General features: G+C 38.3%; 6 protein-coding genes across 8 annotated transcripts; 3 read left to right on the top strand and 3 right to left on the bottom strand.

The window, feature by feature from the left end:
- Window positions 1-1,679: 1,679 nt before the first annotated feature.
- Window positions 1,680-3,911, bottom strand: LOC121759425. The gene is made up of 3 exons (XM_042154997.1): window positions 3,175-3,911; window positions 2,683-3,021; window positions 1,680-2,610 (listed from the first exon to the last, which is right to left on the bottom strand). Exons 1-3 carry the CDS (start codon window positions 3,634-3,636, stop codon window positions 2,050-2,052), a joined length of 1,362 nt encoding a protein of 453 aa, XP_042010931.1. The 5' UTR covers window positions 3,637-3,911; the 3' UTR covers window positions 1,680-2,049.
- A 21,126-nt stretch (window positions 3,912-25,037) lies between these two features.
- Window positions 25,038-33,112, top strand: LOC121759383. Of its 2 annotated transcripts, none has more exons than XM_042154943.1 (10): window positions 25,038-25,185; window positions 25,911-25,977; window positions 27,773-28,026; window positions 28,310-28,886; window positions 29,298-29,957; window positions 30,458-30,898; window positions 31,281-31,475; window positions 32,043-32,099; window positions 32,564-32,626; window positions 32,739-33,112. In XM_042154943.1, exons 1-10 carry the CDS (start codon window positions 25,148-25,150, stop codon window positions 32,820-32,822), a joined length of 2,436 nt encoding a protein of 811 aa, XP_042010877.1. In that variant the 5' UTR covers window positions 25,038-25,147; the 3' UTR covers window positions 32,823-33,112. The 2 variants fall into 2 exon arrangements, with proteins under 2 accessions (XP_042010877.1, XP_042010878.1); XM_042154944.1 differs by having other exon boundaries at window positions 25,039-25,185; window positions 29,301-29,957.
- Window positions 33,113-33,763: 651 nt separating this feature from the next.
- On the top strand, window positions 33,764-36,590 carry LOC121759338 (ABC transporter I family member 1-like). 2 transcript variants are annotated; one of them, XM_042154893.1, is made up of 2 exons: window positions 33,764-34,061; window positions 35,268-36,590. In XM_042154893.1, the coding sequence occupies exon 2, from the start codon at window positions 35,325-35,327 to the stop codon at window positions 36,012-36,014; it is 690 nt and encodes a 229-aa protein (XP_042010827.1). In that variant the 5' UTR covers window positions 33,764-34,061; window positions 35,268-35,324; the 3' UTR covers window positions 36,015-36,590. The 2 variants fall into 2 exon arrangements, with proteins under 2 accessions (XP_042010827.1, XP_042010828.1); XM_042154894.1 differs by lacking the exon at window positions 33,764-34,061 and having other exon boundaries at window positions 35,310-35,451; window positions 35,523-36,590.
- Window positions 36,591-41,595: 5,005 nt separating this feature from the next.
- Window positions 41,596-44,144, top strand: LOC121759623 (thioredoxin domain-containing protein 9 homolog). Its single transcript, XM_042155279.1, has 4 exons — window positions 41,596-41,683; window positions 41,771-42,046; window positions 43,376-43,534; window positions 43,625-44,144. The coding sequence occupies exons 1-4, from the start codon at window positions 41,660-41,662 to the stop codon at window positions 43,802-43,804; spliced, it is 639 nt and encodes a 212-aa protein (XP_042011213.1). The 5' UTR covers window positions 41,596-41,659; the 3' UTR covers window positions 43,805-44,144.
- Window positions 44,145-44,565: 421 nt separating this feature from the next.
- On the bottom strand, window positions 44,566-46,603 carry LOC121759632 (succinate dehydrogenase subunit 4, mitochondrial-like). Its single transcript, XM_042155286.1, has 3 exons — window positions 46,476-46,603; window positions 46,118-46,389; window positions 44,566-44,981 (listed from the first exon to the last, which is right to left on the bottom strand). Exons 2-3 carry the CDS (start codon window positions 46,379-46,381, stop codon window positions 44,808-44,810), a joined length of 438 nt encoding a protein of 145 aa, XP_042011220.1. The 5' UTR covers window positions 46,382-46,389; window positions 46,476-46,603; the 3' UTR covers window positions 44,566-44,807.
- A 7,667-nt stretch (window positions 46,604-54,270) lies between these two features.
- On the bottom strand, window positions 54,271-56,591 carry LOC121759275 (probable indole-3-acetic acid-amido synthetase GH3.1). Its single transcript, XM_042154810.1, has 3 exons — window positions 56,166-56,591; window positions 55,980-56,081; window positions 54,271-55,889 (listed from the first exon to the last, which is right to left on the bottom strand). Exons 1-3 carry the CDS (start codon window positions 56,483-56,485, stop codon window positions 54,515-54,517), a joined length of 1,797 nt encoding a protein of 598 aa, XP_042010744.1. The 5' UTR covers window positions 56,486-56,591; the 3' UTR covers window positions 54,271-54,514.
- Window positions 56,592-60,788: the final 4,197 nt, after the last annotated feature.

The raw sequence follows: 60,788 nt of genomic DNA, 5'->3' as shown, positions 1-60,788 counted from the left end.
GAAGCTTTTAGACCATCCACAACGCGTCTCGCGCCGGGCTCGCGTCTCGTCTCGGAGAGACGAGACCCCCGCGAGACGCATTGCAGCGCCCATCTCGTCTCCAGCTCGCGCCCGTCTCGTCGCGTAGCTCGTCTCGGCGAGACACGAGACGAGATGTCTCGCCACGCGCCAGGGACACGTGGCACGTCCCCATGCGTGCGTGACGCCCACTCGCTGGCCCGCGAGTGGGCGTCGTCACTGATGACGCAATAATTCATTTTTTTTTTAAAAAAATCGATTTTTAATAAAAAAATTTTTTTTTCAAACGGTAATATTACCGTTAAATATTTATTTTCATTTTTTAAATTTTTAATTTTTTTACTCTATAAATAATTCTATTCCATACTCATTTCAAACACAAACACACATCTATTCCTCTCAAATCCTCTCTATCACTCCAATTTCCATCTTCAATCAACTCAAACAAATGGATCATTTTGAGCAAATGCGCCAATTAATGGAACAATCACTCGAAGAAGATCGACGACGAGAGGCGGAGGAAGCCGCACCACCCCCACGGGCAAGGACACGCGACTCTAGCGCCCACACCCAACTCCAAGAGGATCTAATTGAGCACATTTGGGAAAACTTTGGCGGAGAAGATTAAATTATGTCATTTTTATTTTTTTAGAATTTTAATTATGTCTTCGTTTTTTTTAATGTTAAGTTGTAATATTGTTTTAATTTTAATAAAGTGTGTTTGTTTAAATTGAATTGGGTTTTAAAAAAAATTATAAATTAAATTGAATGAATAGTAATTAAGAGACGGTATAGAGACGGTTAAGAGACGGAGCGTTGCAGGTTCCGTCTCTTAGTTAAGAGATGGAGGAAAAAAGGACAGTGGGGCCCTCAAATAGTGCTCAAATAGTAGTTAAGAGACGGTTTAAGAGACGGTATAGAGACAGCGTTGTGGATGGCCTTAGCAGCAACTCGTGCCTAGGTTCAATCTACTTGTCAAGATTTTTCCTTATAAAAAAAATGTTACTTTTTAGGGCAATTTCTCAAAAACTAATAAACTTTAATTAAATTTTGATATGTCACGTAACTTGAAAAATCATTTAAAATAATCATAAATTTGAATTTATCATCAATTTTTCCATACTATAGATATGATAATGAGAAAATAATTTAAATAATAGTACTATTATTTACTCATATTGGCATCATTAATTAAAAAAATACTAGTCACAAGCATATTAAAATTCACTAAATTTCATACTTCATCCGACCCCTGAAAAATAGAAACATTTGAAACGACACGGGATTTGGTGCAAATTTGATAAAGAGAAACATAGAAAAAAAAGTGTGTTAGTGAAAAATGAATCTTAACTCATAGATAGAAATTTCCTAAAAAAGAAAGTTTCCATTTTTAGGGATAGACATGAAAGTAAAGAATTTCTATTTTGAATGAAGGGAAGAAGTAAGTATTTTTTAATTAGCAAGTCATCAAATTTATGGGGTCTGGTTCAAGTCAAACCAAATTATTCCCATAAAGTAGCAATGAGAATTGGGAAAAGCAACCCACATTATTAAAGCATTTTTACAACTTGCCCTACACTGATGCTGCTCTCCACTATATCTCAAACTAACCAAAAACAGCTGTATACATACATATACATACAGTTAGTTCTTCATCAAGATTAAAACAAAGACTGGTTTTCCCTTGCTGTATTACATAACAAGATCTCATGTTTACAGAGGAAATTCCTTCAACTAAGCAACACACAAATCTTGAAGCAGTATTACCCTTTTCCAACTGCTAAGTGCCGTTTATATTAGGCACAAAAACAAGAAAATTCACAATGGCTTTGCCGATACTAATATTAAAGCTTTTCACCATCTAAGAAAATATTAGATTAGCCTCCATTTGCCCTTACAAATGAGCTCTGCTATAAACACAGATTTAATGGAGGAAAAAACCCATTTACTACTACAGCCCTAGTTTGTTATTTCTTGCTGTGTTAGTAAAAATTAGAAACTGCACTCTACCCAAATATCAACACTACTCCCTCATATCTCCACCTTCCACGCACCAACTTTCACCCGATTACTCGGCTTTCCCCTCTCCTCTACCGGGAGCTCGCTGATGGAGGCCGACCCCAAGTCAGCCGGTGGAATGAAGCAGTCCATCGACAGACCTGGAACATTGAAGGCGACCTCCTCAATCGTCCAGGCTTCCTCCATCCTGGTTTTGGAGTGGCTCATTGCCATCTCCCCAAACCGGAAAAGGGTCACCACAGATCGCCCCGAGTGAGCTATCATGATCCCTTCAACGGGGCGATAGTCGTCTAGGAACGAGTTGATGGTGGTCTCCCAGTAGACGGCATCCCCACCGTTGGATTGGATGCGGGTGAGATGCGAATCCTCCATGTGAATCAGCAGCCCTGTCTTCTGGCTGAAGTAGCCGAACAGGACATGCCTTATGATCTCAGCCGGCCCCTCGCTCCTCGCCTTTAGCGTCCCGGGATCAGCAGCAACCTTCAGAATGAAGCAGTCTTCCCCCTTGATGCTCTTCTCCCCAATGCAGATCGAATCAGCAAACATACTAGCAGTCGTTCTCGGATCAAGCCCCTGCATTTCAAAGATCAAGATCAGTATAAGTGTGAAACACAGACACTTCAAAATTAATAGTACTATTTTCACCTGCAGGGCACGGCGAAGTGGCCGGACCGGCCCCTTTGCCGTGTGAGCGCCCAGCCACGGCGTGTGCCTCCAGACTAGCTTGCCGTTGCAGCCAGCGTGGACCTTGCTCCCTCCAACGGAAAGCTCCACATACCACATATCCGGATTCATCTGCCACAGCACGAATCCGCCCGATTCAGCAGCTCTACTCGCATTCCTACTCTTCACTACTTTTGATGCTGTTTCGAACTCGGAAGCCACCATCCTCACCTTCCCCATCGCGTAGGCGTTCCTCACCACATTCTGCCCGCCTGAAGCAGCGGTGTACTGCTGCACTATGTACTGCGCCGATGACGTTTCCTACCAAATCGTAAAAACCTAATTAAACACATATATTCATAATTTCATCATGATTTTAGGCGATTAGGCTAAAATTATTAACCTAAATCTCAAAAATGTTCGAATTAAACACAGATCACGATAACAATGAAATTGACGATGGATAATACGTACAATGGGGGTATCCTTTATGCTGAGATGTGGCAAGGGATCGGTGGCGCATACGTGCACCGGAGCGAGCGGCGCTCCCATTACTCCGAGCAGCAGCCGCAAATCAGACATCCTGGCGCTTCCGCCGCCGCCGCCGCTGGCATTCACGGCTACGGAGGGGTTTCGACTGAGCTGGCCGCGTACCCACTGGCTGAGGGCGGAGCCGAGGCGCTTGGAGTCGCCGATTTCCTCTCCGTCCGGATCCGGACCCTCCATCAGCGGCGTGAGCGTCTCCCCCATAGGCCTCAAACTGCCCGATCTCGCAATCGATGAGTCGGAGTTGCTCGAGACGACTTTCCGCCGGAGAAGTCCCGACATCGGCGACCTGCTCCGTCCTGGACTCTTCCCCCGCGACCTCGCCGGAGATAGGCCGCGCACCACGTCCTCTAACGCCGAGAGGAATCCATGCCCCTGCTTCCTTTCCATCTTCCGTGCCCTAATTAAATCAGTAATATGAAATGTAGTGTGTACGTGTATAAATTCACGAAATCGAAAACGTGGATTTGGTGTAGGGCGGAGTACTAGGAGTGAGATAGTATGAAATAGGGATGGCGTGATGGGGCGGCGGCGGCCATTTTTGCGTGAGGAGTTTTGTTTCTGTTGGAATTTCGGCGGTAGTGAGAGAGAGAAAGCGGGAGTGATGAGTGTGTTTTTTAGTTAGAGAAGAAGAGAGAGAGGCGTGAGAGCGACCTGTGGTGAGAAAGAAAGATGAGAGAGAGTGTGTGAGCTGTGCTTTTCCCTTGAATTTGAAAGGTGAGGCATGTGAACCCCACGCGCATGCTCAATTTGCAATTTTATTGGAATCTAAACTAAATATCCGATTTTTGTTTTTTAAGCCTCCGCAGCGCTGGCTCGTTGCCAGCTCGATCTCGTCTCGGCGAAACGAGCCAGCATCGAGTCAGCGTTGCAGGTATCCGTCGCGTCGCGTAGCCCGCAGCCAAGAAAAGGCTGGCGAGCCAGCTCGCCACGTGCGTTGGCCACATGACGAGCTCCCGTGTGGCCGTGACATCCACTCGTCAACCCGCGAGTGGGCGTCGTTTATATCCGTTGAAAAAATATTTTTTTTTAAAAAAATTCTGAAAAAAATCAAAAATAAAAAAAAATCCCCCAAAAATACTAGTCGTTTTTCCCAATATTTTAATATTTTTTTCTATTTTTTTAAGCCTAGGATCACTTCTATGAATATCAAATCATTCTCACAAATTATCCACCATAAAAAAACACTCTATTCTCACTCAAACACTCTATATTCTTCATCTCAAAACATTATTCTTCTCTCAAATTTAATCCATTCATGGATCCATTTGAGCAAATGCGTCGAATGATGGAAGAATCGCTAGAAGCAGATCGACGTATGGAGGAGGATGAAGTCGCGGCGCGTCAAAATCGACCCCGGAAATACATCCATCGTGACCGGGAGGAAGCCGCCGTAAGGTTGGTACGAGATTACTTTTGTGAGAACTTTGTATGTGGAGATACCTACTTCCATCGCCGTTTCCGCATGCGGCGGGAGCTATTTCTGCATATCGCAAATACATTGGCTGCCCGGGAAGAGTACTTCCAAGAAGGGTTCGACGCTATTAGCCATCCCAGTCTCACGACGCTCTAGAAATGTACTGCAGCAATCCGTCAGCTTACTCCTAGACAAACAGCGGATTTGTTCGACGACTACCTGCACATTGGGGACAATACTGGGAGACTGTGTTTGATGAACTTCTGCAAAGGCGTCCGGGCAGCCTTCACCGACGAATTTCTCCGGAAGCCAAACACTGCAGATTGTCAGTTTCTGCTCCAACTTCACGAAACAGTGCACAGATTCCCTGGGATGCTTGGCAGCGTCGATTGCATGCATTGGCAATGGAAGAATTACCTTGTGGCGTGGATGGGATCATACACGAGCGGCCACAAGGCACCCACCCCACTGTTATACTCGAGGTCGTTGCCGACTACCGGCTATGGATTTGGCATGCGTTTTTCGGGGTCTCCGGATCGAACAACGACATCAACGTGCTCAACCAATCCAACCTCTTCAGCGAAGTTTTGAATGGTAAAGCGCCGGCCATCAACTTCATCGCTAACAACCGCCAGTATAAAATGGGGTACTATCTTGCCAACGGCATCTATCCGAAGTGGCCAACCTTCGTGAAGACGTTCAGCAGGCCGATAAACGAAAAACATGCTCTTTTTGCGCAGAAGCAAGAGGATGTCCGCAAGGATGTGGAGAGAGCGTTCGGGGTTCTACAAGCTCAATTCCACATTATCAAGTCCTTGGCTCGTACGTGGTTTATGGAGAATATGGTCGACATCATGTACACGTGCATAATCTTGCACAACATGATTGTCGCCGACGAAGGACCTAATGTGCAAAATTGGTTCAACCCTAAAACCTCGGGAGGCTCTACCGCAAGTAGTCCGCCTCGAGTGGAGTGCATCCTTCTTTGCAAGAGCGAATGTGTGTTCGGACAAGGACACATGATTCTATCGCCAACACCCAACCCCAGGATGATCTAATGCAGCACATTTGGGAAAAATTTGGCAACCGTTAGACGATCACCCCATCACTTTCCATGATGATGCGGATATCAATAAATTGTAATATTAGGATTTCAATTATGTGTTTTCGGATGTTGTAATTTTTGTGTTTTTTATGATTTTATGAATTATTAGTATTAATTTAATATTTCAATGAAATATTAATTGAATTTGTTGGAAATAAAAATAAAAAATGAAATTGAATGAATAGTTAAGAGATGAGATGGTTAAGAGATGGAGGGTTGCAGGTAGGGCTGACAATTTTCGACACGACACGATAATCCGACACGAATCCACACGAAATTATTGGGTTTGGATCAAGCCTTATTGGGTTCGTGTCCTTATCAGGTTGACCCGTTAAGAACCCGATAATTCCGGGTTGAGTTCGGGTTGGATCCAGGTTGGATACGGATAACCAATTAAGAAATATTATTATTATTTTTATTATTATTAAAAAAATATATTTTACTTTAATTTTTAAATTTATTGTAAATCAGTTTTAAATCATATAAAACATATTTTAATAGTGTAAATTAGGTTGAAAAATAAGGTTTGATTGTTTAATATTAGATTTAATCGTGTAATATTAGGTTATAATCGTGTAGTATCAGGTTTGGGTCGTTATCGTGTCGTGTCAACCCAAATTATATCGTGTCGTTAACGGGTTTGTGTCGGATGCGGGTCGTGTTCGGGTTTGAAGGTAGCATGTTGGGTTCGTGTTCGGGTTTAGAGTTTTCTTAACAGGTCGGATTCGAGTTATGGGTTGGGTCGTTATCAGGTTGACCCGATAACGACCCAATCCACACGATTTGTCACCCCTAGTTGCAGGTGTTGTCTCTTAGTTAAGAGATGGAGTAAAAAGTGCACTGGGTTGAGACATGTAGATTATGGACGGTTTAAATCACAACTTGATGTGACCGACACATGAATAAGATAGATATCATTCAAATGTCGAACATACAGTTCGGAATGTGAGTGCCATAAATAAATGCTCATAATTAATGAAGAACCTCATGTTAAGGCCATCCGCAATGGGCGGACGATGGCACGCCCGATGGCGCGCATCATCCGCGCCATTCATCGTCCGCCCCCACTGTGGGTGTGTGGCATAGGCCGCGGACGATAGTCGCGGCCTCGGGCGCGACTTAAACCGCGGACGATGGCCATCGTCCGCGCCATCGTCCGCCCATTGCGGACGTCGCGGACGATGGCCATCGTCCGCGACATCGTCCGCCCCATTGTGAAGGCCGCGGACGATGGCACGCGGTTTCGTTTTTTATAAATAGCGTTCATTTGTAACATTTCATTTCACACGATTTCATCTTCGAAACTTACATTTACATAATTACTACGAAATGGATTCAAGCCCCAATAGCCCTACGTTTAGCGGAGAGGCGCATTGACCGGGTACAGAACCCGACGATTATCGTTCGTTCGGCGACAACACCCATTACGATCCCGATTTCAATACGAAATCGTATGGGTTGTCTGATATAGAGCCGTTGCCGCACCGCCCAACCGCATCGGCCGATCCCTCCCCCGCAGCGACCGGTGCCGCCAAGGGGAAGGCGAAGCGGAACCGGCAGCGGGCGCAGAAGTTGCCGCCTCCCGGTGACTGCGATGAGTACGCCCTCGGCCGTACGAACTACACCGACGACGAAACTCTCACTTTGGCCCGGTGTTGGGTAGATATATCGGAAGATCCGATATTTGCCAACAACCAGAGACAGACCGCATACTGGGAGCGCATCGCGGACCTCTACAATTCGGTCAAGCTGCCGACCGCGTACAAGCGCAAGAGTGAGCAACTCCGCAAGCACTGGGATCAAATCAAGAAGCAAGTGAACTTGTACTCGGCGGAGTTCGAGAAGTGCGCGCAGTCACAGGGGAGCGGCGAGAGCGTGCACGACGTGCGCTCTAAAGCGATGTTGTCGTACCGGTCGATGTTCGGCGAGTTCAAGCATGAGGCCATCTGGGCGCTTTTGAGGGAGAAGCAGAAGTTCCAAGGTGGAATTCTGCACACTGGTGCGCCGAAGAGGACGAAGGTCACCGAAGCTGGTGACTACACGAGCAGCGGCAGAGGCACTAACCTGGTTGACCTCAACCGGACGTACGTGGATGAAGGGAGTTCCGGCACACCGGTGTCCTCTCGGCGTCCTCCCGGCATCAAGGCTGCGAAGGCCAAGGGGAAGGCAACCGCGACGTCATCGTCGACCGCTGTCGCCCCTGTTCCGGACCCGGATGAGCTCCCGACGCAGACGGCCACCGCGTTTGCGTCGTTAGCTACAGCGTCGATGGCAAGGACGATGTTGCAGACGCACAAGGCCCTCAAGAAGTGCACCGACCCCGAACAAGCCGAGTATCTCCGTGCATTACTCGATGAGTTGCGTAGGAAGTTGGGAATTGACCCAACTTAGTTTCTTTCTTTTTTTAGTTGAATGGTGTAATTTTTTTTTATTAAAACTTCGCCGCTTGTTATTTAGTCATTTTTTTTGCTCGTTACGTGTTATTTGAAAATAGTTAAATTAATTAAACAAAACAACAAAATGATGATGTGGCGCGTCATAGGGCGCGCCTTAGGGCGCCCCACTGCAGGTGGAGAAGGAGGAGGATAAAAATGCTGACGTGGCGCGCCATAGGGCGCGCCTTAGGGCGCCCCACTGCTGATGGTCTAATAATAGGTTCGAAGTTAAACTTTGCATGCGGAGTAACAAAAGATGCAATATTCAACAAAATTGCATGTAGCTAAAAAATATTCTTCTCTAACTTGTTATCAATCCAGTTAAGTTGTTGGTTCTATTGATTACAAGAGATAAAAGCCGGGCGTAATACAACCCAAAAGAAGGAATACAAGAAACGAAACTGAACTGAATTACAATGAAACAAATAAACCGTGAATGTTTAGCCGAGTTGAGGAGGCCTCTTCCCGCAAGACGAGATACGCCCCGGTAGTGCTCTTCGGTTTGGCGTTTCGTCCCCAAAGGTAAAACGACTATGTCTCTTTTGATGCAGCACCTCAATCAATAGAGCTCCGGCGAACTGGATGGAGGAGAGGGCAGAGCTTCGACAGAAAGACAATGCAGAGAGGGAGAGAGCTTATGATGCAGAGAATGCTTGGAATTGTGTGTCCTAATGCAGTGGTATGGCTAGCCTATTTATAGGCCAAGCCACCATGCAGGGTCAACCGAGCCATGAAGGCTCATCATGGCAGATTCGTAACCGACGTCGGTTACGAGCGTGTGGCAGGCGTGTGCCTTTCGCATGTGGAGCGTGTGGATTTCTCACGTGGTAGCCGTGACTGTGCCTCGCTTGACGACGTGTCAAGCCACTTGGATTGCTGACTCGGCGGTGGTCCAAAAAGAATAGTTTGGGCCAAGCCCCAAGCCCAAAGACCACCCAAAGACCAATTGCCAAGATCCAAGTCCAAGTCCAAGTCCAAGCCCAAGATCAAGATCGAGATCGAGATCGAGATCGGGATCGGGCCCGGGCCCGGGGCCCGCAGCCGCGGCCGCGAGCGCGAGCACGAGCTCGAGCACGGGCTCGGGCTCGGGCTCGGGCTCAGGCGGGCTGGCGGCGGCGGCGGCGCTCGCGTGTGGGCTTTTTCACCCATCTTGGTCCACTATAATTATTAAGTAACATAAAGTCACTTAATTTATACACATTAAAAGATGTGTTAATCCTCCAATGTGGGATAATTAACACTAGTTAATTATTCCCTAAGCTCCAACTCCAAGCTTTAATTAAAAGCTAATTATGCCCAACTTTAATCCACTATTTCTCACTCACCGGAAATCGGATTTGAGAAAGTGAATATACTACATTTATCTACGTAAAATGTAGATCGACGCTATGTCATTTAATTTCACAAAATTAAATGTCTCGTCACATTTATTATTTGGTCAAAATCCATTGACCGGGCATATTTAATACCATGATTTCTACAATCCCCCGCATGAGTGGAAATAGCCGAATGCATATGCATGCAGACACAAGCTCAACCCTCGAGAGGTATATAAGCATAAGGATAGGTAGTTGTTGACTTTGAACCCTCCATAGTCGACACCATCGGATACACAGGCGGCTTAGTAGCGCGATGCTTTGAACTAATCCCCCACGGCGTGCACCGAGACAATGGTGTTAACGCTTAAACACCTCAACCTCATCCGTTCTCACGTTTTGTGTCCATTGCGGTCTTGGACACCACTTTGGATTCATAAGTGCATTTTTTTTTATGAAGCGACCACACTTCGCACTTACATAGGTGATTCTTAGTCAAGTACCTTGCCATACTTGGTCTCTTTGAGAATTCCATCTCTTTGAGATCCTTAAGAACCATTAAAAGTCATAGACTTAGCCTTTACCACTAGGCAAGCTCTCCAACACTCTATTGCTCTCTAGGGAATAGATATAGTTGAGTGTTTCTCATGAACTCTCATAGCTTAGTTGTCCCTTTGAACCAAGTTCTTGGGATCTCCAGTCATCATGGTTGGGTTACCACTATGATAATTCTTTAGTTTGTGGATTTCAAACCCATTCCCTCTAGCAACTTATTCATTTGATCACGGTTTAACCCTTTGGTTAGCGGATCCGCTAGATTATCTATTGACTTCACATAGTCAATTGTAATCACCCCTGTTGTGATCAAATGTCTCACGGTGTTATGTCGTCGACGTATATGTCGAGACTTACCGTTATAGAAGCCATTGTTTGCCCTTCCAATAGCTGCTTGGCTATCGCAGTGGATCAGCACTGGTGGCACTGGCTTAGACCAACATGGAATGTCTTCAAGGAAGTTCTTAAGCCACTCGGCTTCCTCACCAGCCTTATCCAAGGCAATGAACTCCGATTCCATTGTTGATCGGGTTATACAGGTCTGTTTTGTGGATTTCCACGATACAGCACCACCCCCAATAGTAAAGACATATCCACTTGTTGAAAGTGAGTCTCTATTATCGGATATCCAATTGGCATCACAGTACCCTTCAAGTACCGGGGGGTATCTCGAGAAGTGTAGCCCAAGATTTTGAGTGTGTTTTAAATATCTCAAAACCCTCACAAGAGCTCTCCAATGCTCTTTGCTTGGATTGCTCGTGTAACGACTCAACTTGTTCACGGCACAAGCAATGTCAGGTCGAGTGCAATTAGTCAAGTACATAATGCACCCGATGACCCGTGCATACTCTTCTTGTGCAACGGGCTCGCCTTTGTTTTTGCTCAAGTGAACGTCGAGTTCAATTGGAGTCTTAACCGGCGCGCCATCATAGGCTTTGAATTTATTCAATATCTTCTCAACATAATGTGATTGTGTTAAGATGATTCCATCATTCGTTCTTAGAATCTTCATTCCAAGAATTACATCGGCTAGACCCATGTCTTTCATGTCAAAGTTTCTCTTTAACATGGCCTTTGTATCGTTAATTACTTGAGTGTTGCTACCCAAGATTAACATATCATCAACGTAGAGACACACTATAACATGACCGTTATTAGTGCTCTTGATGTAGACACATTTGTCGCACTCGTTGATTTTAAACCCATTTGATAACATCACATTATCAAACTTCAAGTGCCATTGCAATGGCGCTTGTTTCAATCCATATAGGGACTTTACGAGCTTGCATACCTTTTTCTCTTGTCCAGGTACTACAAACCCTTCGGGTTGTTCCATATAGATTTCATCTTCTAGTTCACCATTTAGAAACGCGGTCTTTACATCCATTTGATGAATCTCAAGATTGTGCGATGCAGCAATAGCGAGAATCACTCGTATAGATGTAATCCTTGTTACAGGTGAATAGGTATCGAAGAAATCATGTCCTTCCTTTTGTTTAAAACCCTTTACTACTAATCGGGCTTTATACTTATCAACTGTTCCATCGGCCTTAAACTTTCTTTTAAGAACCCATTTGCATCCTAAAGGTTTAGCACCTTCGGGCAAATCAACCAACACCCATGTGTGGTTTAGCAAAATTGAATCAATTTCGCTTTGAACAGCTTCTCTCCAATGCAGCCCGTCTGGGCCAGCAAAGGCTACTTTTATCGATGTTGGTTCTTCATCCAACATGAAAGCAATGTAGTCAGGACCAAAAGTTTTTGGTGTTCTGACTCTATTGCCACGTCTTAGTACTGTATCTTTTGGATCGGGCCTTGCACGCTTGCGCGATTCAGGTTCCGCATCTGCTGATTTAGAACTAGTGGCTTCTTCTTCCACTTGTTTAGAACTAGTGGCTTCTTCAATTCTTGTCTCAGAATTGGTTGAGACTTTTTCCTTGTCTTTGCAAGGAAATGTATTTTCGAGAAATACAGCATTCCTCGACTCAATTGTTGTTCCTACTGTGATAGTCGATATTTCAGACTTGTGAACAACAAATCGATATGCACTACTGTTAAGTGCATATCCAATGAAGATGCAATCAACCGTCTTAGGTCCGATTGTAACTTCTTTGGGCTGAGGAACCATCACCTTTGCCAAACACCCCACACTTTGAGGTATTTGTAGGATGGCTTCCTTCCCTTCCACAACTCATAAGGAGTGACATCTTTTCCTTTGAGAGGGATCTTATTCAAGATATAGTTGGCTGTCAAAACAGCTTCCCCCCACATGTTATGTGGTAATCCTGAAGTTAGAAGCAGTGCATTCATCATATCTTTTAGAGTTCAATTTTTGCGTTCTGCAACACCATTAGATTGTGGTGAATATGGAGCAGTTGTTTGATGAATTATACCACTTGCGTTGCATAACTCCTCAAACGGGGCTACATATTCGCCTCCTCTATCGCTTCGAATCATTTTGATTTTACAACCAAGTTGATTCTCAACTTCGTTCTTATAATTTTTGAACGTTTCTATTGCTTCATCTTTACTTCTTAAAAGATAAATGTAGCAATACCTTGTGCAATCATCTATGAAAGTGATAAAGTACTTTTTACCACCTCTTGTTTGCACCATCTTTAAATCACATACGTCCGTGTGAATTAATTCAAGGGGTTTTGTGCTTCGTTCAACCGAGTGAAACGGCAACTTAGTCATTTTTGCTTCAAGACAAATTTCACATTTATCTTGGGTATCCAATTCATTAGCCTTTAGTAAATCTAAATTCACTAATCTTTTAATAGCTTTTGAATTCACATGTCTCAATCTACAATGCCACAAATTTGAAGACTCAATCAAATAAGAGGAAGTAGATGCTTTATTCTTATTAGCCAGTGGCTTTGGAACACGCAGTGTTGCTACACTAAGCTTGAAAAGTCCGTCGGTTACATAACCTTTTCCGAGGGACTTCCCAAACTTATACAATGCAAACCTATCGGATTCAAATACAAGTTTAAAACCCTTATTCACTAGTATTGATCCTGAAACTAGGTTCTTCCGGATGTCCGGAACGTGCAGCGCATCCTTCAAGGTGATTGAGACGCCAGACGTCATCTTGAGGATTACATCACCAACTCCGAGGATTTCAGACGAGGCTTGATTCCCCATGTTTATCTTTCTCCCTTCAACGTTGTTGTAGGTGGAGAACATACTCCTATCTGCGCAAACATGTGCAGTAGCGCCGGTATCAATATACCAGCCACCCTTGTTGTTGTTAATAAGGTTGACCTCTTCAGTGACCACAGCAATGAGGTCGTTCTCATCCCAGTCCTTGAACTCCTTCTCAACGACGTGGGCAGCCGGCTTCTTCTTCTTGCTGCGGCAGTCTTTAGCAAAGTGGCCTGGTTTGCCACACTTGTAGCAGTCGCCTTCAAACTTCTTTGAAGGTTGCTTTCCCTTCCCTTTGTCATTTGGACGGTTTGGGCGAGAGCGTTTGTTGGAGGGTCCGCCCCGCTCCAACAGATTGGCCTTGGCTTCATTTGGGGCGAATCCCTTAGCCTTTTGATCACTTTTGCGCACGTCGGCCTCGATGCGCAACTTCACGATCAAGTCTTCAATGGTCATCTGCTTTCGCTTGTGCTTGAGATAACTCTTGAAGTCCTTCCAACTTGGAGGGAGCTTGTCAATGATCGTGCACCTTAGGAATTTATCGGGCAAGGTCATCCCTTCAACCACTAATGAGTGGATGATCATTTGGAGCTCTTGGACTTGCTCCATGACGGGTCGAGAGTCGACCATTTTGTAGTCCATAAACTTGGATGCTACAACTTGTTCCGTCCCTGCAGCATTATCTATGCTATACTTCTTTTCTAGGTTTTCCCACATTTGTTTAGATGTGGTTACATTGGAGTATACATTATAGAGGCTATCATCTAATGCACTTAAAATAAAATTTTTACATAGATAATCCCCTTTTCTCCAAGCTTCATAGTCCGCCATGACTTCGAGCCTAGTCTCTTGGTCGCTTGGCGCGGGCGGCTCGTTCTTCGTGAGGAAGTTGGCGACGCCCAATGTTGTCAAGTAGAACAACATCTTTTGATACCACCGCTTGAAGTCAGATCCTCCAAACTTTGGTGGCTTCTCGGCAGGTGGCATCATTCTTGGTGCCAAAGGTGCCGCAGTTGGTCCTTGGAAGGAACCAATTCCGTTGCCCCCGAAGGAGCCAACAACGTGGTTGGGCATAGAGCCCCCACCATTCACGTTAGGCATAGAGCCCGCCATGGTCGTACCAGCCCCGAAGGGACTAGCACCCGCATGAGACCCGAAGGCCCCAGCATTCGTGTGAGACTCGAAGGCCCCAACACCCGTGTGAGACCCGAAGGCCCCAGCACTCGATCCATTAAAGGACCCGAAGGAACCACTCAAAGTGGAACCAACCGACCCACTCGAAGTGGATCCATCAGTGAGCCCAAGGGGGTTAACGAACTCCCAAGGGGTTGTTGAGGAAGAAGGATAGCGCCCGGGAGTGGGCATCATCGTCGGAATAAACGACGTGTTGATAGGTCCAGTGGTCGCCATGGTTGAAGGAATGACGGCGGTGGTGGCGGCAGCGGTGGTGTTGGATTCCGTTGACATCTCCAGCAAAGGTGTATTAAGTTTCGAAATTTTAAGTTCAGTTTAGAGGTCAAAAACCCTTCAAAAGCAAGTTATCTCGTCTTGCGATTGTTGGTTCTATTGATTACAAGAGATAAAAGTCGGGCGTAATACAACCCAAAAGAAGGAATACAAGAAACGAAACTGAACTGAATTACAATAAAACAAATAAACCGTGAATGTTTAGCCGAGTCGAGGAGGCCTCTTCCCGCAAGACGAGATACGCCCCGGTAGTGCTCTTCGGTTTGGCGTTTCGTCCCCAAAGGTAAAACGACTACGTCTCTTTTGATGTAGCACCGCAATCAGTAGAGCTCCGGCGAACTGGATGGAGGAGAGGGCAGAGCTTCGACAAAAAGACAATGCAGAGAGGGAGTGAGCTTATGATGCAGAGAATGCTTGGAATTGTGTGTCCTAATGCAGTGGTATGGCTAGCCTATTTATAGGCCAAGCCACCATGCAGGGTCAACCGAGCCATGAAGGCTCATCATGGCAGATTCGTAACCGACGTCGGTTACGAGCGTGTGGCAGGCGTGTGCCTTTCGCATGTGGAGCGTGTGGATTTCTCACGTGGCAGCCGTGACTGTGCCTCGCTTGACGACGTGTCAAGCCACTTGGATTGCTGACTCGGCGGTGGTCCAAAAAGAATAGTTTGGGCCAAGCCCCAAGCCCAAAGACCAATTTCCAAGATCCAAGCCCAAGCCCAAGCCCAAGATCGAGATCGAGATCGAGATCGAGATCGGGATCGGGCCCGCGGCCCGCGGCCGCGGCCGCAAGCACGAGCACGGGCTCGGGCGGGCGGGCGGCGGCGGCGGCGCGCGCGTGTGCGCGCGTGTGGGCTCTTTCACCCATCTTGGTCCACTATAATTATTAAGTAACATAAAGTCACTTAATTTATACACATTAAAAGATGTGTTAATCCTCCAATGTGGGATAATTAACACTAGTTAATTATTCCCTAAGCTCCAACTCCAAGCTTTAATTAAAAGCTAATTATGCCCAACTTTAATCAACTATTTCTCACTCACCGGAAATCGGATTTGAGAAAGTGAATATACTACATTTATCTACGTAAAATGTAGATCGACGCTATGTCATTTAATTTCACAAAATTAAATGTCTCGTCACATTTATTATTTGGTCAAAATCCATTGACCGGGCATATTTAATACCATGATTTCTACATAAGTTACAATTCATAATTTGTATTTTTAGTAAGTTTGAACTAAAATTTTTTGTTTGATTTGTTAAATTCCATTCTTGTGTTCAAACCATGATATTGGTCATGTTGAATTAGGTAATTCCATCAGGTCACTAAAATAATGTGGAACACTTATATATGAGCACTTCGCATGCCGCGCTCCTAATTAATTAGGGTAATTAGAATATTAATTAGAATGAATGAATGATTGATTGATTGATTAAGTTTTAATTAGAATGGCTACTTGCATGATCTCATTATATTATACTATCATAAAATAATTGTAGCAGTATCGTTTATAAGAAAAGGTATATATTGGCTAGGGGATTGTGAATAATTTTTGGTCGCACGGACGAGAGAAATAATAATTGTCCTTCATTTAAGTTGGGAGAATTAATTACTGAATGCACTTTAAGGACATGTGTTCTTTTTTTATAATACATATATTTGCACCCATTCCCATTGCAGCAAAAAGGTGATCCGGTCGTCTTGACGTCCCCATACTCCGGCCCGACATCATTTGAGGGAGTTCAATCAAGGTACGCAATAACTCGTTAAGGGAAGGATATTGGCAAGGGGATTGTGAATAATTTTTGGTCGCACGGACGAGAGAAATAATAATTGTCCTTCATTTAAGTTGGGAGAATTAATTACTGAATGCACTTTAAGGACATGTGTTCTTTTTTTAATAATACATATATTTGCACCCATTTCCATTGCAGCAAAAAGGAGATCCGATCGTCTCGACGGCCCCCATACTCCGGCCAGACATCATCTGAGGGTGTTCAATCAAGGTACGCAATAGCTCGTTAATGGGAAGGCCTTAACCCACTGGCTGCCAGAAACCCATCTCCCAAGGACTGACACTTGTGCCTGAGAGATAGAAGCAACTAGTGAGATTCGAACTCAGGCTCATTGCAGAAAGATCTGCCCCTTCGTTGCCAACTGCGCTACGCAGCTACAGCCAATTTTTATGTAAGATGGCTATTTTATTATACAGAATGAGTACTTATTTCTTTTTCTTCATTTTCATTCCAGATGGATTACTAATGTGATTATTTTTCTCATTTTCTAATGTTTACAATGTAAAAAATGTAGAACCACTGAATTGTTATTAAATTTCCCATGAATTCTTTTACTCCTACTTTTTAACGATAAATTTACCATCAAAGGAAAGACATGGTACATTTATACTGCATTTTCAAACTCTTAAGTTCACGTAAAATTCACGAAGCAACCAAACATATTATTTTCATTTTCATTTTCCATGTAAAATGTAGAACAAAATAACATTACATGTGCCCATGTAAAATGTAGCACAAAATCACACTACAAGTGTGATTTTGTGATTGTGAGTCCTTTTCTAGGTGGTTCTTTTTTCAATGTAATATTGGCTAGTTTTGTTAAATGTAAGTACTGTACTAAATAATTTTATTGATTAAGTATGTATTGTTAGTTACTTTCTACACATTTTTGTGGTTTGTCAATTATGTAGATAAACATTGGCAATAGCCAATAATGTCCCTCGCTCTCGTTGCAATTATGTAGATAATTTGTGCTCCTACTATTTAGAATTTTAGAATTTTAGATCTTTATTTAAATAGTATATTTTGACACTATAAAACACTGATATTTAAAAGGAACCCCCAACTACAAAAAAAAAGTTGCTAAAAGACATGTTGACTAGGCAGGATGCAACAAAACACTTAGGAAACTGTCGTAATCATGTTTTCATTTTGTAAAATGGCCAAATATTTCTATTTAATGGGCCTAATAGCCTTTTATAAATTCGTGATAATCACTAATCTAAATTTGGAGTGTATTGTATAGTGTATACTATTAAAGACTATATTGGATATTCCATGTGAACAATAAAATCCAACAAGAACCTCATCACCTGCCTAAATTGGGGTGGTTTAGTGAGAGTCTCACGTACGTACTTATTCGATGTTTATGCATTTGTATCCTAGGTTAAATTTGTTAAACTAGATAAATACTCTATTTAATAATTCTTCTATCTTATTTAAGATGATCATTTTTAATCTCTCCCAACTAAGATATTATATTTCACTTGTTAGAATAGAAGTTATCGCTTCTCATTAAAATACTTCAAGTATTATATTCACTCAATAATTTCATGCAACTAAAATCCGGTGCATTCAACTTGTGGAGCTTACTCAGAAAGAGATTGTCACGGCTGGTTTATTACCTTGTGAGCAACTATACAACTATACCTTGAACCGATATATATTGCATGTGGTGTGTTATATTGCTAACTTTCTTAAGTTGTTAATTCTCTAACTCATGAACGCAGTGTACGTATTAAAAATGTCAACACGATCACATTAAAATGTCAATACAGTCTATTAAAATATCAACTAAGTTTATGTTGACATTTCAATGTCATCGTGTTGACATTTTTAATACACTGCGTTGATGAGTTAGCTGAGATAACAACTTAAGAAAGTTAGCCACGGATCACATCTCTACTACTCGTTATACCAAATCAAAATAATTAAATACTAGTATTTAATATTAATTAAAAATATTAATTTATATATTCACTAAAATAAACATGTGATTACATCGATTTATTAAATAAATATGTGCGGAAGCTTGTAGCATACTATACTAGAATATATGAACATATGTTATTTTTTTCAAGATCGAGATATCCCCATCTAACTAGCTCTAAATTTGCTTAAAATATTATCTTTTGTTATTTTGATATGTTAAAAAGATAGTCATATTTCTAAAAATGAAAGTTTTTATCTAATACTTTTTTCCACTTTTTTATCCTCCTTCATACTTATTCACTTTTTCTCTTTATCTAGCTTACTTTATCAATTTTTCATTAAAATTTGTATCGTCCACAAATAAGACTATTTTTGTGAATGGAGAAAGGAGTATATAACAAATTGTAAGATGAAATATAAAATGAGTAGTAATTGTTCATGTTCCAAACACTGTAGATTATATTATAACATTAGACAAAGAGCCTAAAGAATATCAACACATTTTTGAATTTTCTCTCTATCTAGCTTACTTTATCAATTTTTCATTAAAACTTACAAATAAGACTATTTTTGTGAACGGAGAAAAGAGTATATAACAAATCGTAAGATGAAATATAAAATGAGTAGTAATTGTTCATGTTCCAAACACTGTAGATTATATTATAACATTAGACAAAGAGCCTAAAGAATATCAACACATTTTTGAATTTCCAAATAGAGATGGAAACATTATTTCTGACTAGCATGTGGCATTCTAGTAGGCGCATTAAAGAAATCAAGGAAAGTGAAATATTATTTCTGACTAGCATGTGGCATTCTACTTTTTTTTTATTGACAATATAGAATATATACATATATTAAATAATTACTAAGTTATTTTAAGCCATGAAATAAAACATGATCTAGATTCTAGTAGTTCAATAATGTAGTCGTGTAGATTAGGATTATTAATATAAAGTCACTATCTGTTGACATTGCTTTCGCATATTTTCTGATATGGAGGCGTGTTCACTTTGTAAGAATTAGGTAATTCTTGATTTAATTAGGCCAATTATGGTATTTACCTTCCACTAATTTATTTATTGAGAGTCTTATAATTGAGGTGGGGTCCGCACTATTCAAGCCAATTAAGGAAGATCTTGCATAATAGGTAAGATTTGTTTTTGCATTGAAAAGTGCACCAAGAAATTGACTTAGTTTTACACATTTGCCTCATCTTTCCATCTTTTCACCTTTCCACCTTTCCACTTACAGGGATAAATTTGTCAATCCATAATTCAATTAAGTCAAAGTCTTTATTTTATACTCCCTCAATCCCATTAAAGAGGGCTCCTTTCGTTTTTCACACGTGTTTTAGAAAAATCATAATAAATAGTTAAAGTGAAGGAAAAGCAAAGTAAGAGAAAGAATAATGTAGAAGAGAATCTCTTCCGTATTACTCCCCCCGTTCCACAGTAATAGAGTCATTTTGCCATTTTGGTACGTTTCATAGTAATAGAGTAATTTCCCTTTTTAGTAAAAGTCAACACATTTTTCCACACCCATTTACTCTCTCTTACTCTTTTCTCTCTTCATCTCTCTACCTTTTTTCATTTTCCACTTTATTCTCCTTTAGAGCATCCACATCCGTGCTTTTGCCAATGAGCACGGATGTGGACCCGGACCCACTTTTACTATCTGCTCTTAGGCAAGAGCACAACACCCACATCCGTGCTCTTCCGCAAGGACAAGCTCAAGGGTCCCACCATTATATTATTCAATTTAAATAAAAACATTTCCATAAATTTAAAATGCATTAAAAATATCTGGAATACTATTACAAATTACAAAAAATTAAAAAGTACATAATTAAAATCCTAAAAATTAAAAATTACATAATTAAATTCATAAAATTTAAAAAATTCACTACTCGTGGCCGAATTTCGTCCAAATGTGTTTGATTAGGTCTTCTTGTAGCTCAATGTGGGCTCGGGTATCTCGCATTGTGTTCATTGTTTCAACACGGGCGGATGATGTGTTGACAGTACACATAAACAAGCGTTTTGACATGTGAAAACGGCGCCGAAAGTAATCTTCCAGAAACCGCGGCTGGTCGGAAAAATAGTCGGCAACAAGCCTTTCGTTGGCTCCCTCCCAGTCACGATGGGTGTAGCGGCGAGTTGATCTAGTTGGTGGAGGAGGAGGGGCGGGGGTATTCGCGGTGACATAGGCTTCATAAGCGGCACGATATTGTTCATAGTATTGTTGTTCTTCGCGCTCCGCTTCCGCAATGAGATTGGTGAAATCCATTTGAGAGGGTTTGAGTGAGAGAGGAAGATGTAGATAAGTTGTATGAAAAAATATGAATGAGAGATGAATGTGAGATGATTTGATGTGAAAAATGGATGATAAATGCGTATATTTATAGATGATTTTGGGAATAAAAAAATAAAAAATAAAATCAAAAAAATTCCAGAAAAATGGTAAAAAAACGGCCATATTTTTGGGAATCTGATTTTTTTTTGGTATTATTTTCGATTTTAAAAAAATAAATTTCCAACGAAAATGCCGTTGGCCAATCAGAACGTGTCACATCAGCTGCTCGCTGGCACGGACGTGCTCGATGCATCGAGCAGCGCCACGCCAACGGCAAGAGCGCAGCGGCGAGCAGGTGGTTCCGCGCCGCTGGTACGGACGGGCGAGTGTCCACTCACCGCTGCAGATGCTCTTACTTAACTCACCTAACACAATTTTTCTTAATCTCCGTGCCGAAAATAAATGTCTCCATTACTATGGAATGGAAGGAGTATTCTCTCTCTTAATTTACTTTTCCTTCACTTTAATTATTTATTATGATTTTTACAAAACACGTGCGAAAAACAAAAATGGTCATCTTAACTGGGACGGAGGGAGTATAACTCGTTCAAGTTGTTAGAAATACTAAGAAATGGACTGAAATCTTGGCGAATTGCGGTGTTCAAAGTTCATTTGTTTAATTATGTTCAGCCCTACTTACAAATATGGGCCCGCACTATTGAGCATGGAAATGTGCCGAAATTATTTCTTTTCAAATTGATGGTTTTTAAAACTCACTGGAAATCTGGATCCAGAATTGAAGACATATTTACTTCTTTACCCTTCCAAAATTCACTTTTCCTCCCCCAACTCCACAGCTCATTCCAATTCCTTCCTCTCTCCTCCGAAAATATCTTCCAGTGCCCTAGATCTGTCTGTCTTTTTATTCCTTTGAATCCTATTTGAAGCATTTAATCAATGTTCACACTTTTCAACTAATAAATAGAAAAGATGCATCAATTGATATGCTCGACTATTTGCTTAAGCTTGAATTTATGGAGTTAAGGCCATTGTCGAAATCGAAAAGCTATGGAAGAATTTTTAAGAGAGAGACAAATGAGGTAGCTAGCATGGTGCGTGACTCCCGTACAGCCCCGGCCGGATTGGAGCAGGGACAGAGGATCAGGGGGTGGGGGACGAATCTAGAGAGCAATTCTATACATCAAATTGAGAGATTGATTGAAGAAGAGGGGCTGTGACAGAGCATATGCAGAGAGAGATGGAGAGTATAGAAGAAAAGGTAATGAAGTAAGTAAGCATTGCAAATCAGAGTAATGAGGGCATTTTAGGCATTCACTACAGAAAACTCTATCCATTAATATACATAAATTAAAAATTGATTCATATCTATACTTATTTCTACTTCCCTAAACAACGGAAATGGATGACATACATGTGACCTCTACATAAATAAATCAAGTCAGATTTATTTATGGCCTTCCCAAATCATGTAACCTGAACGAGTCCGAATAATTACTTCTTCCAAATCTTAGATATAGAATTAGTTTAAAGTGAACACGCCGATATTTATTGAATTCTATATTATAGATCACTATTCCATGTTCCTAACTGTCAATGAATGCTGTTTTATCACTTTTATATAACTATATTTGAATTCTTACTCTAAATCCAACTTCTTTAATATAAATTGCGCTATATTATTCCGTAAAGAAAAATACTACCAACTTCTTTAATATAAATTGTGCCTGCTAGTAATGCAACATATCAAATATTAAGGGTGACAAAATATACCTAAAATGCTGATACATGTATACTGTGATTTTCAGTATAGTATGATACTGTATTGGTAAATTTCAATACAATAACGATATGCATTTATGTATACCACAGTATATCAAAATTTTTGTATATACCGCACCTTTTCCAGTGGTCATTGATCTTGGTGGCAAAGAGCGTCCATCTCCTAACACAGATAAACACTATTTAGGATATATTTTATGGGTTAGTTAATAGTGTTTATTTGTGTTCAACTTATTTCAACAATACAAATGCTCAATGTTGATGAAGAAGAAAAAAAACGCCGTCCTTGATCAAATAGTATTGATTTCAGATTCAGTTTAATTCCATGTGTTGAGTTATTTGAATATGTTGGATTTTATTTATTGTCAACTTAGGTTTCCCTAGTTTTCATATGCTTTTAATTTATGTTTAATTAATTTTGTGCTTTTATTCTTGGTCGTGTGAGATGAATTAGAAACATATACAATTTGTGATGACAATAACTTGACATTGAACTATTTCATGAATGAGATTAATCTTTACAAATAAAATTACTTATTCTTTTTCAGGGGGAAAAGCAGTGTAACTAATTAATCAATCAAGTGTTTGTTTAATGACATATGATGATGGGGAACAAGGTGCATCAAACCTGGTTCTTCTTTTTTTGCAAATCTTTTGACCTTAAAATAAAGAGTTAAGGTTACGCAATTCCTAAAGCATGTTATAAAAAGAGGCACTTCCTTTCTTTCCATGTTGGAGATGCCATTGACACAAGGTAATAAAGAATTGATTATAGCAATATTTTATTATTGGGTCACGCAGACGTCAAGCTGTAAAGTTCCGACCATGATTTAATCACTATATTTGGATCAAAGATTATTGATTTTGAGAATCTCACGTAGATATAATTTAGAAGTTAATTAATTAGACTTAAGATCTTAATATTTTCAAGCAACTTGTGGGGCTGTTAATAGGGTTTCTATATATTAAGCCCAACTAAAGCCCAAATTTCTTAGCTTTAGTGTCATCTTGTTTGTGATATGAACTGCGATCAATCATGAATTATACTAGTGTTTGTTTTAGTACAAATTGCAATAGAAATCAAGGAGATTGTTTAAATATCAGTCGTTAATATTGCAAATTTAATATTTTTCACCGTTTGTCTCATGAACCGAATTTGGGGAAAATCATGTTTGGTCTAACTGTAAAAAATATTACACAAACAAACATTCATGCTTCTAAATAACGTTAATATCTAGATGAATTTAAAATTTAAGATATATAGAATACCATCGGAAAATGCTAGTCATTATATCAACAATCGATTTTCAAACTTGACTATAATTTAATTAAATTTTTTTAGTGCAAGTGGTTTATAAATAGCTCTTTATCAATTCTTAGCTTCTAACCAAAAAAACTTAGGTACCATAACATTCTTTTAAAAATTGGATGCACACCCTGATCTAATGTTGCATTAATTTTATTTATTATACCATTTATTTAAGATTGGTGGATGCGTAATTTACAATTGTTGTGTTTCGACATAACAACTAACTAAAGTGGTCAACCTGATTTTTTTGGGTAATAATCAACCTGATTTTTTATATATAATCTAAAAAATAATACTTGATTTTTTTGGTAATAATCAACCTGATTTTTTATATATTAATCTAAAAAATAATACCCTAAACCACTGGAAGTAAGAGTGTTATATTGCTAACTCAATACTTAATTTCTAACTACAATTAAATAATAGTTATTAGATATTCAAATCAAAGACCTAGATCATCAGCTCTGAAATGTCAATACGATCAACAAAAATGTCAATAAATAGTATTAAGGTCAATTTACAACAAATTAGTTATAACTAACTTTTGAAAAATATCTCGTAACATTAAAATGCAAATAACTTTCTTGATTTAAAGTATGTTTTCGCACAACATATATCAAATTAAAGATAATTTCATAAGGATTCGAACGAGATCTCACTTGCAAATATTCTGATGTCAAAATTTGATTTTTTTTTAATTTTCAATTTTTTCGTCCAGCAACAAATGTCATCATAGTATAAAAAATATGTCAATATAATACATGTAGAATGTCAATATAAGCATTGTGTTAACATTCTCAAAGCATTGTGTTGACATTCTCAAAGCATTGTGTTGACATTCTCAAAGCATTGTGTTGATATTTTCGAAACACTATATTGATATTTTCATCCAAAACTCTAATTTGGTAGTGTTTTGTTTTATCTTTTTTGATTTAATTAATAAAAACAAAAATTACATGTGACAAATTTTAGACCATAAAATTTTTAAAATCTTATGATCTTAAATTAGTCATAATTAACAATTAAATAATGAGTTAGGAATTGATCAATCCCTGAACCAGTGCTGCTAAGTAGATGTACAAAATGTCAAAAAACTTGAGAGAGAGCTATGAATCCACGCGTATTCATCACATATTGGGGGCAAAGGCGGCCCAAAATTGCGAAAAAGTGCCTAAAATTATTAAAGAGAAAAAGAAATAAAATAAATAAAATAAATAAAATTATGAAGATCAGACGAATTTAGCACTATTGCTTTGTAATAACAATCTGCAAAAAATATCGATTCGTAATTGGCGTTGGAGCATATGTAGGAATTCTGGAAGGATGACCGTGCCTACCGATATCAGCACCTTGGAGAAAGGGTGAGTTTCCCCATCGCAGAATTTCACTTGATGTCTGATTGCGGAGAAGGTCTTGCATTTTTAGTATGTTGACTTAATTCTACGATGTTGTAGCGAAATCGACTACCGATGAAATTGTTTTATGCATCCAAATTGACCACCGATGAAATAGTTCTATCTGATTACGTATTTTTTATTGTCATCTAATTCTATTTGATGCTCTTTGTCTCTGTAACTGCTGGCAACTTTTCAAGCTCAAATTGTAATTAGATCATGAACGGAAGGTCATCTGAATTTTAAGTAGTTAATATGATTGTGAAATTTGTTGACTGTAAAAAGTTGAAGTTATGGGTATAATATATGAAGATTGAAGAATATATTATATTGTCAAAGATTCTACTAGTATTTCGTAATACTACTAATTATACTCCCTCTGTCCAACTAAGATGACCCCTTGAGCGAGCGGCACGAGATTTAATGTGGAGTTGTTTTGTGTGTTGAGCGTAGAGAGAATAAAGCAGAAAAAATAGTGTTTTTATTTTTAGAAAATGAGTCATCTTTGTTGGGACAGACCAAAGGAAAGTACGTCATCTTCATTTGGGACGGAGAGACTAGTTATGATTACTATGTGCTTAAAATGTTAAGAGAGCAAGAAGCAATACTCCTTTTTAAAAATCTTTTTGCTTTGTATGGCTTATATTTGATTCTTTTGATTGGATTTGTTATCTTTTTGGCACCAATTTTAGGTACTTTGAAGCTTGTAAGAGGCAAGGCATTCCTCCAAATAAGGCGATTGTGGCAGCTTTATTCAAGGTTTTGCATGATTGTGGCAATCTCTCGCTTTAAAAATATTGTGTTTTGGTCAGATTATTGCTTGCTAAATTTTGATATAACTCCAATCCACATTCAGAATTGTATAAAACATACAAGTTGTTTGTGTATTTGAGTTTTTACTAAAGGTAAATTGGAACTCCAGATTGGGAAAGGTTTTGTTAGGTTCACATGGTAGCTTTTCTTATTAAGCTAATCCCATTTAATTTTGAACTATATTTGTTTAATGAAGATATACATGGGGGCTATAGCATGAGGTGCCTGCACTATTTTTTTACAATTGGATCTTAGATCTATCTCTTGTCTTGTGTTCTTGGTGAGAATTGGTATACAGTGTATAGTACACATTTGTAAACAGTTGATGTGATAAGTAATAGAAGCTTATCTGATGCTTTAACACCAGAACTCTACGGCTCAAATTAGTATGAAGAGCAACAGTCTATTCAACTATTGGATTCGTTAAAGTTAAACCTCTGTTCAGCTATAGGAAAACGAAACAAAAATGTTCAGGAGAGTAAAGCCAAGGACAGCAATGAATCATTAATATTAAACAGGCACTCGTTTTTTCTTCGTTATAAAGACCGATTTTTATGATACGTTTGTGGACCACCAAAGGCAAAATTATTGCCATAGAATCTTGAAGGCAAAAGATTGATACTCCCTCAGTCCCCAAACAATAGTCTCCTTTAGTCCTTTTCTATTTTGGTCCGTCCCATAAAATAAGTCCACTTCCATTGTTGGCAAGTTTTTCTCTCTTATGAGGTGGACCACAAAGTCCCTATTTTTAGGGGACGGAAGGAGTATTATAAGTATTTTCTATTTTCCTGTAAACTCCGCATGACCAACAAAGTTGTGGTATACTTAGAGTAGAGGGCACTGATAGGATTTTCTTTTTGTGTGTAACTAGTTAATGGCTGATTTTTTGTATATAGGCTCTCAAATAGATAGGTTTCTTATGCTAGGGAAGTTGGTGTTCACTGTTCAGTATTCTTTTGCCTTTCAAACTTAGCTTGAGATGTAATTTATGCTATGAAGTCCTACCACTATATCATATTCATATTTGTTTGGAAAATAGTTTTCACATCTTAGCATGCATGTAGCTGAAGTTATTTAATGTTGTGAGGTCATAGATCGGTAATTCCAACCTCTCTTGTGTTGAATTAGTAATTTCTTGATTGTATGATAAATTCCACCTTTTCAATTTACCATTTTGCTTGTTCATATGAAACATAGTATTCAACTGGTGATGTGAGAAACGATAACAAAAAACGTAGAGGAACAATTAGTATACTCCATATATTAATAATTAGTTGTAAGAGGAACAATTTAAAGAATACTCCATATAGAGTAATACTTGGTGGAAATGGGTGGAGTTGAGAGAAACTTTGGTGCAGGGTTCACTCCAAAATGGTGCTATGCAAGTATGCATCGGAGATGTTCTAATGAAATACTAATATCAATAGTCTGTTCCTTGGAATATGCTTTTTCAACCATCTTATGCAAATCTTATCTAGTAAATCCGCTTTCTTCAATTATCTCTTTTAAATGAGACTCACTTCACTTGGATACTTTCCAGACTAATACTATATTTTTTTATTTTATCTTTCTGGCTTAATCTCATGAGAGGACTAAATCTATTTGTTAATGGACTTGAACATTGTTTGCTGGTAACTTAAGCCCTTAGTGATATTTTCTGCACTTCCCTTTGGCAATCTATATTTCTTATGGTATCCATAAAAATGGACGATCAGGTATATCTGTTATTTCTCTTGCACAGGCTAAAATCAAGAAGGCTCGCCACGAGATGTCCACATTTATGGTTTTGATGGACGACTTGAAAGATGTTGATTTCTACCCACTTCTTTGTTTGCTAAAGGAAATTGATGCTTCCGAGATCAATGCCGTTGACATGATAAATAGATCTGCATGTGGGTTGAGTGTGGAATATGTCTCACCATTGCTACATGCTGTCAACGAAAAACTTCGAACGGTTGATATCCGTGACATTTCATTTGGGAGGGATTTTTTGCTGTAAGTGATTTAAATTTTCTTTCCTTGTCAGTTTATTTGGCGCTTCACTTGACTTTGGCTACGGAGTATCATTCAACTGCTGCAGTTTTTATTTTGCAGTCTTAGCATGAGAACTGCTGTGCAATGTTATAGAGCTTGCTACCATTTAGAGTCTATGCTTCGAGAACTTTATTAAGCTGTGACATCATTATGTTATAAATAAAGAAGATAAATAATATTGCTATCTATTTAAGATGGATATTTGTTGCTCGATTCTTGAACTCAGCATGTATCTATTATGCAGAGATCTTTCTCAACGGGGCATAGCATGCCAGGTCCTGAATCTGAAGTCCTCTCATTTTCGGAAGCTCAGTATGGTTGGGAAATTTGTGCACATGCATACACTAAACCTCGATTTCAGTACTTCACTTTCTGGTTTTAGGGAGGATTGTTTTTCCTTTATGCCTAACTTAAGATTACTTTCATTATGTGAAACAAGAATCACAAACCTGTGGACAACTAGTGCAGCTTTATCTAAGCTCCCCTCTTTGGATGAACTCCGGTTTCAAAATTGTTCGCATAGTAATGATGCAGGATGTCCTTCTGCATCATCTGTGAATGAAGGCATCGTTTCAGGTCGTACCGACCTTGGTCTTTACATAGAACTACCTTCTCCCAGTGATGATGTTCTTCCAAATTTACAGCTAAATATTCATGATGAAGATTTGGATGATTATGACATGGATACCAGAAGCACAAATGCTGATTCTTCAGATGACAGCGAAGTAGATTTTTCGGGTCACCATCGGGACTTTGGCTCAACAGAACTCTATCCTGACATTCCTTTTTCTTGGAGTGAGCTGGCTGATTTTGAGAATGAGGTATTGAAGGTTTATGTTTTTGCGTAACCAATGTGAAGTAATAGGGCATAACCAATGTGAAGAAATAGTTTTTGGTTCTTGAGTTCTATTTGTACATTTTTGCTTGATCAGTTTTTTTGGGAGGAAGGGGTCACATATCCTACATTCTATTTTTAGGTATTATATCACTATCTTAAATCTTTTCTTGGGGGTTAGGGATCTCCGATCTTTAGTATCATAGTCTTCTGCTTCTATTTGAGTCCAAAAAAGGTAATTTGAAAGGTTTCTTTGGGTACACTATAATAGATAAGATATTATTGAGAATGTGGTTCTAATTAAGCCATTGTTGAGCCTCATTTAACAATGGTTCATTTCATAGGGAGGGAGGGGATATATGAAAGAAATACTATAACAATTCCTCATTTACTGTAGCAGATCTCTTTTGGCTCATTGGACACACATGATGAGGACTCATTTTCTGGGGGATCATTCAACTCGAGTATCAGGACTTCTGTTGCCTCCAAAAAGTACATCTCTCGTAATCCATCTCCAATATGCTATGAGAAACATTACAGAGAATACATGATAGCTTCATTACCGAACCTTAAAGTTCTTGATAATTTGCCAATTGGGAGTGATGAAAGGGGAAGAGCCAATGACATCTTCACACATCACTTTGAATACCTTCCGTACAACAGACGTAGTAAAGACAATGTGGTTAGCATGTTGCAGAAACGTGAGATCAGAGCAAACCCATCTTCTATTCCTGCCTCGAGGAAGAATTGCTCTTCATCATCAACAAAATCTCAATATTTCTATTCTAGATCGCTATCTGTTGCCAAAATGGGATCATGGCCTACCTTACATCCTCTTTCTATTATGGGTGGATTATCAAGAGATGAAAGACGAAGTTTTCGACCAAGACAGTTTGAGTATCATCCAACAGACTCAAGACTTATGGTTTTTGGAACATTAGATGGTGAAGTTGTTGTAATAAACCATGAGAGTGAGAAGATAGTTAGCTACATTCCATCACTTGGAGCTATGAATAGTGTTCTGGGATTATGCTGGCTCAAGAAGTATCCATCTAAGGTATATGTTATTGTTCAACTTTTTAGCATTTTATAGAGAAACCCAAAAAGTCTTCTGCATAAGTTGTCCTTTTAAACGACATCTCATAACTTCTAGCTGAAAAAGTATTCTATAGTATTTGAATTCGGTAAAGATTTTAAGTCAGGCATTGAGTGTAACCTCATGAGCTCGCTCCCATAATCGGTAAATTGTTCCCCAGCAGAGCTTCTAACTTGGCACAATCTTTGTTCTGAACTTATTATTTTTTAAACACAAACCTTACAAAGTGTTCCTGCAGCCAATCATAGATCACATGAAATGTGAAAAAGTAAACATTATATTTGATGATGAAATTTGAAACATCTCGTTATCTGTGAGCCATGGTATGCTCTTATAAGTCTTCATTTAGCTTAAATTTCTGTTAATTTCCTTGAGGTGAAAATTTTCTCTTTGGTGCAAACCGAATACATGTTTGGGCAAAAATATTTCGTTTTGTTCACCCTCGAATTGTTTCATTTCAGCTCATTGCTGGTTCTGACAATGGTTCACTTAGATTATATGACATACAATATATGCCAACCACAAGCAGAGGAATGTCTCAGAGTCGTGGTAATGTCATCTTTGATGAGTTTGACCAGTTGACATCTGTTCATGTCAACTCAACGGACGAACTATTTCTTGCAAGTGGATACTCAAAAAATGTTGCTTTATATGATATTAGTAGTGGAAAACGTTTGCAAGATTTTGCTGATATGCATCAGGAGCATATTAATGTTGTCAAGTTTTCGAATCATTCTCCATCTCTTTTTGCCACATCATCTTTTGATCAGAATGTTAAGATGTGGGATATAAGACAAAAGCCAAATCAGCCTTGTTACACTGCTTCAAGCTCCCGAGGAAATGTGATGGTCTGTTTTTCCCCTGATGATCATTATCTTCTCGTTTCAGCAGTTGACAATGAGGTAACGTTTAGTACTATTTGAATAACATATCACAGAGACAGATCTGATGGGTGCTTCTTGATTGCTATTGGATTTTGTGTTAATGAACTCAGATTTACTGTTTGGTGGAACAAATAAATGGAAACGATAATAATGATCATATAGTTTATGCAGCTGAGACATGATCACTCTGAAAAATATCTATGTGAATTGAATTGGTGTGAATTGAGAGTCTAAAAATAAGAAAAATGCAAATACTTATTTTATAGTGGAAGTGATATTATTAAAAACTCAGCTATTTTTAAGTGGAAATGGTAATCTCGTCTACTGTGTCAATTTCCCCACAAGTTATTGCAATTTTTTGTGCTAATTATGAATAAAGGGTGGGATATGTGTTTACCAGGTTAGACAATTACTGGCTGTTGATGGACGGCTTCATCTGAATTTTGGTATAGCTTCTACCGGAAGTTCTCAGAATTATACTCGGTCGTACTACATGAATGGAAGAGATTACGTAATAAGTGGAAGTTGTGATGAACATGTTGTCCGTGTTTGTTGCGCCAACACAGGGAGGCGACTCAGGGATGTATCATTGGAGGTTTGTAGCATTTTTCCCTACTTCAATAATGAGCCTGGTAATTTATGTCATTGGCCTTTAAGGGTTCAATGGCATATAAACTTTACATGAAACTTGGGTTACTTAGTGCTTTATTATTGAGGGTGATTGCAGTATAATTCACAAGTTTTTACTAGGATTAGAAGAGTGCTGATTGTATAATCTGTGGGCCTTTTCTCTTTGATTTAGATTTAGGATTGGCAGATAATTATTCTAAATTAGAAGGTGAATATCTACCTTGCCATTATGAGGCATACATTTGATTTTCCTACATAATCAAGCGTATATATTTAATTGACACTTTAAAATCACCAAGGTATTAATCCCCAGTGGAAGGTTTAAATAATTGTGGTGTCGCAGTAGAAACCAAAGGCATGTCTGGTGCTAAATATTGGTTTTGTTTGATCCATCGGATATGTTGCCATGTTGGTTACTATCACAAACCATATAACTTCTCAACCATCATTATTATTCTCATCATTACAATGATAACTGAGATCATATAATCAATCTATATGGTTTTAAAATTTAGTTCATTTTATTCTGCAGGGTAAAGGTTCAGGCTCGTCGATGTTTGTCCAATCGTTGAGGGGTGATCCTTTCAGGGTAATTTTTCCTATTCGCTGTGTTATATATATCACTTTCTAACTAAAACTGAGGCACTCTGATCAGTCTGTAGTTCAATGTCTAGCTATATCCTTTGGATTGCTCTTAACTTTTGATCTTTCGAGTAGAAATAATTACACTAATACTACTAGTTTTCGTTCAGCTTTCATAGTTCTTACGTGTTTTAAGATACTTATTAGCATAGCTTCACCACCTTCATGTTAAGTTGTTGCAACTTGCAAGTTGTTGAATCAAAAGGAATATGTGAAGCTTCTGTACTGACTAAATTTTTTTGAATTTTTGGACAAAAAAGGAATACAGGGCGACATACTGTATTTATTTTGCAATCGTTGTTTTCTGGTGTGACTGCTAGTCATCTGAGATATCTGATGACACTGGCATACATAGTGGCAATTTAGCCGAAAAGTCCTATCCTCACTGTTCGTTTCTTTTCTTGATCACAGGATTTTAGCATGAGCGTCTTGGCTGCTTATATACGACCAAGCTCAAATTCAGAAATTGTGAAGGTGCCCGTCTGCGTCCTTCCTGCTCGTTCATCTTTCTCCTTTTCTGGCAACCTATAATTGCTCTAACGTGTAATCCGTAGTATATTATCTGACTTTGTTACACTACTTGTAGGTTAATCTTCTAGAATCAGGAGACAACGACAAATCGAATTCTTACAAGCAACAATCTCACTCAGTTACTGGGATGGGAGGTTGATCTGTTGCACTTATAGTAGTCCTCCTCTTAACCTTAATCTGTAATCTGTATTGCCTCATTGATGTTGAGGTTTCATACTTCATATTCTGTCCAGGAGTTTATGCTGTAAAATCGTTTTACTATTAACATATGGCCGGTACTATGTGTGCACTAGGTAAACTCACGTTCATGTGCAATAGCATGCAAATTATGCCGGTCGGGTTTTATAAATAGGCCATTCCAAAAAGGTTACTTTCAAACTTCATCTCTATATATATTGACAAAAAAACATCTACTACTCCTTGTAATCACTAGAGTTATTTCGCCATTTACAATCTTCACATCTTACCTTTTAACTTGTCATTTTAATTTATTATCGCTTCACTTTTATACATAGAATAATATGGCAATTGTGATTATGTTTTATGTCTATCAACTTGACAATGACTTAATTCAATAAAGGCATAATTTGAATTCGACAAAACTGAAATCGGGACATGACTTACACCCGACAGTTCGACACGACATAATATAGGTTGACACGGCCAGATATTACACGATTAAACTTGAGTTTTAACCCGATTTATACGATAAAAGTTCGTTTTACACGATCTAAACCTGATTTACAAGAAATTAAAACATTGAAGTAAAGCATATTTTTAAGAAAATAATAATATATTTTTTTTAATAGGCTATTCGTATCCAACCTGAAATTATCGGATTTTTAATGGATCAACCTGACAGAGACACAAAATTTAATAAATCTTGACCCAAATCCATTAATTTCGTGCCAATTCATATTGTGTCCAAAATTGTCAGCTCTGCTTTAATAGTAAATAAATTAATCAAATAGTATAAAGTTTGAATTAAAAATATTAATTAGCTTAGTCTTTGATTAAGCCATCAAAGTGAGGCCCAAATCTCATCTTTATACTAATAATTAAGCCAGTTTTTTTATCAAACTTTAAAGCCCAAAACCTTCATCTCTTCTCGCAATTCACTCACTAAAACACACACACACACACACACACACACACACACACACACACACACACACACACACAAAACCTCTGTGAAATCCGGTGGCGCGGAATCGTCGCCGCAGCTGCAGTAGCTTCGTCTTGGCATAATCAATCTAGCATTCCAATTCCAAACTCCAAATTCCTCTATCAATACTAATAATCAAGATCAGATCCTCCCCGCCTCTTTTTTCTTCTTCGCAAGATTTCTCCTCCTCCAAGCTTCTGCTTCTTCTCTACGGTATTTCTCTGCCCTTATTTAATTTCCTAATCCGCAAAAAAATAACTTTAGAATTTCTTGCCTTGTTATCAGTAATAACCAAAAACTGTCGATACTTAGTAGCTACAAAAATCTCTTACGGTAATCAACGTATGAGGTGAGAACTGAAAATTTGATCTAGGAATGAGAGAGTTCAATAATATTGATTAGTATCATGATTCGCTTTTAAGTAAATCCGATCACCATAGGACCATTCTACAATTTATATTTGATCTGAATAGAAACAATCTACTCTCCACTTGAGCTAGCTGCTACATTGAATTGTCCCTATCAATGTCACACATGAAGTATGAAATGTTTTTGAAAGGAAAAAACAGATTCTGATGCACTCCTCAGTGCTAATCGTTCTATACAGTAACTACAAATTGAATGTCTAACCTCGAATGTAAATTGTCAAGTCATCATATGATTAGGGTAGGGAAGGAGAGATTGAAAATTTTGGCTTTTAGGCAGAGAGAGAAATATGAATGTGAGCTTTGTGTAGGAAGGTTTGTTTAGGATGGTTATGGATATTTTTGATGAATCAGCTTTGCTCTGTTTACTAATGATACTATTATCTGTTGGTTTATGAAATTTATCATTCATGTTAGACTGTGAGTAAATATTTGTGTCATGACTCATGTGAGACTGTGACTAAATAATTTATACTTGAATGTATGCTCAAACAATATTAATAAAGTTTAAGGGAGTCTCTGTTGCCTCTTTGTCATTTGAGAAGAGAATATTTCAGTTTGTTTTCTGCTTCTGATATTTTATTGCTTTTGATTATACGCTATCAGGATCTTTACATTTTGTATTACAGTATATAGCACAAAAAACATTTTGCAGTTTTGCTATTTCGAGTGTGCGTTTCTACACTTTTCCATTTAACATTTCTTATGGAGAAAAATTGCAAATTAAGATGGAGTTTTATAGACACTACCACCATTTCTAGGCTTCGGAATTAATTAAAAGCGTGTTGTATGAATATATAATTCCACTACTATTTTTCTAGATGAGAAATTGATGAAAAATAGATAGGTTAGATGGCAAAATGCAAAAACAGGTAAAGTTCAGATGGAAAATTAAATTATATAAGATAAGAATTTGAGAATTTATCATCTATTTTACTTGTTTTTTCTTACTTTCAGTGTCAATAGGTAACTTTTTTGTGGTTTTACATGGCAGCTATAGCCCTCAGGTAGTCCCCCTTGGCTTATCCAACACAAACTCTATATATCTTTTATGACGCTGAGGAAAACAACTTTTCCTCGGCTTGTCCTTGACAATGTCTCTTGCATGAGAAATGCACAACAGATTCTCCGCCATGTCAATGCCACTGTTCACGATGGATCAGCTCTCGTTCTATCAGGTACCAATGGCTCAGGAAAAACTACTTTGTTGCGCATGTTAGCTGGCTTCAACAGACCAACTGCTGGGCAGGTGCTGTGGAATGGCCACGACATCACTAAATCGGGTATTTTCCATCAGTACAAGCTTCAGTTGAACTGGCTCGCACTCAAAGATGGCATCAAGGATAAATTCACAGTCCGGGACAATGTTTTATGGTTCGAGCTTCTCGAAGGAAAGGAAGGGAATTCACTGCCTGCCCTAGAGCTTATGGGGCTGGGGAAGCTAGTTAATGAGAAAGCAAGAATGCTGTCCATGGGGCAGCGGAAAAGGCTGCAACTTGCGAGGTTACTAGCTATGGACAGGCCAATATGGTTGCTTGATGAACCTTCAGTTGCGCTGGATGCTGAAGGCGTGAAGTTGCTCGAGTATATCATCCACGAACATAGGAAGAAAGGGGGGATTGTCATTTGCGCCACACATCTTCCTATTGCAATGGAGGATCCCATGGTTTTGAGGTTGCCACCAAGATTCCCCAGAAGGATGACTTTGGTCGACATGCTCGATCGCGGTGGACCTGATTGAAACTTGCAAGGTCATAAACCTGAGCTTTATCATGTTCGTGTGCAATAGCCTGCGAATCACGTAGGATTGATAAACATTACTTGGATAACCAGGTGAGTGAGATTTAAACATATTGACATTTTGCCTCAGCTGTAGTTTAGGTTGTTTCAAAGTGATTAAATCATTAGTCATTCTTTGACCTAAGTTGTATGTGGCATTTGTACATGAGATTTATTTGAGATAAACTACTCATATTTACAAATAGACCATCCCAAATTGTTTACCTTCAAATTTCATCTAGTTTGTATTGAAATTGATATCCAAGAGAAGAGGAAGAAGACATTGTAGGAAAATTCCACTAGGCGACAAGAAGATCCCATAAGAGTAAGTACAGATAGTACCGTCTGACGTTTTCAGAAACAAACCGCGTGTACAACTCCAGCTGTTCAAATTAATACTCTGCTATTTCTATCCAACATACTGCATTTAGAAAAATGTCGTGTATCCTGTTCAACAACACCTTTGTCTCTGCAGATTCATGTGAGTACTAAAACTAAATTGATTTTGAGGTTGATAATTGAAATTGATTTTGTTTGATGATTGACGTACATGGAGATGCAAGCAACTACTGCAGCAACAACTGCGGTGCGCGCGGGCAGGGGTCGCTGACCGCTGTCTCAAATGTATCTTCTTTTTTTAATTCATGCTTCTCGCGTCGTTGCTAAATTAAATGCATCTTCTTTTTTTAATCTCTGAGTTAGTGTATTAGTATTATTGTGGTTTCAGGTAGTACTACTACTATATCTCTTGCCTTATTTAATTAACTACTAACATTACTACAGAACCCGTGACTAACTACAATTAAAAATTGTTTTTTTTTTTTTTTTGCTTGCTTTTTAAGCTGGGAGAGTGATTGAACATTAAATCATTTTCTTAACACTAAAAATATATTTTGACGAATTTAATGTGAGATTAATATGGCATGCAGCCCAACATATAACTCGAATCTAGTGGAACTGGGGATGAATTGCACTTCATTACTGTGTCACACAGTGTTTAAAAACCGGTTCACCACTTAAAACCGCCGAGAGGTTGAGCCATTTTGAACCCGGTTCGACCGGGAATCGACCATTTTTTTTTAAATTTTCAGCTTTTTTTCAAAAATTCGTGTACAACGGGATTCGAACCATAAACCTCAAGTCCAATTCCATTACCACTCCACCACTTCAATTGTTGTGGCATAACAATAACTTTAATTATTCTTATAATCAATGAATAAATTTTCTTTCATTCTAAGATGAATTATTATTTTTATAAAGAGTGAACTACCTCAAAAGTCCATAACTTTTCCGTTTGTGACACTGCAGGGCCCTACCGAAAAAAATATCACTAGACAACCATAACCTTAAACATAATCACATATCTTGTTTTTGTAGCCGATTTTAGACCAAAATACCCAAATTGCCTTGAAGGGTATTTTAGTCAAATGACCACCAACCTGCACAACTACTCTGCGCACACCTACACTCACCTGCCAACCTTACGCAGACTTTTGTCAAATCATACTTAACATTTCTCATGTTGTATATTTCAAGGGTCACTTTATTTCTCTCACTTCAATTCATTTCTCTCAATTTTTAAGGGGGTTTTGCTTCTATTTTCTCTCGTTTTTTGAGTGTGCTTCTTAATCATCCCTATCGCTGCGACGGAGATCGACAACTGCGATCGGAGGCGCCGCCATGGCCTACGAAGGACCCAGGTGGGGTAGCGTGGGGTCGGCCGACCCCACCACAGGTCCGTGAGTATCGCCGTGAAGCTCCATCGTCCGCCACCAACCGAGGGCAATTCCGCCTCCCGACCCCACGAAAAGCAGCTTCCTCACCACTGAAGAGAAATGAGGAGGGGAAACAAAAAGGAGAGGAAAGAAATACAGAGAAAGTATTACTCATGTGTAAGTGATGACGAAGAATGAAATTGAGAATAAAGTTAAATTAAAGAAGAGAGCTTCACGAGAAAGAGTTGAGGGGCGGGATAAGGGTAATGAGAATTGGGGAAGAAGATAGGGTGCCGTTGTTTCAGTATACCAAGGGATTACTTTAATTTATTTTAACTAATTAATACTCTTATATTTAATATGTGCAATTTTAATTAAATTTATTTTACTTTAACTTTAAGTTTTAGTTGTAGTTAAATAATAGTAATATATGTAAAAAAATATCAAATAATTAAATAATAGTGTGCTACAAATTTAACAAAAACATACTTTGAATAATAAAACAATAAAATAAGTGCACAAGATATCACAAAATTAATTCTAATACAGTATAATTTTTATAATTATTTGTTCTCTCTAATGCCAGCCTGCAACTAACTGAATTAATTTGGAACAGGTGTGAACAATAGATGTTGTGCAGCATGCAGGCTGCCACTGTCAGCATTCTTACTGAGATGACCAGAATGCCCTTTTAGGGCTTGAGGGCATTTTAGTCAGAAAAACAAGATATGTGATTATGTTTAAGGTTAGAGTCGTCTGACGATATTTTTTTTGTTAGGGACCTACAATGTCACAAACGGAAAAGTTAGAGACTTTTGAGGTAGTTCACTCTTTTATAAATTGATTAATTCATTATTGTAAATAAAATATGTTAATTAAATTTATTATTTAATAAACTTTAATAGTAATTTATTACACTAAATTTCAATATTGTCATATATATATTTAATTAAATATAAGTTTTTATATATTAGGAATATATAATATATTTATATAATTTATATTTATATTTCTCCAAAATTTAATTATACTTATCCTCAATTAAGTTTAATGATATTTTATTTTTCACTAAATTATATAAAAATATGAGTAAAGGTCAAAACTGGTCCTGAACATATGCTCATTTTATGATTTTGGTCCTATACTTTATCTTTTGAATTTTTGCATCATGGACATTTCAACTCGGATCACAATTGGTCCTACACTAACAATTCCGTCAATTTTAAACGGTTTTAACTCGATTTTGATGGTTTTAACAATCTCATTCGGGTTAAAACTGTTTAAAAATCGGTCAAAATCTAGTTAAAATCGTTTAAAATTTGACAGAATTGTTAGTGTATGACCATTTGTGATCCGAGTAGAAATGTTCAGGATGCAAAAATTCAAAATATAAAGTATATGACCAAAATCGTAAAATGGACATATGTTCAGGACCAGTTTTGGCCTTTACTCTAAAAATATGTATGAATTTGATCAAAATTACATTTTATTATATAGTATTACCCCTAAACATAATTTTATTAGAACTTATATCATTACCATTAACAACTTATACCATTACAATAGTATGGACTATGGACCCCACTCTCCACTAATATTATTTCCACTACCCTCTTTCTCTCTCTTCCTCTTACTTTTCTCCTTATTTATTAAAACACGTGTCAAACCTATTGTTCATACTTTTTGGGGACGGAGAGTATTAGTTTTAAATGAAATGTGAGTGAAATAAGTTAGTGGAATGTGGGACACTGTTGCCATTTATAGTAAAAATGAACTGAGATTTCTATTTGTGGACGGACTAAAATGTAAAATCGATGCTCCTATTCGCGAGACATAGGGAGTACATTTCTGAAAACTCAAAGTGGGACACATATTGGTGATGCACTATTTATTAGCACTAAAAATACCTGCAAGCATACAAGGTAGATCTAGTATAGCTAAAGGTCAGTACCGGGATATCGAACACAGGGAATAAGATTGCAACTGGCTACCATATACTAAGCGTCATATACTATTTAAAGACACAGATATTTTTTGGATTGATTTTATTAAACTAGACTGAAAAATAAATAAACTAATAAAAAGAAAGCATATAAATAATGATACAAAGCAGGCATAGGAATGTAGAATTTTAGGATCCAAAACACAATCGACTTCCTTGAATTACGGTCTCCAGAGCTATTAAGTCGATCACAATTATAGATTAAACCCCCTCCCGAGGTGAGAAACCTATAGATTAGGTGATAGGATTGAAGTCCCCTTCTAACCCTTAAACCCCTAACTCCTAAAAGCATATAAGATCAAAGACCTCACTCAAAACCTCAAATATCCCGAGTTCTATTGAATTAAGGTGTGAATTATCCCTTTTCCAAGTCAATTATTTCGTCTCCCGAGTACTCTAATCAACTCTAACATGTATTCAAGAGGTAGCTAATCAATTGAACATAGAAAGCACCAGATAAATCAAATAACTGCAAGAGCTTACAAGGAAAAACAATTGAATATCTTCACCAAAAATTCCACAATTAATGTTCTACTCATAGACAAGTAAAAACTACAATTAAAGAACGAGACATGAAAGAAATTGATAAAACCCAAGGTTGAATCTTCAATCTTCAGTCTTCTCTTGCCTGGATCTGCAGAGCTCCGCTCCAATGGAAGATGGATGAATATAAGGGTGGAATATGGAATGGAAGAAGTGTAGAGATGGAGAAGGATTGGAGGCTCTGAGATGAAGATTATGAATTAGGTTTGGGTATTTATAGGCTAGAAAAGGGGTTAATATTGGTTATTTTCGTGCCCTACAAGAAAGGAGAGAGATTTGGTTTCACAATTTAATAATTTATTCTCTTTCTTGAATTTCCGCCCAAATTTCCGTCATCTTTGACTGCATTGCGCAATGTTTGTAGAATTGTCATAACTTTCTCCACAGAACTCCGATTGAGACGTTTAAGGTATCCACGCGAAGCTCTTTCGAATACGAAGAGAATGACATGTAGTTAGCACTGATTGGACTTCAAACTTGATGGCAGAATGGGCTCGAACAGAGGCTGCTACACCTTGGCCTTTTTTCCACCTTTTTCTATCTTTTTCTACCATTTATCAACAAACACGTCAAAAATACCAAATGTATAAAATAAGTAATTTAAGAACATAATTTGCATGATTGACATTTAAAACAAGTCAAATGTAGCCCTTAAAAATATGCAAAATCTGTGTTTGTCAATTGGGAGACGAAGAGAGTATCAAATTACGTTTCAAAGTTTTGAACATAAAACGCTTCATTCAAAAGTTAAAATGAGACTAAGTTAATATTTTACTCCTTCAGTCTCAATTTAATCGATTTGTATTTCTTTCGTATCATGATAAATGAGTTATTTTCTTTTTGTGACAAAAATCAATTATTTTTAATCTCTTTTACATTATATTCTCCTATACTTTATCACGTCTTCACTTATGTACTTGATTTTTTTCTCCAACTTAATTTGTCAAACATCATTTCCTTAATTCTCATGCATAAAAGAAGCTGTCCCATTTAACATGACTAAAGGGGAGTAGTATTATTAGTAGTACATTGTGTTTTAAAGATAGGGATTTGATTTGGTTTACTAAGATTAAGCCAATAGTCAAAACTCTGAACACCCATATAAATTAATTTTATTAAGTTGAAAATATAAAAATAAATTTATCAAATAACTCTAGTAAAAAAATTCAAATTATCCAATTAGGCCCATCAAATCAATCTGGGCTAAACCATATTTAGGCCCAACATCATGTATAAAAGGTGCCCAATTTATGGAATCTAGCTGAATAAATTTTCAAATTTCATTTTTCGAAAGAGATCCCAAATAATCAAAATTCTTCGCATTCCGCTTGATCCAAGCATTCAACCATGGATAACTCAATAGTTCAAGGGGTATGCACGGATCAATTGTTAATTGTTATGATGTTAGGTCTCCGAATCCTCTGAATCGGTTTCTGTTTTTCAAACTTAATTTTGCAGATATTGGAGCAGCAAGTCCTGTCGGTGGCGAAGGCGGTGGAGGAACAGATAGATGACCAGATCTCCGCGTTGGATCGGTTGGATCCTGACGATATTGAGGCCTTGAGGGAGCGGAGGCTGCAGCAGATGAAGAAAATGGCGGAGAAGAGGAGCCTTTGGATCAAACTCGGCCATGGCGAGTACACTGAGATCCACAACGAGAAGGAGTTTTTCTCTATTGTCAAGGCTAGTGAACGCGTCGTCTGTCACTTTTATCGCGAAAATTGGCCTTGCAAGGTATACATTAATTTCTCGCTCTTTTTTACTACACACTGTGATGTGGTAATTTTGTTTTTTGGTTAGTGTGTTGGTCAGCAAAGTCGTGCTATTTGTAGCTTAAAAAATTGTTTGAAATAATTTATGTTTTCAAGTGCTGAAATTTGATGTAATTCAATGTGTGTGGAGTGGCATTGGAGAGAATATGAAGAAGCTGCACTATACCATTTGCAAATGAGTCGGTTTGTTCTAGATTTTGTGTTACACTTTTTTGGTGTGGGAACTTCTGGATAGATAGTATCTTGATGAAGTTTATGCCTATGCTTTAAGAGGATACAGTTCTAGATCGTATACTGCCAATTAAAGTTCTTTTATTTATTTTGCATTAAATACCAGTAGAGCAAATGAGGAATCGAGGTTTTTTATGATCTTAATTATACACTTACTTTCTTATATAATTTCTGGATCTGTTTGTTTCGTTGTGGTGATTGTGCTTTGGTTATCTTTCAGCTGTGATTTTCCTACTAAAATTCTGGTTTTCTCATGTGTGTGAAGAGTGTTAGATTTTGTTAAAATCTCCGAAAACCTATCTTTAAGCCACAGTGCACATCCTCCACTGTTGAATGGGCAAACAAGTCGAATCTAATTAGCATCCTCTTGAAGGTTTGGAGTTTAAAAGGTATATGTTCCACCAAGGATAATTTTTTGGTTTTATTAGGTTCATAGGTTGGCGTGGGATGGGACCAGAGGATGAATTAAGGGACCGATAAATAACTCAGGTTTCCACGGGAAGCATAGCCTAATAGTTCCGCCCTATGGCTGAAGGAACCCTCGAATTTCATTACAGTAAGTTGGTACTGTTATATGTGAAACAACCCCTTTCTCTCCCCGGATATTAAGTTAGCTGATGAGTGTTCCAAGTCCATGTTTGCACCTCATTCCTTCCTGAATTGAATTAGATGATGTGTACAAGATAGAATTTCAGCTTTCCCAGCTCCTTTCTGCCAGTTCTTATGAGCTATTAATGGTGTATATGCTTCTATTTGTTGGTTTCTGTGTCTGCCATATATGATTTTGCTGGTGTTTGAAATGAGAAATACAGTACATAGATCATAGATGTACTTATTATCACTATCTCCAATGATTTTGGCAATTTATACAGCTCGATTTTTTTTGCTTCATCCTATTCATTTTTTTTCTTTAGTCGTTGAACCTTTACTGCAGCAGATTCTCAGTTCTGAGCATGAATCTCATTTGACAATGTCACCTAAAAACAAAGGTGGCGTGACATGCCTTGCGGGTTTGAAGAGTCATTTCGTGCACACAACTGAATGTAGCTTTTTTTTGCAGGTTATGGACAAGCATTTGGCTATACTGGCAAAACAACATATTGAAACACGATTTATAAAACTCAATGCTGAGAAAAGTCAATATCTGAGTGAGAAGCTCCGGATAGTTGTTCTTCCAACCCTAGCTCTTGTTAAGAACGCTAAAGTGGAGGACTATGTGGTAAGTCATATGTAAACGCTAATCATCCTAAGCTCAAGCTTTGTAATAATATCTTTCTTAATGACATGATTATCCTGCAACGGGAATTAGGTGGGCTTCGATGAGCTCGGTGGGAGGGATGACTTCAGCACAGAGGAACTAGAAGAGAGGATAGCGAAAGCAGAGGTCATTATTTTTGAGGGTGAATCATCAGGGAAGCTATCCAAATTGAAAGCTCCAACCAGAAATGTCCGCCATGGTGCCACTTCGTACACATCGGATTCCGAGTAGTTGAAGTAGGAACCTGCAACTGCATGACTGTATGCTTCCTTGTCATCTCATGGATGGCAGTTTGGAGATTTCTCCATGCTTTGTTTATGTGTCCTATAGAAGTGTGTATCTATTTTGGGTTTCGATTTGCGTGTTGAGCTTAAGATTGAGATTAAGAATTGTCTACACATCATATGGGGGTGTCTGTCTTGGATGTTAGATTAGTTGGGCATTTGATAATAGTTTTTTGTTGTTAGATTAGTTAGGCATTTGACAATAGATCATTATATATGATCATATGTTCGAAAATTGTTCACCTTCATCCTATGAAGTGCTTTTATCAATATTTATTTCTTTAAAATTATTGGGCCCTTGTAGGCATAATAATCCCTACAACATTACTCCCTTTGTCCCACTTTAGAAGTTCCATTTGATTATGAAGAAATGTAAAGAAAAGTTTGTAAAAAAAATAGTGGAATGTTAGTCTTACTTTTTATATACTTTATTAGTTTTACTATAATTAAATGTGATTGAAAAAAAGTTAATGGAATTTGGGACCTATTATCATTTATGGAATATTCTTACTGAGACTCCTAAAGTGGGCCATCCAAAAATGATTAATGGGGAATCCTAAAGTGGAACGGAGGGAGTAGTATAAATGTTTTTATCAATCATTTATGATAGTTCTAAAAACAGGGAACTAGTCCCCTTTCTTGCCCATTTTAAGAAGCTCAGTAGACAAGCCAATCTCACTAACATTTCCCAACCAAACTTGAAGAATGTTGCGAGCCAAATGCAGCAACTGTATAAAATAGTAATCACAATATAACTTCATACATGCTTTGTATGATCATTTTTATTTCCTAGCAGTAGCTAATCTGCATCTTAATAACAATTCATACATTTCGAGACAGAGATCGGTCTTCAGCAGAGCACAGGTTCACTTTATTAATTTCCTTTCTTCCTAAAGACCGGGAATATTGTGCCATCTTGTTAGCACATTTCCATGTAGACAGCTCCACTTTTAGAGATCAGCAACAGCAACGACAACGTCCTTAGTCATGATTATAACGAACAGTCTCAAACAGATCGAGATCCAAGTTCGAGTCATTTCATGGTGAACATAATCTGCCAGAACCTCTTCCATGCCGTCATTTATATGCCAGAGTACGGACCGAATAGCTCTAGTTCCTGGGATCTGGAAAGAACCAACATTTTCTATTACAACAGTTACCATGAACTATATATAGAGTCAAAACCCCACAGAAAACGGCCTGCTTAATGCTTAATGAGTTGGAAACAAAGAACAAGTGTTAGTAAAAAAAAAATTTTCAGCAACACGAGTGCAACATAATCTCAAAGGAATTTCATGAGAACTATGACGAGCGAGGGCAAGTAGATCCTTAGGCCAAAAAATGATCATCGTCGCAAGGGATCTCATTCATGATATTAACGTGTATCTTAATTCAATCAATAACGAAGCATGGAGAAGAAGCATGCTCAAGTGGACTAGTGGAGTCAAAAGGCATAAGACAAGACTGATTTAAGGATAGGGATATGCAGTTTACATGGAATTGTGAGATTGCACAGAAAACAAATAAGAACTTTTGAATCTAAGAACATTAGGGGCGAATTTGCTTTTGAGACCAGCCTAGATTAATACAAATACTAGTTTATAGGCTAATTTATTACTCCTATTTACTAAGATGGATTAGAAGTATGAGATAATCCAAGACCACTAATCATTTCTTATCATTTAAGCTAATTTTTGCTCGACTCGTATTCCGTTGAAAGGTGGGATTGGATAAATGCTAGTAATGAGGATAAAAATCCCTCTAAAGCCTATGGTTCCTGTCGCTGTTCGACATTATGAAAATGCCAAATCCTTTACAGTAATTTATCTTCACTGTATAAGCATTAAAACAATTTATCTTCAGTCAGAGAAGCAGAAACAGATATTGATTTCAATAACCTAGTTGACAAATACCCAATAGATATAGATCTACATTGTGTCACTTCATTAAACTCGACCTACTAATCCGTAGCAAATTCAAATCCGAAAACTAATACAGTACATTTGTAAGACAGGAAATATATTTCCAATAGAAGATCACACAAATTTTCCAGATAATTAACGGAAACAAACTGCCCAAACACATAAAAAACCGCAAGAAGAATTCAAACGAATTCGGAATGCCATCTCCAGCGAAATCACAATTACTCAACCAACGTTTACAGCAAAATTAGCAGCTGGACCCTACCATCTCAAAAAATTGAAATTCTGACGAAATTGATGATGCATTTCCGAGTATTAGGAAACGAAACCATATGCACCTGGGCAGAGGAGGAGGAGTAGGGGCGGGATGACACGCGGTTGAGGCATGAGGCAGAGAACAGAGTAGAAGAAGAGATGTTGCTGCCACTGGGGAACATTAGGGCACGGGGGCGCCCGATAGCAGCAGCGAGATCTGAGCGAGTCAATTGGCCGGCGGCAGATGGAGTGTGGGGAACCTGTCGGCCGGCGCTGGACGCCCGGAAGGCTGACGCCGCCGATCTGCTAAGGCGAATTGCCGCTGATGCGCTTTTAGAAGTTGCCATCGCACTCGCTTCAAATTAAAGGAAAATATTGAAAAAATGTGCAAAAAACAATCAAATTAACTGGTAAAACTTCAATAGATGAAAGAAAATGCACCTCAAAAATCTGCAATCGGATTATTAGATCCACTGATTAGGGTTCGTTCTACGAAGTCGATTAATAGTTCAAATCAATCCACTCTCTCTAAGGCCATCCACAATAGGAATAGCCCAGCAATAGCCCAGCCACGGCCACATCAGCACTAAAAATCCTCCTGCCACATCATAAATAGCCCAGCCATAGCCTAGCCACATCATAAATAGCCCAGCCACATCAATAGCCACATCACTCAAAATTATATAAAACAAATAATTAACAATCACACAAAATACGGAATTAAATTTACCACACACATACGGGAAAATTCAATAATAATATTAAAATTTTAAAAAGTACATTAATTAAAAAAATATACTTCATTAAAATTAAAATAGCATTACAACATCCTCGTTAATGAGTTTGTCCGACATCGAAAGTGGAACATAAAACATTCAAGGATGTCTCTATAAAAGAGAAACAACCAAGAATGAGTTTGTCCCACATCGAAAGTGGAACATAAAACATTCAAGGATGCCTCTATAAAAGAGAAACAACCAAGAATGAGTTTGTCCCACATCGAAAGTGGAACATAAAACATTCACGGGTGTCTCTATAAAAGAGAAACGACCAATAATGAGTTTCATAAAAAAAACATTAAATAAAAAAAATTAAAAAATCCGCTAGGCGGTGCGCTAGGCGATCCGGACGCTGCAATAGCGCCTAGCGGATCGCCTAGCGCCGCGGAACCGCCGAGCGCTAGGCGGTTTTTTTCCGCGAAATCGGCTAGGCGGCTGCAATAGTTCGCCTAGCGCACCGCCTAGCGCCGGCGCTCGGCTAGGCGGTGCGCTAGGCGCTATTGTGGATGCTCTAAGACCATCCACAATAACCGCCCAGCGACCGCCCAGCCGAGCGCCGGCGCTGGGCGGTCTATTCCAGCCGTTGACTGGAGAGAGAAACCGCGCAGCGCTGGGCGGTGGCGTGGCGCTGGGCGGTCGGCTGGGCGGTCCTTTCGGCGCTATTGCAGCTCCCGGATCGCCCAACGCACCGCCCAGCGCGAATTTTTTTTTTTTTTTTCCGAAACACTATATATACGCGCTTTGCTCGTCATTTTCATTTTCCGATGAGTGAATTGTCACTCTTTTTTATTAATGTATTTTTTTTAAATTAATGTACTTTTTTTAAATTATTGTACTTTTTTAAATTTTAATAGTATTATTAAACTTTTCCCGTATATGTCTCGTAAATTAAATTTCGTATATTGTGTGATTGTTAATTATGTCATTTTATATAATTGTTATTAGTGATATGGCTATTGATGTGGCTGAGCTATTTATGATGTGGCTAGGCTATGGCTGGGCTATTTATGATGTGGCAGGAGGATTTTTAGTGCTGATGATGTGGCAGTGACTGGGCTATGGCTGGGCTATTGTTGGGCTATTCCTATTGTGGATGGCCTAAACAAAACTTAGTTCTGATAAAAATAAAATCTGGGCCGAGCTGGGCAATAAAATGGATTTGTAGGCCAACCTTCGCATTGTATATTTTATCAGCCCAATATACTTTAGACTACTAATTTATTTCCCTATTTACATCACATTTAATTTATTCGAATACAAATAATCAAATTCACAATCTTTTAATTTTTTGAAGTGTTAAGGTTGATTAATGATTATAGTGCAGGCCACAGTTTTTAATTTTAACCACCGGCATGAAGGCACGAAAACATACAAAACTCAGATCTAATTATTGATCGAGAAGTGTGTCTATCAACCAAGTTGTGTTTTACATTGTTGAGTTACGTCGGCCACACATGCATAATAATAGGGCTCGTACAGGCCTTAATTTGAGTAATGGTCTTGTCGAGCCCAACGGGCCTACTAACAACTCATGGTCAAAACTGTCCATTGCTTTCCACATTATTTCCATTCCCTTATAAATAATGTTGCCCTAAGATTATCATAATCTACATTACTTCTTTTAATTTCTAATGATAGTTTAGAAAGAGAGTATAAAGGAATGATCATTTTAACTACGGAAATATTAAACCTGCAATCTATTTATTGAATGAAAACGTTTTATCAGCTAAGATGCATTCAAAATAACAATATCCGAACAAGTCTTGGGTTTGAGGAAGAGAGAACAGGGCATAGTGTAGTAATCTAATTTCAGGATATTCCCTTTTACAAAACAAGGGTTTTAAAAAGCTTATACAAAATTGTTCGGTGCAACCGTGCAACTCTTCAATAAATGCTTGAAATGTCTTATTAACTTTGTTTGTAATAAAAAAAAACGGTGATTTTGACTTAAAAGATATACTCTCTATTCAAAATGTACATATTTATTTTGTAATTTATTCCAATGAAAATGTCATCTTTCCATATTTAGAATATAGTAGTAATAATATTTCTATTTACATTAAATTATTCAACTTTTTTTACTCTATTACGACTAAGCAAATTCCACTTAAAATCATGTGTCATCAAGAAAGCGATCATCTCAATTAAGACGGCGAAATATTATAGTATATTTTTAGAAAAGCTAATCAATATTTAAATACTATTTCCTCTGTCCCACTTTAGAAGTCCCGCTTTTCTAATTTAATATGTCCTATATTAGGAGTCCTAGTTAGAATCTTCCACAAACTGTAATAGGCCTCACATCCACTAACTTCATTTCACTATTAAAAAAATAGTCTCATTTCTTAAAATGTAGTAGTAAAATTGTTTATAAGGCAAATTTACTGATTATATGTTTTCGATAAGTCGATTTTAGTATTCAATTAACTTATTTCAGATAAGCGGATTCTATTACATTAACTTATTTCACTTTAGTTTCTTGATAAAACTAATACTCCAAATTGTTTACTTGGTAATGGACAATACATGAATCGTTTCCTTAAAATCATAAATAAATTTCCAATGGACTGCAATGTAATAAATCTGGTGATTCAATATTCAAAGAGATACTACTATTTTTTAACCATTATGGCTTGGCTTGGTTAAACAATTTCTTAATTTTATTTTCTCTATCAACATTTTCTAATATGAAACGGAAAAAATAGGATTTGCATGTCGGCAAACTCCCAATTGATAATTCATAAAGCTCGTGAATATTATTCAAAAGTTTAAAGTTCATTTTGCAATTCATAAACAGTCTAAAGTTTATGTACTGTCTATCCCCCTTGATCATAATTTCAAAGTTAGATTCCCTCTAAATTCTTTGAAAAGTTTGTGTAGCTTTAAATCTTGGATAATGCACAAGTCCATTTTCTAAAAAATTGTTTAAATAATTGTCAATCGCCTTCCAACATCTCTTTCTTTATCTTTTCCCGAATTGAATTATGACCATTTTTCGTTGTCAAATGAAATGATTAAAAAAAGCTAAAGTCTAAACAACTCAAAATTTGGCTTTATCAATATAGGCAACTAAATGTGATTATGAATTGAGTGAAACCATACTAGAAATGACCAATTTATAATCCCAAATAATTATAATGATGAATGGGGCATAATTAATTTGACAAGCATTGTTAGTACCCCTAAATATCTTACTTGAAAATCTTATCCAAAACCATAATCCATCTCAGCACAAACAAGAAAAAATGTCACATAGATAATGCCATCATATCCTACCATAAATTATGGTTAATCATTTGTGATTAGTGTCACCTATAAAAATAATTGATTAGTCTCATATATCACTTCATGAAAGCACTACTAGCGTACTTGGGAGATCCACGTTAATATTTCACCACCTCAATTATATTATCCAAATACGACATAAAAATTAAACGTAATGCATAAGGGTACATTAAGATTGGTTACAAACTTGACTTTGTTATTTGTGCAATAGTACTACCCAATTAAGTCGACACATTACATGCAATTAACAGTTCAAAATACGTTCTTTAAAAAACAATTCGAAGAAATAATAGTACTACATTCAGAAGATATATAGATCTCCTCTGTCAATAGATTTTTAAATACTACTTTTGACTCATTGTCTCATAAATGATGTTTCACTTTTCTTTTTAGTTTCTTACAAAAGATATCATATTTTCATTTAAAAAAAAATTCTTTCACATTAATATAAAAATTACATTTTTCCCTTTTCACTTAGTACACAAAACAAAATCTTCTAAAATCTCATGCCACAAGTGTGACATCTTTTATGGGTGGAGGAAGTATAAAAAAAATACTCAAGAGTAAACAAAATTAATGAACAACAGAGTAGCAATATAAAATCAGTTCATAACAAAATTAGCAACAAAAAATTACAAAATTAACATCTAAACAAAAAAACAAGTACTCTGCTCAAAATCTTTGTAGAAAAAGTAAATAAAATACAACAAAACAGCAAATGGTCGGGCAACACAAATCATGACATTATCCACTCTAACATAGACACAACTCATTAAGATAAATACTAATAATTAAACCAAAGCATAAGTTGCATCAATGACAATTTTCGAAATTTTAATGCGTCATATATTGCATCAGTTGACATAGACTAGAAAATTTGAAATTAAAAAAGATTTTTAGCCAATTTATTATACAAATGCCTAACACTGGATCAGCATCATACATGATATTAACTGAGAAGGTCGTACACACACACTAATAGGTAAAACACAACTAGTAGTATTTGTTAACATAGTCATATTCACTTAGGGGTCACATACTTTAAATGATACTACTACAATATGGATAAACAAATAAAAAACAATCTAGTAAAATACGCCAAAATTTCTTGGATAATTTATGACCTTATTTGATCATTTTTACTTCAATCTTGTCAATTAGGTGAAAATCATGCTAGTGGTGATGGACTTAAGCTAGTGGCAATCGACTTAGGAAATCAATCACTACTTTATGTTTTAGTTCTTATGATTCATGTTCATGAACTTAACTAAAAATGAGTGGAGAAACACTAGACAGCAAAGAAAAAAGACATTGATTTGAATGCTTTTTATGGTAATGATCGAAACTATTGTTCGGAAAAAATTAACAAAGGTGGCCGGCATTATTAAAGTTTGCCTTCCTCATGTCCGGTTCACAGCCTAAAGTAGGGACACCTTCTTCCAATTTTACACATTTTAGTTTAACTAAATATTTTTTTTTTCATAAATCTCATTTCCTATTTTCTTGTTGCATTGCAGTATTCGAGAGATGGAACCAAATTCCGAGCACCCAAATATTTCTTTAGAAGTAAAATATTCCCTCCGTCCCTCTATAACAAAATACATATCTTTTGGACATTCATTTTAAAAAATTAATAATAAATAATTAAAGTAAAGATAGATTAATGTAGAGAATAGTAAAGTAAAAATATTTGTTATTATTATCATTTTTTCAAAATGAGTGAAAAAAAAGACTCAGCTATAGGGAGAGACGGAGGAAGTACTACTAATATGCAAATCATATTAGAAATATATTTATAATTAATAAATAATTGAATCAAATTTTAAAATGAAATATAGATGAGAGAGGGAACATAATATATTAGACTATGGTTTAGGTTGTTCCAATGGGCAGCTTTGACGGTCGTATATCAATCATCCAGACTATCAATACAATGTTTTTCATCATATAAAATGCAAGTTAATCACATAAAAGAAAACTAATTTTTCTAGCTAAAACTTTGTGATGCCAATATATTATAGTAATAGTAATCAACTCCCTCAAAAAATTGTCAGCAAGATTATTTCATCATTATATTGCTCGATCGAGTATTATAAACAAATTTATTTCTTTCTTTTTTTCTAATCACGAACTTGTTTTTCAGAAATTGTGTATTAATTGCAGCCACATGCTATCTCTAAGAATCTGCAAGATCTAATGCATTTGAAACCTTGTAGTTTAATGAGTAAGCATTGGCATTAGAAATATATATACCAATTTCATAATTCTTAGTTTTCCTTTTGAATCATTTGGCCAAAAGTAATGGTAAATAACGAGGAGAGAACGCATTATATAAAAAGATATCGAATTGCAAGCGTGGTATACAATAATATAACTTGTGACATGAACTAAAATACAATATTCTGAACATGTTAATATATAGCCTTCATTATGCTTATTTTTCTATTTATATCATATTTCATGGGGAAATTGGTGAATGAGATGAAAATGGAATCCAAAATTAAATTTGTCTTTTCGAATCAGCCATATTAACATTATTAGTTTTAACTTTTACCCAGCAGTCATTGACTTGTACTTTTAATTGATTTTGCTTTGTTGGTAAGTTTGTGTATTGTCTCCTCAACTTTGTAGTCTTTTTATGTGCTTAATTATGAGATATTTTTGCATACTTATACTCTTTAAATTAGTATACGTAATTATTAATACTATAACAATAGTATAATATAATTCATCCCTAATTTTGCAATATGATTTCAAATGTACGTACATACGAGGCTGATTCTATAGAGCTCAACGTGTGATAAATTAAAGTAAGGAGACATATTATAGTGGCTACTATATAATTATGACAACATCAAGTCAAGTCTATAAATAAAGAAAATTATATAGTTAGATGTGAGAGTCGAAAATATAGAGCAGTAGGTGCCCTCAAATTAATTTATGTCTAGGAAATTTTGGACTAGCACTCAATTATTAATATAACAAGTCGATTTTTATAATATTAGTATCAATCAACACCCCATGTTGGGTGCACTAGCTAGTTCTTATACTAGTATGCACTACTCACATTACTAAAATATTGGAAATAAAATAATCCTAAGATATAACCTAGCTAGAAGGCTAAATTTGGGTATTATGTTCTAGCTGTTGAAGAATTTATTGCTTAATGAATTGAAATAGAAAATGCAAGTAAATGAAAAACTTCACATGCTATGTTGAATGCATGGCATGCACAAAGTCTATATATCTAAATCTCGGCCCACGTGAAGTTTCTTTAATTCATTTCAACCTTAAAATGTGTATAGAATTTAATAGCCGTTTGCGGCAAATAAAAAAACAAGACTAAATTATAATTTAAAAACATATTTATATAATTAAATCATAATGTGATGGCTGTTGGAAATACAAAATATATGGGTCATATGTTGAATAAAAGCAATACATTTGCTAACAATATCTAAAATATTTTTTTTTCAATTCAAGATAATAAATAAAAAGCCCATAATGCATGGACTACTAATTATATAACGATCGAGTTGAATGTGTACCTTAGGAAAAGGAAGAAGAGAAGGACAAAAAGCATTTTATGATAACAAAATTGTTATTCACATCAATCTTAAAATTAGTTAAGAGCAAGAAGAGCAGAGCCTGTTCATAGGCCGAGCCGCCCCACATACAGTTGAATTAGAGGGTTACCGTGATTGTCGAAGATAGACGACGAAGGCTCAAGCTGTGGCTAAGGTTTAGGACGTACAATTTTTTTTTTATAATTTAAAGATTTGCTCTTGTTTTACACTATTAATTGATGTATTGATTTAATACATTGAAAAGCACTGGGCTAATGGCAAACGAGAACTTTTGACACCAAGGCTCAAAACCTTCTACTTAAGGAAAAGTTCAATATCAACCTATATTGAAAGTAGTAAATGTTAAAAATTGATATTATGTGTTAATATTTTTAATACTGTATTGATCAGTTAGTAAATTAAAGCACCCTAGTACATCTATATGTCAACCAATGTAATTAGTCTCTTCATGTTGTGAGTGGTCGTTGTGATAAGAAATAGGAAGGCATTTGAATATTTGATTTCTCATAATGGCCTAATAGTGACGAAATTAAAATCCACATTTCAAGGGAAGGATAGGATTGTTGAACTGCAAAAAAAAACAGATTAAGAAAATGAAAAAGGTAAAATTCCATAACTATCCCATCTCATCATCATCGTTGCTTGAACGGAAGAAACATAAACAAGTTCAATGCATCGAACCAACCCCTGCTGAAAACACTACCATCATTTTCACAGGTTAACTGCACCACACAACACCTATCGCTTTCCTACTTTACACACCTAATCACAATTACCCAAAAAAAAAAAAATCTCTGATGCATTCCGGCATTGACTTCACGAAATTCCCCTAGCAGCGGCGGCGGTCTGGGGCCCAGTGTGGCAAGGAAGGGCTGAAGTGCGTGGACACCACCCGCGAGTCGAGCAGCTCCGTGATGGGCGTGAAGCTTACGCACCTCGGCACCTTGTACTGGTTGATCGACGCGCCGCGGGAGATGGCGTAGTCCATGAGCTCCTCGAACGTCCCGTTCCGCACCACCCGGATCTCCAGCGCCCCGATCGACCCGTCCGCCACCCTGCACTGCCTGTACACCGAGTTCAGGCACTCCTCCATCTCCAGGCAGCACCTCTCCATCACCTCCCCCGTGGGCCCCGCGGTGGGCTCCCTCGCCAGGAGCTCCCAGTACACCACGTAGTGCCCCGGGATCGTCGCCGTGTCCGCGTAGCTCGTGTACTCCACCACGCTCGTGTCGTACCCTTTCAGCAGCCGCGACGCGCTCTCCACCGCCGCCTGCAGCTCCGCCTCGTCCGTCTTGTCCGAGTCTATGCTCAGCAGCACGTTCTTCCGCCTCACGAACTGAAACTGCGGCGCCGCGTTGTGGAACCCCGTCACGCGGAGGATATCGCCCACGTGGTAGCGGTACAGCCCCGCGTACGTCGTTATCACGAGCTCGTACTCCTTCCCCACCTCCACGTCAGCCAGATCGACCAGCGGCGGGGGCTGCGCAACCCCCGCCGCTGGCGCCGCCTCGTGTGGCAGGAACTCGAAGTAGGCCATGTTTGGCATGATGGTATAAGAAACATCCGAAGGCTTCGACATCGGGTTGAGATTGAGCCCAAAGTAGCACTCCGAAGACGCGTACATCGTACACGCCTTCGGAAGGCCGCCGCTGTAGTAATCAAGCGTCGGAATGTACTGCGCCATGGCTCCGGTGACGATGACGTCGAGATATTTTGTGTTGGGCCAGATTCTGGTGATGATTCTCTCCCATTTCTCCTTGGAGCATTCGGAGACTATGAAATCGGCGAGTTCCGGGTCGGGTCGGAGGATCCGGGTCATACATGAGAGGATATCCGGGTCGGTGACTTTGTGGTTGAGTGACCCGGCCCGGATGTCGTCGGCAAGCTGGCGCCAGTTGAGCTGGAGGAAGCGGATGGCGCGGAGGAGGCCGGAGGCGAAGACGGCGCCGACGCGGAGGACCTGGTGGCGGTCGTAGAGGCCGCAGAGCATCTGGGTGTACATGCTCTGGAAGGAGTCGGGGCAGAGGATGGCCTCGTTGGGGCTGGTGTACACGTTGTACGGGTCGTGGGGCCGGGTCTTGAAGTGGTCGCTTTTATAGTAGCTCGTGAGGACGGGTCGGGCCAGGAGCCCACCCGGTGTCTTTGTCTCCGACTTGATGAACAGGAAGTAGAGCCCTTTCCCCTTGTCCAGTCCATTCACGTATCTGTTTCATTCATACATGCATTTTGTCATCATCAGTCATCCCCACCGAAATTAAATTATATTTTAGTAATTAATTATGCTGAAAACTCACAGGTTCATAACCGGCATGAGGAGGCTGTACAAAAGCTGGCGACGGTCCAATTCCTCTTTGATTGTCGGCATCAGTTTTCTCTCACCAGCTGAAGTTCCAGAGCTGTTCAATTAAACGTTAATTAGCGATAATCCTTCAATTACGTGTTGATTTTTGTGATAATTGGAAATAGAAGGTGAGTTTTACCTTGTGAGAAATTCGGAGACGGGGTGAGAAGAGAGAATGGGGGAGCGGTCGCCGTCGGCGATTCTCTGGATGAAGGGCTGGAGATCTTCGTAGGTGACCATGGGGATTTTGGATTTGAAGGTTTCACGATCCGTGGCTCCGTCGAGATTGAAGCTCTTTAGATACTCGGTGTCGGCGTTCCGGCGAAGGATATGCGCCAGCACATTTTCCTGAACGGAGTCGGCGTTGCGAGTCATCTCCTCGATGAACTGAAGGGCCTTTGCGTCCTTTTCGCATGCCGGAGGGCCCAATGGAGACGACAAAATCGAGTCAACCGCCATTTTTGTTTTCTAGAGAGGAGAGAGAGATTAATTTTTTGATTGAGAGAGAGACTATAGAATGTTATCGGAAACTAGAGAGAGTAGTTTAATTTTTGAAGGAAAGATGGTGAAGAGAATGGAGGAAGGGAGGGGATATATATAGGGGGGAATAGAGGCGCCACGTCACGTGCCACGTCAGCGGCGGAAAAAACGTGGGGGAGGGCTGTATGGTAAAAAGGAGGAAGAGAAGTAGAAAAAGGAGCGGGGGAGGGTAGTTCGGTAAATACGGTAATGCAGTGGGAGGAGGGGACAAGGGTGGGGCCCGGACACGTAGCCCAGGCTGCATGGATGGGGTGAAGGTGGGGCCCACGGGGGGCCACGTCAGCGGGGATCCAATCAAGCGGCCCTTTTCCGGTAAAGATGTTGGTCCGCGACAGCGACGGGCTGCCGGCGGCCTCGGCAACTCCCACTGCTGCAGACAGACAGCCTTCGTGACATAAGACCACACCAACATATTGCATGTCTCATATAATCAAATAATTAAATAACTAATGTTGTTGTTTCTAGCTATGATCATATCTTTATTTACTGCATTATGGGGGGAGGCATGACATTAGCCTTGCATTAAACTAATTAGCTACTCTGTTTTGTTTCATAACATGGACAAAGTAGTAGTTAGGTACACAATTAGAGTGATTATGTTGCTTTTTTCAGGTATTTTTGTTCTGTACTGTTTCACTGTTGTTGCTATTCGCCAATTGCTTTGGCTAATGGCATTTCTTTTGTAAAATAAATGAGCGGGGGTGTGTGGTGTTTATACACTTCTATTTACTTGCATGTATTGTAGTCCGATGTTTTTTAATTAGTGATTTTAAATAAAGTGTTTTTGTTCCTTACAGTTATTTTGTTGAAGTTATGTTCAAAACAACTTCTGTGTCGCTTGCCAATTTTTTGCTATGAGTATAGTGGGGATGTGTCTGAGATGACAAATTAATAATGAGTGTGTTATAGTATGTTTTATTAATTTGGTTATATTAAGAGCATCCACATTCGTGCTCTTGTCAACGAGCACGGATGTGGGCCCGGTCCACTTTTACTCCCTGCTCTTAGGCAAGAGCACAACACCCACATCTGTGCTCTTTCGCAAGGACAAACTCAAGGGTTCCACCATTATATTATTCCATTTAAATAAAAACATTTTCACAAAATTAAAATGCATTAAAAATACCCGAAATAATATTACAAATTACAAAAAAATTAAAAATTACATAATTAAAATACTAAAATTAAAAATTACATAATTAAAATACTAAAAATTAAAAATTACATAATTAAAATCCTAAAAATTAAAAATTACATAATTAAACATCTAAAAAATAAAAATTACCCCCGTGGATGACTATTCATCCGGCTCTACCCTCAATATTCTTTGGAGACCCCATATCATCGCCACATGCGATCGAAGTTGCTCGGGGGCCATATTTGACCTATCCGCCAAATTGAGTTGGGCCGAAATCCCCCACAAGAGTTGGTGGGGGGTTGAGGTGGCACATAGGGAGCGGGAACGGGGGGCGGATGGAGTCGCGGCGCGACGGCGGTTGGCCACCGCCTTCTTCCTTCCTTACGACCGGCGTTGGGAACCGCTCGGGCCGGCGTCGGGGCTACCCAAGTTAGCTCCGGCAAGTTGGCTAGCCACATCTTCCGAGCCGGCGTCGGATAGGGATACCGACCTCGACCGTTTGGAGGAGGAGCTAGAGGAGGATGTTACGCCTCCCCTATACTTTGGATGCGACCGCGTCTCCTACCAAATGTTGAGGTACTTGAACGGCTTGTAGTTCATGGATTGGTAGGTCACTAAGGCGTAACTGATGATGTCAACCTCACTCCGGCCGCTCCCCGCCGACCGCTCTTCTTGGAGGTGATACCCCTGAACTTTTGGATTTCTTCGTTGGCTCTGTATATGGCATTGCACACCATAATCTCGTTGCGCTCGATTGTTCCAGCCGACCGATTTTGATTGTACCGGCGACAGATGCGCCATCAATAATGGTCACCGGATTGGTTCGTGCCAACCTCCGGATCTTCGGAGATTGACAAGAACGCTTTGAACAATTTCTCCATCTCCCCCGGAGTGTACGGGGTGCGGACACTGCGAGTAGGAAGAGGAGGAGTTTGAGAGGGGCCGCTTCCTCCCGCTCTAGGCATGGATGGCTCGGGTGTCCAACCGTATTGCCCTTCGGGGGCATCTGGGTCGTCGACCGGGTAAGGCCGGTAGCCACCCGGAACTTGCGAACCTTGGGTTTGAGGAGGGGCCGAATATTCCGTTTCTGGACTAGGAAATGGTTGTGAACCGAACCAATTGGGGTTCCAACAGTGGGAGCCGGAGGGGTGATCGCCGTGGCCGGACATTGTTTTGTTGTAAGAGTAAGAGTGAAAGAAAGATTGAGAATTGAGAATGGAAATGAGAGAATTTAGATGAGAATTGTGTAGTGTGGTGTGAATTTTTGGGTGTGGAAGTGAGGGTATTTATAGATGAAAATGTGTATTTTTGGGGGGAAAAATAAAAAAATAGATTAAAAGTGGGTAGAAAACGGATATAATTTTTTGGGAAGTGGGAAAATATTTTTTTTTATTTTTAATCGAATTTTTTAATTAAAATCTGATTTTTTTTTAAAAAAATAAAGATTTAAATTGCCTACTGCTATGCCGTTGGCCAATGGGAGGCTGCCACGTACACTGCTCGCTGGTACGAACGTGCTCGATGCATCAAGCAGCGTCGCGCCAGCGGCAAGAGCGCAGCGGCGGACAGTGGTGCCGTGCCGCTGGCACGGACGGACGGACGCCGTCCTGCTCACCGCTGCGGATGCTCTAATAGTTGGTGTAGCTAATTGTATGTGATACAATAGACCCATGCTCAACCTAAAATGGCAATGTGGGGATATGTATCTACCTATTAATATAGGTAGAGGTTAGAAATATCTATGAGGCAGATTCATGTTCGTCATGTTTATACTTCTCTCTCTCCCTCTCTATGTAATGTGTAATGCTAGCTAATTAGTTAGAGTCACGCATTTAACCAAATCTACATGGTAATATTAGTTAGTTTTAATTTCAAACGGTTGATTGTTATTGATGTTATAATCACCGAATTGATGAAACACTATTAGTTAATAGTTGATAAGATAGGCCTTTTCGCCTAAAAAATTTAGTATATTTAATAAATTCATGTGGTTTCTCTAATTTTATAATGGGAAAAATAAAATATAAAAATATAGGTTAATATACGTTCATGCATATATAGATTATAAAAGCTGGCGGCCATCACTTGTTATGCGTTCCATTTAATTAGGTGGCCCTATGTAACCAAACTAATTCAACACCACTCTTATAGTCCAAAATCTTCAAACTCTCTGCAATTAATAAACATTTATAATCACAATTTCATTTACGATACTCTAAAGAGGAAGGAGAGGTACTGCTGCTATTTAGACAAAAAATGCGACAGCCGTTATAAAATGTTTAAATATATATAGATAGGTATTTTCAACTGAGCTACTATAATGTGAATGGTAGCTCCTATAAATATATATACTACTGGTAGTTAGATAGGCGTTGAGGTTTAAAAGAGTGCATATTTGGTATAGTTGTGGAAATTTAATGAAGGTGGAGTGATTATATAGTTTATGATTCCAGATCCATGCAAAAGAAAATGAATAATAATAATTTTAAAAAAATTTGTAGAATAGTAAAATAAGTGAATCACGTGGAGGGTGATTTCCAGCAGAGTTCCTGGAATTTGTGTAGAGGTTTCATTTACTTCACTCAAATCTCAGGAGTAGATTGTTGCTACAATAATTATATACATACATATGCGGGCGGAATGGAGCCCCGTCTAACCCCTTTTTTTCTGCTTTTATAATCATTTTTCTTGTTTCTTCATCGTCTGTCCCAACGCACACCACACAAAAAGTCAGTTTTATTGACGGATACTTTTTGTCGGTAAAATCTAAAAATCCGTCGTAAATCATAATTATCGACAACGTCAATGTGAACTCCGTTGGCAGGACAAACCCAAGTGGGGTCAACCGACCTTGCTAGCTGGTCCATGAGCATAGGCGGACCCATGTAGAAATAGGGTAGGGCTAAAACCCTTAATGAAATATTTTTAAAACTATTTTCTTTGTAAATTTTTAAAATTTATTTAAATTTTTTGTAAATTATTATATAAAAGCCCTTATAAATGATCTAAAACACTAAAAATATAACTTAAAAATAAAATTTAGAAATCATAGTTCTTAATCATATTTTTTTCTGCGTCCGCCCC

The sequence above is a fragment of the Salvia splendens genome, chromosome 12 (genome assembly GCF_004379255.2).
Source record: "Salvia splendens isolate huo1 chromosome 12, SspV2, whole genome shotgun sequence".
Taxonomy (NCBI): Eukaryota; Viridiplantae; Streptophyta; class Magnoliopsida; order Lamiales; family Lamiaceae; genus Salvia; species Salvia splendens.
The sequence above is the reverse complement of the archived record's forward strand: the minus strand, read 5'-3'. Positions and strand labels throughout refer to the sequence as shown.

Coding starts and splice junctions, on each gene's coding strand:
- LOC121759425 (XM_042154997.1), bottom strand. CDS start 3,636: ATGGAAAGGAAGCAGGGGCATGGATTCCTCTCGGCGTTAGAGGACGTG. Junction 3,022..3,174: donor GCATAAAGGATACCCCCATT/GTACGTATTATC, acceptor ACGATTTGGTAG/GAAACGTCATCGGCGCAGTA. Junction 2,611..2,682: donor CACTTCGCCGTGCCCTGCAG/GTGAAAATAGTA, acceptor TTTGAAATGCAG/GGGCTTGATCCGAGAACGAC.
- LOC121759383 (XM_042154943.1), top strand. CDS start 25,148: ATGACCGTGCCTACCGATATCAGCACCTTGGAGAAAGG. Junction 29,958..30,457: donor TCAAGAAGTATCCATCTAAG/GTATATGTTATT, acceptor GTTTCATTTCAG/CTCATTGCTGGTTCTGACAA. Junction 31,476..32,042: donor TCAGGGATGTATCATTGGAG/GTTTGTAGCATT, acceptor TTTATTCTGCAG/GGTAAAGGTTCAGGCTCGTC.
- LOC121759338 (XM_042154893.1), top strand. CDS start 35,325: ATGACGCTGAGGAAAACAACTTTTCCTCGGCTTGTCCTTGACAATGTC.
- LOC121759623 (XM_042155279.1), top strand. CDS start 41,660: ATGGATAACTCAATAGTTCAAGGG. Junction 41,684..41,770: donor ATAACTCAATAGTTCAAGGG/GTATGCACGGAT, acceptor TTAATTTTGCAG/ATATTGGAGCAGCAAGTCCT. Junction 43,535..43,624: donor CTAAAGTGGAGGACTATGTG/GTAAGTCATATG, acceptor AACGGGAATTAG/GTGGGCTTCGATGAGCTCGG.
- LOC121759632 (XM_042155286.1), bottom strand. CDS start 46,381: ATGGCAACTTCTAAAAGCGCATCAGCGGCAATTCGCCTTAGCAGATCG. Junction 44,982..46,117: donor ACTCCTCCTCCTCTGCCCAG/GTGCATATGGTT, acceptor GGTTCTTTCCAG/ATCCCAGGAACTAGAGCTAT.
- LOC121759275 (XM_042154810.1), bottom strand. CDS start 56,485: ATGGCGGTTGACTCGATTTTGTCGTCTCCATTGGGCCCTCCGGCATGC. Junction 56,082..56,165: donor GTCTCCGAATTTCTCACAAG/GTAAAACTCACC, acceptor TTAATTGAACAG/CTCTGGAACTTCAGCTGGTG. Junction 55,890..55,979: donor CTCATGCCGGTTATGAACCT/GTGAGTTTTCAG, acceptor TGAATGAAACAG/ATACGTGAATGGACTGGACA.